The sequence below is a fragment of the Paroedura picta genome, chromosome 6 (assembly GCF_049243985.1).
Source record: "Paroedura picta isolate Pp20150507F chromosome 6, Ppicta_v3.0, whole genome shotgun sequence".
Classification (NCBI taxonomy): Eukaryota; Metazoa; Chordata; class Lepidosauria; order Squamata; family Gekkonidae; genus Paroedura; species Paroedura picta.
The window spans coordinates 105661169-105733257 of record NC_135374.1 but is presented as its reverse complement, the minus strand read 5'-3'; the positions used below and the strand labels follow the sequence as shown (position 1 = coordinate 105733257).

The following is a 72089-nucleotide window of genomic DNA, read 5'->3' as shown; positions in this document are numbered from 1 at the left end:
CGCCGCCGAAAATGGCCGCCGCAGCCTTTCGCAGCTCCAAGCCGAGAGCCAGCAGAAAAAAAACCCTGTAGGAGCCTTTCGCAGCTCCAAGCCGAGAGCCAGCAGAAAGAAAAACCCTGTAGGAGCCTTTCGCAGCTCCAAGCCGAGAGCCAGCAGAAAGAAAAACCCTGTAGGAGCCTTTCGCAGCTCCAAGCCGAGAGCCAGCAGAAAGAAAAACCCTGTAGGAGCCTTTCGCAGCTCCAAGCCGGCACGCCCACGAGAGCCATCAGAAAAACATTAACCCTGTAGGAGCCTTTCGCAGCTCCAAGCCGGCACGCCCACGAGAGCCAGCAGACAAACATTAACCCTGTAGGAGCCTTTCGCACCTCCAAGCCGAGAGCCAGCAGAAAGAAAAACCCTGTAGGAGCCTTTCGCAGCTCCAAGCCGAGAGCCAGCAGAAAAAAAAACCCTGTAGGAGTCTTTCGCACCTCCAAGCCGAGAGCCAGCAGAAAGAAAAACCCTGTAGGAGCCTTTCGCAGCTCCAAGCCGGCACGCCCACGAGAGCCATCAGAAAAACATTAACCCTGTAGGAGCCTTTCGCAGCTCCAAGCCGAGAGGCAGCAGAAAAAAAAAACCCCTGGAGGAGCCTTTCGCCGCTTCAAGCCGGCGCCCTGGGAGCCCCGGCAGCCGCCCACAGCGCAGCTGCTGGGTGCTCCCTGCCCTCATGGCCCCAGAACACAATGGAGCCGCCGGGAAAGCCGCAGAAGAACAAAAAAATGCAGAGGAGCCGCCACAGCCCAGCGCACCACACCTGGGACTCCCCGGCAAAAACTACGAGACGCCGAGGAGCTGCCGCCCGCCTCCTCTTTCAGGTAGCCTGTCCCTCGCTCTGTCCCTCGCCTGCCGCTCGCTCTGGTCCCCACCTGCTAGCGCCCATTGTCTTCTTCATACAATGGGCTTTTTTACTAGTAATGATATAAATAATGTTCTTTTTTAATGTGCTACTCTGGAGTGACGGACCAAGTACTTTTTGCTGGATTGTAGTGAAGGTTGCCTTCTACTGTATCCTCCATAATCTTGTACTCATCTCTGTTTCCATTCAAAGAAGCCAAACAGACCTTGCCTCTGCTTTATGGCCATCCTGTTAATGTAAAGTGACCAGGCAGAGCTGGCGCAGGTGGCGGCAGTGGCAGTGGTGCAAGTGGCAGTGGTGGCGGCCTCCTCCCTCCCTCCGAATGGGATCACCTCGCTTCCCACTGCCTCCACTGCAAGCCTCCCGTGTGCCTCCCGCACATCTCTCCCGTCTTGTGCTCCTGTGCAGTGTCAGCACAGGCCAGGTTGGGCTGAGGGCAGGCCTCTGCCTGGCTTGCCTGTGCAGGCCAGCCAGGTCAGAGCACCACTGCCGGCCATTCTAATGGCTTGGGGGCAGGGAGGGAGGCAGGGAGGCAGGGAGGGGGCTTCGGCTGGTGGGACTTTTGAGGACCCATACGGGACCTGGGACGAAGACTAGGAAAGCATTAGTGTCCCACGATTTTCAGGATGGATGGGCAGCTTATGTTAACGGCACCCAACTTCCTTGACCTAGTATGGCTTTGCCATGCATCAATTGCAAGGAAAGGATCAATACATGTCTATCATCCCTTGTAAGTTGTTACTGGATCCGATGTGCAGATATGCTTATGTGCCAATCTCTCGTGCTCACACTATGCTGCTACAGATGGACACTACAAGTAGGATCTGCTATGTAGGCCACAATTTGTGTTCATAATGCTGGGCATAACAAAAAAAGGGGCTCATAATCCTGAGGTCCCCACCTGCATCTTGCCACCTGCATGGATTACAGACCTGATCATGTAGGTGCAGGTCTCATAGCAGCAACTTAAATGGGTTGCTAGCCCAAGGCTGCATGCTGTCCGGGCATTTACTGTGCAGGGGGAGCCCTCACCAGTGATGTTTTGATGTCACTTCCAGCATGGCCAATATTCAACCAAAACAAGTATCATCCAAAAAGTTGTTTTTTTTTTCCTGCCAGCAAGCCCCACTGAATGGACTTGAGTGGTATTCTGAGCAGATCTTCCTGGGATTGCTCTCTAAATTTCTCAAGAGGCTCTGTTGCTTGCACCTGAAGCAAAAGGCCAACTTTCATTTTATAAAATGGGGACAGTACAAAATTATAAAATGGGGACAGGACACTTGCCAAGTACAAATTCAAAATTGCGTTCAGACTCAATTGTTCTGAAAGTGCAGAGTTTTAAAACTGCAAAGACATTCTTTATGTGAAAATGCGGGTGGGTGGGGAGGTTTGCATGAAAATTGGAAACGAATGGCCTAACTAAAGACATTGGTCTAATAAAAAGATATCACCTTTTGGAATCTCATTCTCTGGAACAAACACTGACAAGAATACTCTGTTATGCAAACAACTGCAGTGGAAGATAGAGCAGAGGTAGGACAGAGATAAATATGCACGTGGCTCACATTCAAAAGTAAGTATTTGTAGACGGAAATTAAGCCTGAGAGATGCTCTGCGTTTCAGCTGCAGTCATGATCCCAAAATGAATCAGCCCAGTGATTTATAATATCAGTTCCAGAAGCCTTTTGTGCTAATTCTTCCTGATGGGGTTCCAGTATTCAACTGAACTGTGCAGACAACCTCAGGGTTTGTCATCTAAACAATACATGGCAGTAGAGACTTCTTTTGTCCAACATTTTATATATGAGAGTTATCAACCAAATTTCATCCAAAGCAAAAGAGGATGCACAAGTATCCTTAGATGGAGCAACTCAAAGTTTTGGATAACTGCACATGAAGCTATCTTAGACTGATTTCCTTCATCCATTGAGTCAACACAATCTACTCAGACTGGCAATGGCCCTCTAGGGTCTCAGGTGAGGTCTTTCACATCACATACGGCCTTGTTCTTTCAACTGCAGAAGCCAGGGATTCAACCTGGGAGGTTCAGCATACAAAGCAGAGGCCCTTCCACTGAGTCACAGCCCTCCCCAAATACTTTGGAGTCTGACTGTGGGCTCAACCATAGAGGCATATCCCATCAAAGATTTGGGTAATACAGTTGTAAAAGCCCTCTTCTGCCCATTCATATTGGATAAGGCACTTTAGAAGTAGATTTTCCTGTTTTGCCTAGGAAAATCCAGCTGCAAAAGCACATTTATTTATTTTTAAATTTATACCCCACCTCTCATAACAATGTCGCCTCGAGGTGGCTTACAGAATGAAATCATAAAAAGAATACACCCCATAAAATCCCATTTAAAACAGCAACAGCATAAAACACCATATCCCACAGTCATAAGATGGCAGTAATAATAATCTCCCCAACCCAGCTCTGCTGATCCCAGCCAGCCCACTATTATTCATTCTTAATGAAAGATTCAGATAATTGAAAGTGCATTATTCAACGTGTGCCGAGGTTGAGACTTTAACCATTTCTATACTAGAACTAACTCCTGTGATTTTAAAGCCCCAAACTATGCTGTCAGTTCTGCACTAAAATGTGCCTATCCAGCTGCAGACCCACATTTCATGTTCTCGTGCTTTTGGTTTCCAACTCGGTTTCCATGATTTTATTTTTACATCTTGTTTTAAATGAAAGCTTTCAATTGTAGAATTCCTTGAATTCGATTTTTTACCACCGTGCCCCATTTTGGGTTATATAGCACACCTACATTCCCACCTCCCACCCTCTGCCCAGGAGGCATTTGCGATTTTTTGGTAAAAAATAAAGGTTATTGCATTGTTACGCTATCAACAGGAAGGCTTCTAGCAGGCACTGTCAGGAAAGGACAAAAGGATTCACTTTAATTTTACTTTGATTATCAAGCAAAGTTCCATGTGAGATCTGGAGCAAGAAAGAGAATTGGACATAAAGACTGTCACAGCGAGGTGTCTTGCTCCACAATTTTATGCACTGCCTAACACATGACCATTTTCGGTCTTTGTTACTTGCATTTCAAAGCACTCACCACTTACTTTATCCACACAACCCTACAAATTACCCACTATTAATTTTTTCTCTATTTGTCCCCCTTTACTGCATTACAACACACTATCATAATGACAAGCAGACTGCCCAGGCTTTCTACTAAGTATTGATCAAAAAGCACCCTCTTATCATCTTAAGACTGGGCCTTCTTGCATTCACTACCCTTGAATCAATCCTCCACCAATCACAGGCACTGGATTGTCGGTGGGTACATTTGAATAAAGAGTCCTCCATATTGCTGTTCAAGCCCCCCACACAGTTTAATAAAATGAAATGCTGAAATGTTGGGATAATTAAAACCTTCCACCCCTCTCTTTTTTTGAGCTCAGTCCAAAGGTCAAGGCAGAAACTTTGTTCTGGGTGGCAATTGGATGGAGGGGAGAAGCAGGAAGGACCGCAAAAGACAGCCAAGGGATCTTTATCCAGAGCACCCTCTCTCCAATGTCCTTGGAAGACACTGTGGCAGAGGGATCACTAGATAGGGTTATCACTCTCTGTTTTGTTTAAGGAAGGGGAGTGAGGAGGAGTTGGGCAGCCCAGTCTTTTGACATTTTAACAACACAATAATGCTTTTGGTGTAGTTTGGTGTAGTGGTTAGGAGTGCGGACTTCTAATCTGGCATGCCAGGTTTGATTCTGCGCTCCCCCACATGTAGCCAGCTGGGTGACCTTGGGCTTGCCACAGCACTGATAAAGCTGTTTTGACCGGGCAGTGATATCAGGGCTCTCTCAGCCTCACCCACCCCACAGGGTGTCTGTTGTGGGGAGAGGAATGGGAAGGCGACTGTAAGCCGCTTTGAGCCTCCTTCGGGTAGGGAAAAGCAGCATATAAGAACCAACTCTTCTTCTTCTTCTTAATGTTAATATGCATGCACAATAGGAAAAAAATTGTGGTGCGACACACAGAACAAGAAATCCAAGATTTCTTTGTGGAATTCTACAGAGACATAAATGTCCGACAACAAAAGAGCAAGTGATCAAAGAGTTTTTCACAAGAATCCCAATTTTAAAGTTTTCAGAGACTCGCCGAAGAATTTTAAATCAAAGTATTACTATTTAAGAGGTCAATTAGATAATTCTATCATTGATGAGCAATAAAGCTTTTGGGGCCAGGTGGTCTTTCATCAGAATATTATAAAAAAATGATTAATCTATTGACAACTTCATTACAGCAAATAATGAATGAGTTGGTGGAACAGACAGCGTTAAACTGCCCTAATTCTTGGTGCCAAGCATATATATATTAATACATTAGGAAGATACAGACCCGGCTGTTGCGCAGTCATATGGACCAATTTTTCTCTTGCATTTGGACTACAAGGTGTTTGCAAAAATATTGTCAGAAAAAATGAAGAAGTGATTCATGTGATTTATGAAGACTAGACCAGATTTATGCCAAAAACATATATGAAAGAAAATGTTAGATTGGATTTTGCTAAAAGCTCTAAAATAGCCACAGTTCTGCTTCTGGAAGCAGAGAAAGCTTTTGACAATGTTAATTAGGACTTTCTTGTGATGGTCCATCTGTTGGACTGCAGAAATCACTTTTTTACAATGGATACAAAAAAATCATTCAAGACAAGAGGCAAATGTTCTGGTAAATGGTATGGTCTCCCACGGAAAAATTGAAATAGCCAAGGGAACAAGGCAAGGATGTACACTATCACCATTTCTATTTAACTTGGTGTTAGAGAATTTAGCCAATAAAATAAGGATATATCCCAGCATTTATGGACTGCCATTTAAAGGAGAAGAATACAAAATCCAAAGTTATGCTGATGATGTAGTTCTCCTTTACTGACCTTTATGAACTGCCTGGGTGAATTGGGTGCAGTCTCCTTGTATAAAATAAACTCCCCAAACCCCAAAATCATATTATAAGGTCAAGATCAAAATATTAAAGAAACTGAGACGTACACAGGCTGTGAAGTGAATCCACATCAGGCCAAATATCTTGGAATATACCTGGATAAGGATTTAAGCATTCTGGTATCAAACAACATTTGGTAAAAGATAAATAAGGACTTGAGTCATTGGTTAAAATTGAATTTTTCATGATCAGCAAGGATGGTTGCAGTTAAGATTAATGTTCTTCCAGGACTGAATCTTTTGTTTCAAACAATTCCAATAGAGCTGAAAGACAAGACTCTAGAAAAATGGCAAAGCCACATTAATAAATGTATGTGGAACAACAAAAGACCACAAATTGCCTTTAAGATATGACAAGATGATTAGAAAAGAGGGGGGAATGGGTGTTCTTTTTATTAAATTATATTATCAGGCAGCAGTCCTGACCTGGGTCACAGACTGGATTAAAAATTCAGGAAAGATGACCATAAAATTTAAACATAAAGCTTCAGCACAACAGTTGCATAGCACAATGTGGCCACACCAAAAAATGAAAAAGAAAAGAAAAGAAAAAAGGAATATGATCTAAGACTAACAAAAAATATAGAGAAGTAGCTTCTTAAAGACTTGGGAAAGTATAAAGAAAGAATAAGCCCTAACACTTCGCCACTGAAAGTCATCACTGAAAGAAAGCTTAAAGATACAATGGTTAAATATATATGGGTGCAAGATTTGGTCAATGATGAAAGGAAAATGAGAAACTGGAAAAAACTCCAACAAGGAGGGAAAACGATGGACAGATTTACTTATATGCAATGGGCATCAAGGGTCAAAGGAGAACTGAAAGACTTCCAAGGTAAATTAAGAGAACAAACTCAATTTGAAAAACTGATTATGCAAGGTAAGCAACACTTGTTGGGCAGAATTTACAAGCTTTTTCTTGCATATGAAACTGAGACTGAACAGGTCAAAAAGTTTATGGTGAAATGGATGCAGAACGTTGGTGAACCAATCACAATGGAAGATTGGGAACACCTATAGTGTAAAACAATAAAGTTAACTAAATGCCAGGCTCTGCAAGAAAATTGGTACAAATGTTTTTTTAGATGGTGTATAACACCCAGTGCTATAAGTAAAATACCTAATCAAACCAATGGTAAATGTTAGAAATGTCATGAGTCTGTTGGGTCTTTTTTTCATATGTGGTGGAATTGTAAATGAATTAACTAATTCTGGATAAAAGTTCATGACAAATTACAAATTTTATTTAAATGTAAATTTCCACTCATGTCAAAGAATATGTTCTTGAGTGTTTTCCCAGCAAGGGTCCCTAGAGAAGGATCAGAATTCTTCTTCCATGCAACAACAGCAGCCAGACTCATCATAGCCTCCTGATGGAAACTACAGCAAGAGCCACAGATGGACTCATGGTGTGAGAAAATTAGAAAACATGCCATGATGACTAAGTTAACAAATATGGTAAATCAAAAACCGATCGAAGAATTCCAGAGACACTGGTACGAATTCGTAAAATGTTTGTAAAATAAGCAACTGTTTACTCTTTTCTGTAATTTCTATTCTTAATGAAATAAAAAAAAACTTAAAATGGCAAAAAGCATGATGGGAGGGTGCCCCCATTTTCAAAGCAGATGTGGAAATTGTGCTGTGGGTTGCAGCGTTAGAAAAAAAGCCCTCCTGTGGAATGACTTGCAGAGATGCAAAAAATTCCTTCAGAAATCAACACACAGTTAAAAAAAAACTAAGGCTGTATTGTGGAAATGGTCATTGAAGTGCTTTTGCCAGTCTGAGTATTTTTTAATTATTATTATTTGGAACTAAACTTTTTTGTCCTATTTTGACAGAAGCTCTAGCACAGTGGTTCTCAACCTGGGGGTCAGGACCCCTTTGGGGGTTGAATGACCCTTTCACAGGGGTTGTGGCAGGGCAAGCAGCTTGGCCGGGGGGGGCACCACCACTGTTGCCGTGCCAGACAATTTATATACAACCAGTTTGGGTTCAATTTCTGTGAAAGAACCCTTGCATGATTTTATGGTTGGGGGTCACCACAATATGAGGAACTGTACTAAAGGGTTGTGGCATTAGGAAGGTTGAGTACCACTGGCCTAGCAGTTAAAGCTAACAAACAAAAACAAACAAAAAAGATTATTGCCCCCAAAATGGCAACATTCCAGCTGCCCGTCCCACCCATCACTGTTCTGAGCCTGTTATTATTATTATTATTATTATTATTATTATTATTATTATTATTATTATTATTATTATTATTATTATTATATTTATATCCCGCCACTCTCTTGTGGCTCGTGGTGGGTAACAAAATCCCAAATCCCCATTAAAACCCCATAAAAACAATAATAACATTGCCAATATTACCGGCACGGCAAGAACGGCAGCTCAACTTCCCCTCCCTTCCTCCCACTACTAGCGGGTGGAGAGGAGGTCCTGATGATGTTTTGCTTCGGGTCCAGAACCCGAGTCCCTGGGGGGGCATAGATCTATTATCAGCCCCCGGCCTCAACCATAAACATAGGGCGATAGGCGGTCCCTCAGGTATGTCGGTCCCAACTCGCGTAAAGCCTTGAAGGTTAGAACCAGAACCTTGAACCGGATCCAGGCAGCAATTGGCAACCAGTGCAGCTGCCTCAGCTGCATGTGTTTACCTTGCAAATACAGATTTGGAATCAAAATGGAAGTAATAACAGCTGGGGGAGTGAGTTAGTAACTCGGGGGTCTAATGAGGGATAGGAGCTGAGTACTTTCTTCCATCAACTTCTCCATTTCAGTCCTGACTCAAAGGTACCTTGCAATGGATAAAAAATCATCAAATTAACGACACATTTAGGCCTGTACTGTATGAACCAAAATGTGCATAGAATTGCAATCTAGGATCCCAGGAATAATCCCAGTGATACCACATTGTTGGCTTGGAGCCTATGCTATTGTTCCCTTGTACTTCTGTCTGGCCACTGTGAAGACTTTTGTCTGTCACAGAACTCACTTGCTTTGCTGCTAATACTTCCACTTGGGCAAGTCCAATATTTTTCAAAGAGCCCTTGAGCGAGTGGGAGCACTAAGGGAAGAGAAAGTGAACTCCACAATGGAGGACAAACTCCTCAGCAGATTGAGAGAAGCATGACTGAAACACAGTCATAAGATCGAAGCCTGATCCTTGTCATTTTAACAACAGCTGGACTACTACAATGCACTGTACATGGGTCTGTCCTTCAGAACACCATACCTTGGCTATAAACAGATAATCAGCAAGCCATAATAATGTCCAAACTGATTCCTCCCCCACTACTTAATTGGTCCTCAGCCAGATATAGCCTGCCCTGGTAGCTTAGCCCCAATCAGGAGGAAGCTTTTGGCCAGGAAGGGCTTAATAAGGAATTAGCTCTCTGGCTCCAACTTCCTGCCAGTTTAAGAAATGTTCTGGGTGTAAGAGGAGCTGGCTACAGAGAACACCCCTCTGCCAGTAAGTTTCCATGGCCTCTTGGACTCTTCCAACTCAGAGGACATGGGGGGGACGGGGCTGGGGCAGGCTTCTGGAAACCCAGAAATTCCCACCTGCTGGCCCTCTGGGACCCAGGGTGGCCAGGAATAGCCTCTGCCCTGGGAAGGTTTACTCATGAGTAAATCATGTGAGGTTTGCAATTTGCAATCTGAAAAGAGAGGAATGATTTGGGGACTCAGCACTTCACCTCCAACTTTCAGTTTCAGGAGTCTCAAAGTAGCTTACAATAGCCTTCCCTTCTTCTCTGCACAACAGACACCCTATTAGGTAGGTGAGGCTGAGAGAGCTCTGAAATAAACATCTCTGTAACCTTTTTCAGAGGTTTCACAACCAGTTTGGGGTCATAACTCAGAGTTTGGGAAATGGCGGTATAAGGCTACAGCGAAGTTATTCTGCAACCACCTAGATTTCTTTCTTCTCTCCAAAAGGAAGACATTAAAGTAAGAATGTGTGTGTGTTTATGTTTTAACTTGGCTAACCCTCTGGCTCCAGTAGCCAGTTTTCTCCCTGTGCTATCGTTCAGCCAAAGCACAGATATTCCACCTCCTTAATCTTTCCTCTATAAATTTTAACTTTTAGACCCTAAATCATGCTGACTGCTCTCTGAGGGCCTTTCAGTGGAACACCATCTTTTGATTGCAATAAATTTTTATTTAATGATCTCTTTTCTGGAGCCTTTGACATTTTACAGGGATTGCAAACTAGGCATGTGCACAAGATCATTTCCCATTGCTGACCCTTGAAATATAAAGGCCTTTCAATCGGTAACAGTCAGTGGACTGAGCATTTAGTAAGAGGAGGAGGGAGAGAGGGCCAAGTTCCTGTTCATAACACTTTAGATATCACCCAAGTAGAGTTGCCAGCTCTGGGTTGGGAGATACCTGGAGATTTTGGTGGTAGAGCCAGAAGTGGGCAGCATTTGGGGCAAGGGAGGGACTTCAGAGAAGTACAGTGCTTTGGAGTCTACCATCCAAAACAGCCATTTTCTCCAGGGGAATTGATCATTGTCACCTGGAGATGAGCTGTAAAACTGGGTGATCCCCGGGTCCCACTTGGAGGCTCAAAATAAATGGGCCACGCAACATGGGTAGAAAGCTATTATAAACGTTGAGAGGCAAAAATAGCTGAATATATTATCTGCTTCACTATATTTGCAACAGGCTTGGCCCCTAGTTTCAAATATTTAATGATATTATTTCCAATTAAATGAACAGCAGAGTTTCAAACCATCAAAACTTAAGAGGTTTTCTTCCAAATGCATATGAAATTTGATAGTGAACAGAAATAATTATTCTCATAGGTATATCTTCCCTAGAGATACAAATTAGTTTGGCGAGTTGTGTTGTTAAATAGCGTCTGGTGTCAGCTGTTAGAAAATTCAATTCTTCAGGAGAACCTGATTACTTATCATCATCTCTGAGCTTGCTGAGAATGAAAATTCATCTATAGATGCTCAGAGAAGATATGCCTATGAGAATAATTATTTCTGTTTACTGCTCAATTTCACATATTTTTGAAAGATCAGTGACAGCTCTACAAATGAGACCTTTTACATTTTGTAAACTGAGTGTTTGAAACTCTGCTGTCCATTTCCTTGGAACTAAAACAATAAAATATTTGGAAAAAAAATGTGCTAAATCCAAGGGTTCGAAGGAAGCCGGGACCAGTGGGAATACAATCAGTGCTTTATTGTGGCCCCAGCACAGTGTTACAAGGGTCAAAACTGAACTCAAAACCTCGCAGAAACTTATATCCATGCGCAGACAAAAGGATTTTCTTGCCAGTGCATGTTATTGGTCTGTTTTACTTCAAACTGATTGGATCCTGCAATCGAGATCTAGCTGCGCTTTGGCTAATTACAACACAGCTTACAATCCTGCCTCGGACTTTAAGCTCAGCCCTCCACAGGTCTACAGATACTACACCCCCTTTAGGTAGTCACTAAATAAGTGATATACCAGGTCTTGGAGATACCAGGGTGTGCTATGAGTTTTTGATGACTTGCACAGCTCTGGAGCAGGAGCCGGTGTCAACAATGTATTCAGCTAATTTTTTTTTTGTTGCCTCTCACGATTTATAATAGTTTTCTGCCCACCTGGGGAGTGGCATCCCTATGTCCAAGTCAAACTCAACCCGTGTCTATGTTCAGGCCCACCCACCCATTTCCAATTAGATTTCAAAGGGATGTGACAGCTACAGTGCTAAGACACTACAAAGGGAAGATCCATCAAGGGGTGAAGCCGTGTATTGTAAAAGAAAAGAACAAGAACAGGAAAAGTAGCTTCACAGATAAGACCGGAATACAAAGGAATGTTTTATCCACTTAGGCCAAATTACCATTTTAAGGAGACTGAGCAATGCACAGAACTTCGATAGGCAGCATTTAATTTTGCAAAACAGGAAGCCTGTGCCAGGGAGCTTGAGCTTGCCTGGAAGGCAGACTCTTTTTCTGACTTGGAAATGTTGTCCTTCAGTTTAAAATGCGTAGGAGCTGCATGTGGATACTTCGTGTACCTTACCAAGGCTCAGAGCCACTCGCTCTTCTATTACAGACTTTGGTGCTTCCGTCTTCTTATTGCTTCACACACTACCACCCCCACCCCCCAAAAAAAGAGGTTCTGGAGCTGAATCCAGTTTACTTCTTGCAACAGGTTAAGATCAATGGGGGGGAAACAAATTACCAGATTCTGTAAAATAGCTAAGTCACAAATCTACAGCTCTGGAATCGGACAGCCCAAAGGCACAACTGGTCCCTGAACCAAGAACCCTTCTTGTAATCTCTCTCTCTCTCAATCAAGGAGACCTGGAAATAAAAGAGAAGGGGTAACCCCACACACACACCTTGACCTCATTAAGATTTAATTTCTTTAATTTGCCTCCTCTTGCAAGGAGATGGGTGGGTGGGTAAGACAGTGACAGAGAAACAGATTTAATAATCCTTGAGGAATAGAGCAGGCAAACCCTATTTATGAATTCAGATGCCCTCATTTTAACCCTTCACTCCACTGGGAAATGTAGTGTGCGCTCTGGTGCAGCATCACTGTGTATGATTTGAAGAAGAGCAAGAAATGAGAGATTGTGGATTCCTAGCAGTTGCACAATCTCCAAGATCTTCTCTGGCCAAATGAGCTGATTTCTCCCTTGTACTTCTGGGAGAACAACATGTTAATCTGGCTTGCCTGGGTTATTTAGCTACCAGGCTTAGGCACTAAGGTGCTGCTAGACAATATTCTTTAGTGATCTTGGTTGGAAAAGGCAGTTCCTGAACTTTCTCTAGTAAGCATGTCAGAAATGACTGCTTTCTCTGAAGCTATCATTGTCTTCAGGGGAACTGGTATTTCTAGCCTGGATATAACTTGTAATTCTGAAAAAAACTCTAGGCCCTACCTAGGCAATATGCAGGTGTGCAGACGAGTGTGACAATGACTTGCCTGAGCAAAACAAGGAAGCATTCATCTCAGCGGATATAAAGTAACCCTGGTTGAGAATGACTGCTCTAGAATATCACCCTTCCCAACCAGAATGACTTCCAACTTGTATAAGATTCAGTTTCAGTTCCTATTTTCATCAGAAGATTTGGTCTCAAAAAAAAACAAACGTGCATATAGAAGAGTCTTTAATGACAGGCAAGGTTGCAAAGAAGGCGGGATGAGGAGGACAACATTCTTAGGATTTATGGAGCTGGGGAAATCTTGGGATTTGCTTTCATATGATTATTAGGCCGGGCTTGGATGGGATGAGGGGGGCTTAGAAAAGATCTGTCTGAGACACCTGTTGGTTCTCAGAAGCCCGTGGGGAAATGTTTATCTGTGCTGAGAATGAAAGACCCCCCAAGGGAACTAGCCAGCTGTTGACCCTTCCATCTACCTACCTACTCCTCACGCACACATGGTAATGAAAGAAACGATGCCATTTAATTTAAAAAGAATTACTTTCTTTTAAATCGTAGGGATCTGTGAGACGAGTGAGAAGAGGAAAACATTAAGCCAAAGGAGAAAATCCAGCTTGTGTTAATTGTTTACGAGCTAGGTGCCATAAGAATCCCATCAGCAAATGAGAAAACATTACCTAATGATTAAGCCAGTGCTGCAGGCTTAATTGCAAAAGGAATATTTGAGCACCACGGCTATTTTCAGGAGACAAATTTGGACAGCGCATTCTTGCCAGTCGGCTTTGTTGACAAGGCGGAACATCAGCCCGCTTACAGCTATTCTTCTTCGTAGAGGATAGAAGACTGGGTGAGATTATTTTCTGTAAACCTTGCCCAGGAAAACATTTTACAAGCCCATACGATTGCCAGTGCTAATTGACACATGGGAATGGTTGCGCATCACGGTGCAGACTGTAATATGCAGAAATGCGTAGATAAGGGTACATTGCATTGGGAAGGGCGACCTGGCCTGTATTTTGGCTTCCCTCCCCGGCCTACATTTTTGTTTGCCAACAATGTCAACACTTAGACCCTGTGGACAAATTCTCCTTGTTAATCTCTGAAAAGGAACCGGGTTCCTTGAGCAGCCGTGGTCCAGCTGGAGAATGCTTGTTTTGAAACATCTCACTTAGCCACAATCAAATGATTAGCTGGTCCAATTTAATATTATCCGAGGCCCTGGGCAGTTCCTTTTCATTCAACCTTTGGGCTGTCAGGGTGACTCCCGTTAAAACTGAACAAACACTAGCCAAGATGAAGGGCAGGCTTGAGTCATGCATAAAGAGGAGAAAGTAGGTCACTGCAAGAAGTTTGGCGGACCGATGCCGCGGTGAAGACACAACACAAACATTCAAAGAAAGCAAACCATTATCTCTTTCAATCTAGCAATTAGAAAGCACTGTTATTTTTTTTTAAAAAAAAAAACAACAACAACTGGGTAGCCAGTTTAAAGACAGTTCCTCTTCAACTTGCTGTGTTGACATAATAAGCGACAGAAATGAATTATATGGACTTTGGGATTATATATATATATATATATATATATATATATATATATATATATATATATATATATATATATATATCTTTATATTGAAAACAAATCTGGATAGAAGAGAACATAAAAGAAAAGCTGGGTTTTTAATACCTCACATTTTACCACCCAAAGGAGTCTTGAAGCAGCTTATAATCACCTACACTTCCTCTCTCCCCTCACCCGGTGAGGTATTTGAAGCTGAGAGAGCTGAGAGAACTGTGACTGGCCCAAGGTCACCCAGCTGGCTGCACACAGAGAAGCTAAGGAGTCAAACCCAGTTCCCCAGATTAGAGGCCCTTGCTCTTAACCACTGCATGAAGCTGGCTCTCAAACAAGAAGAGCATTTTTATACCGTTTTTTTTACTACCCGAAGGTTTACTACCGGAAGGCTTACAAACACCTTTCCCTTCCTCTCCCCACAACAGATGCCCTGTGAGGTAGGTAGAGCTGAGAGAACTCTGAGAGAACTGTTATATGCAAATAGCTCTAAGAGAACTGTCTGTGACTAACCCAAGGACACCCAGCTGGCTGCATGTGGAGGACTGGGGAATCAAACCCAGTTCTCCAGATTAAAGTCTGCTGATTGTAACTACTTCACCGTGCTGCAAAGTAGGAAGGCTGGGAAGCCACCCTGGAATCCCCCTAAAGTTAGGATCCTAAGCCAGAATCTGTAGGATGCACTGCTCATTCAAGCAGGGAAAAGAAGAAGGCCTGGCTGTAAAGCCAGGGGATTTCCCAGGTCCCCCCTTGGGACTGGCATCCCTGACTCTTGGATGAGAAGAAGATGCCTATTCATCATGTGACTAAGGTCCATTCTACACACATTGGATAATGCACTTTCCATGTGCTTTTGCAGCTGGATTTTCCTGCACAGAATGGTCCCAAAACAATCCACTTATGAAGTGCATTGAATTATCCAACGTGTGTGGAGTGAGCCCCAGTGTGCAGGCTCCCAATCTTGAGTTACAGTTTGGCATGAAAATTAATTGAAAGACCAAATTTACAGGAATAAATACACAACCGTATTTGTATTGATTCGCAGGAGGGCATTTTGGGCTGGAATAAGACGTGGCACACCAATGTTGGGATAAACAAGGCCAAGACTTTTATTACCTCCGCATGGGAGGACTGGCACAGCATGGGAGAGGGAGCCTGACCCAGTCAGTGGGCTGCACCACAACCTGGGGAATCCAGAGGACCCGCACCATTCCCAGCCAGGAGAGCAGATCCCCTTGCCTCCCGAAGTCTGCCCTAAGGGAAGTGACTTTTGCAGAGTAGCCAATGGGTGCCCACCTCATTTGGCTGTCCCCGGGCCACCTGGCAAATGAGCCCCTGGCCTCCCAGCTGGGTAAGCCACACTTGTTTACATGCCACCTCCTATGGAGGTCCCGAACTCCGATCGCACACCCGACTCCTTGCCAACAGGCTCCATCCCATGCAAACCTGCAACTGAGAACATTCACCCCAAACATTAACATAGGGAAGCTGCCCCACATCAACCTGGAGAAGAGTCTGGGACCTGCTCATGTGGTGCCTCTATAGGAGCCATGGTCCCGCCTCTCCTTTTTACACTATGTGAACTGAGAGCACGCAGCGTACCAGGGCTGCTGGGGTGGTTGTGTCTGCCTCCATCCAGCCCTCCGCAGCATCAACCAGTGGCTGTGGGTGACACATTATAACATTACAGACTGTAAAATATTTACAGTCTGTAAAATGTAGCTCCCCATGATCAACCCTGCACACCACCACTACCTCCAGCAAGGCTGAAGCTACTAAAATGTGGGGCTCCCAAGCAGGGGAAACAAATGTTTAGGCTGAGTGGGGGAGAAAGCTTATGATCTGGGGGTGCTCTCATCATTCAGTTAACTCTCTGACAGGACACATTTTAATGGAAACATTAAAATGTGGCTGAACACCATCCTTTGCTAAGTAATGAAACAGTGGAAGATGCGCCGGGTGAATCTGTCCTTGATAAAATAGTTGTGCTGCACACACTGACAACAGGAGCATACTGATTGCCTCACCGAAGACATACAACTACCACATTGAAATGACATGTGCAGGATAGATGAGGCGGAATGAACTCTGGCTAGGTTAGCTGGATTATTATTCACTTCTTTAGGGAACAGGAGATGCATGAGTAAACCGTAACAGTTCGAAGCTGTGTTTATACAAGGAGGGAAAACCCTCCTAGAGATTTTTCTGTACAACTAGGATACATAAGTAATACAGACATAAGACTCGGTAGTTCTTAAATCACATTGTAATGTTTACCTCTAATCCAATTTTTAGTACTCTTTCTCTGTTTTGACGACCGTATTCTTCTGTTATGGAAACAGCATGGTTGGCCTATGAGACAGCGCCATCCAATACCACCTCAGTGGCATCAAGATGAAGAGGGAAATAAGCTGTTTTTTGGAAACCACTTTTTACCACCCAAAGGTGTCGTGAAGCAGCTTACAATCACCTACCTTTCCTTTCCCCACAGCAGACACTCTGTGAGGTAGGTGGGGTTGAGAGAGATTTGAGAGAACTGTGACTGGCCAAGGTCACCAAGAAAGCCATATGTGTCTCAAGGTGGCTTATATTTGCCTACCCTTCCTCTTCCCACAACAGATACCTTATGAGGTAAGTGGGGCTAAGAGAGCTCAAGGAGAAATTGTGACTGGCCAACGGCCATCCAGCAGGCTTAATGTGGAGGAGTGGGGAATCAAACCAGGCTTTCCAGATTAGAGGCCACTGCTCTTATCTATAACATCAAGCAGGATTGCCACTCTTAACCACTATGCCAACCTGGCTCCTATTTTAATTTTGGGAGGGATCACTCTAGCAACAGAAGAAAGATTGTAGTGTATATTTCCTCCAAATGAAACTGGTAATTCATGTGGTTTCTATACTTCATACATTACTAGGAAATGTAGGAATAAAATCTAGGAGAGCAGCAACAATGCAGATGCTGTTTTGTCAGAGCTGGACCTCGATTCCCGTGGGAGTTCTATTCATAGGCAAGAAGTAACAGGGAATACAAAGAGGAGACTCAGTAGTCCACATCGCAATTGGACTGTTGAACTATAAAGCTGAGCAGTACAGAGATGCCCAGTTTTATATTTTAAGTTACTTGCCCTGTTGTTTTGCCTGGCAAAATAAAGACTACAATACAATTTTTAAAGGATTTCCCCCCATTATATAGCAAAACTCAAAGCCTGCGCTTCAGAAGATCCAGGAGGCACGATCTTTGTGTCAAAACTGTATAGAAAGCGGCTTCAATTAGATGTGACGTCTTTCCATTTATGCACTGAGAAATACAAAACACATTCAAAAATTGCATGTCATGCCTTCACAGGGAAAAAAGAGAGGTTTATGACAAAACATACATTTAAATGGAGGGAGGAAGATTGGAATGGATGGACTTTTCTGAACAATCATGACAGGATGTTTTTTTCTGCCTGTCTCGGGACTCTGTGAACACATGAACACTTTAAGATAGGCATTTGCTTCTTATCAAGAATTTAGAGCATGACTTTTCATTGCATGTGGCAAATCAGTGGCATCAGATGTGCATCCATGTAAATGTATGTTTTGTTGTAAATCATTTCTCCTGTAAAGACATGATGTGCAATATTTGAATGTGTTTTGCATTTCTCGGCACCTACATGGAGCGTAGTCTCATCTAATTGAAGCCGCTTTCTATACAGTTTTGGAATCATCTTTGTGTCTGCAGGAAGTGCCTATTTAAAAAACAGTTGCCTGTATGGTAAGAAGGGTAGTTATGCATAGTGATTATAACAGTTAGACAAAGTGGAATCTCTACCCACCCCAAGATTGGCTTTTTTTCCTTTCAGATATAGCCATTGATTCCTCAATTCCAACCAGGGCCAGGGCCTTCTCGGTCCTGGCCCCCAACTGGTGGAATGAGCTCCCAGAAGAGCTGCGGGCCCTGAAGGACTTACCAGCTTTCCGCAGGGCCTGCACAATGGAGCTCTTCCGCCAAGCTTACGGTTGAGGCCAGCGCCTCAATGGTAGATCGGACCCCCTTCCAGGGTTATCGGGCAGTGATTTATTCCTCCTCAAGATATCTGTTGGGTTGTAGTGCTGCCGCCGCTTGGATTGGTTGGGGTTGTTTGGTTTTTAGACAGGTTTTATTGTATTAGGGGGTTTAAGGAGGCTTTTACTGTTTGTGACCTGCCACAAACCTTACAGGAGTGGCAGGATATAAATCTAATAAATAAATAAATATAAATTATTATCCTTCAAAACAAACATTTCTTTGTCATTTTCTGTTACTCCACATACCAGTGTTCTGTGTGCTTTTGTAACTGTGGTTCTTGCCATTCCTTTTTAACATGACAAACCTTGGGGAGGTGCAAAAGCAGGAGGATCAGAAGGTTTGGAAAGATGTCATTTCCCTCTGAGCCTCTACTGTGGAAATTTTTGCTAAACATTTACAATTAGAATTTTCTCTTGAGCAAACATGAATTGATTCAAGCCAGGTTCCTAATTACTATAAAGAGGAAGAAAAAGGGGATTGTTGGATTCCAAGGAGAAACTGGGGAAAGAGGAATTTAGAGAATTTCCACTTGATTTCCAGCTTTGGTATCTCCACTATTTTGTGTCTGGCCTCAGCTACAATGGTAGCCATTTTGTGGCAACACTCCATCTTAACATTCCAGAGCTGCTCATAAACTCAATGAAGCTGAAAACACCTGTTATTTGAGGGTTAATGGGTTTTGTTGTTGTTTTAAGCCTTTCAAATGGAACCAGTCTTGTTTCTATATGCAACTATATATGAGTAAACTCTTCCTGGCAGAGTTCAGGAGACATAATTGTCTATAATTCCCTGCTGCAGCCAAGATGCAAAGAACTAAGTAGATCTTGCTTTAAAGAAAGCAACAGGGGGAAAATCCTTGGAGTATTTTGTGAATGGAGGGCAAGAAAAATGACAGTGGGACTGACCCTCTGTCTTTTTCAGCTTTTACAGGTAACTTTGCCATTTCTGAAGCTATGGTTTGAAAATGAGATAGGAAATATCAGAATTTGAAGCACAAGGTTGCCTGGCAATTGACAGATGAAGCTTGACAAATTGTCATGCAGCCTCAAGCTTGCGCTGGCACCATAACGTCCTAGGCAATATGCAGGTGTGCAGACGAGTGTGACAAATTCTACCTTTCATTTTAGGTTATAACTGAAAGCAGATCAGGAGAAAAAATGGGAGATGTGGATTTCACTGCCCTAGGAACTAGGTTTTGGTGAAACCTTTGCTTCTCAGGCCTACTTGAAAGTGTGGAGCATCATGCTTGATGTGATACATTCATTAGAAATTTATCTATATATATTTACAGCTTTGATTTTGCCTCTTTGGCCGTGATCTCTAACCTTGGTCCTCTGGAAATCAGTAGGCTGGATCCATCCAACCTTTTCTCCCAGTCTAAAGCCACCATCCCACTCATCTTCTGTCTATGCAGGTCCCATTATCTCCAACAGACATTGTGTGATCAAAGAAGATCTTCCCTCCCTCCCTCCCTCCCTTCCTCAGCAGAGAAGTTGGATCCATCCATTGCTCCTGAGGTGATGTGAGATAGGGTCCATACTCCAGCCTCATGGGTTTGTCTGTGATAGCTCAGTGGCTTGAGCAAAACAGCCACCACCTGAGGTCCTGCTGACATTTGAGAACAAAGCAGGATTTGAGCATGGTTGAATTTTTGAGCTTGCACAAATCCTGCTGAAGAATTCCAGTGAATTCTGTTTGCTGATGCCCCCACATTCAGGTGTCACAACAAACTGGAGTGAGATTGAAGATGGAAGAGTGAGGCTTTGAGGGAAAGTAGGAAGTCAGAGATTGTGCAAACCTGAAAACCAATGATGTTGATGCCCATGACAAACAGAGCCAATTTATCATGTCTAAAAGACAACCTGAAGGTATAGCTATTGAATGATGAACATTGCTTCCCGGTAAATATTCATGTTATTATAGTGAGTATGTGTACTGTTTTGTTACTTAAAAACTAACAAAACAAGTCATATATTCCTGAAATATTCTGTGCATTTAAGTCAAAGTCAAGACCTACCATCTGGAGACACACCTGGCTTCATTTTCACTGTTCTATGGCTGGTTCACAGATTTTGGCATTGGGATGAGTGTTGAACAGGTCACATTTCTGAATCCCCTCAAACCCCTGATTTCAACTCAGCCAGCCCATACATTCAGCTGTCAGTTAACAAGCATTGATGTCCATGCACAATGCATGAATGAACTAACCCTCCATATTTAACAACTTTGTATTCCAAATCACAAATGCAAAACCCTTCAAACTACATAACATCTGTGCTAAGTGAAAAAAACCAATAAACAAACTCCAGACCTAAACAGTAAGGTATCCAATTTTGTCATTTCAACATTCACTTCTAGTTAAGCACAGGGTAGGGAAGGGTGGGGAATCAAGATGTACATTCAATCTGTTGATGTTTGTCATTATAGGAGAAACAAGTGACCCCTACCATTTTTAAGCACAATACAGTCAAAGGTGAAGCATGTCCTTGAGATGCAATGAATTAATGGCAACCCCACCTTATTTCCATCTCATGGAGTTTTCAAGGCAAGAGATACGCAGATATGGCCTTCCTCTGCATAGCAGCCCCAGTCTTCCTTGGTCCCATCCAAGCACTGACCCTGCTTAGAATCTAATGAGAGCAGACCTTTGTGGACCATTAGGATAGCTAACTATGCAACTCTAAAATGAAAGCCGCTGTCCTGAATGTGTGAGAATAAGCAAATATATAATTGAGAGCTGGCTCACACAATGCCTGTTCATCTTCTTTGTTTACTGGAGGATGGAGTGAGGATCTGAAGAAGTGTTTGTTTTTATACCCTGCTTGTTACTGGTCAAAGGAGCCTCAAAACAACTCACCAGATTAGAAGCCACCGCTCCCAACCATTACACCATGCTGCAAAACAACATCACCACAGAGAGATCATTCTTTTAATATCATAGTATCTCAGACTTAATGATTTGCAAAGGAGTTGGTTCACAGAGTCAACTGCCGATACTCAAGGAACAAGCGATGAACATGCATGTTTGAGTTAGCTCTGGTGGCATATAGTTCCATCCGGAAAACATTATTCCTTGGGCAAAATCAGACAGCCAGAAATAAATGTGTCCAGGTCATTACCATCACCTGAAGCACAACTGTTTGCCATAATGAGCTGGAAATGATGGTAAATCAAGGATAGACTAAACATTTCCTAAATGAAACCTGAGAGGTGTGAACATTTGCAGTGAACTAATTATTTATCTCTTTCTCTTCCAGTAAGGCATAGTCACCAGAGTGAAGGGAAACCTATTTTTCATCCTGCTGATTCTACTGAAGTGCAATGCAGGAATAGAAAGGGGTCCTGAATCACAACTCTCTACAATGAGAGATTAGAAAACATCTCTACTCTGAAGTTCCACTAAGTATTTTCAAGCAATTGTGCATAGGATATCTAAAGTGGGTAGCATTCTTTTTAGGTCTGTGCTAAGAAGTGCTGTTTTTGTACCCTGCTTTTGACTACATAGAGAAGTGGCAGACATGCAGTCTGAAGCTCTGTCCATCAGCCTGGGAGTTCAATCCCAGCAGCAAGCTCAAGGTTGACTCAGCCTTCCATCCTTCTGAGGTCGGCAAAATGAGTACCCAGCTTGCTGGGGGGTAAACGGTAATGACTGGGGAAGACACTGACAAATCACCCCATATTGAGTCTGCCATGAAAACACTAGATGGCATCACCCCAAGGGTCAGACATGACCCAGTGCTTGCACAGGGGATACCTTTTCCTTTACCTTTGACTACATGAAGGAGTCACAAAATGGTTTACAATCGCCTACCATTCCTCTTTTCACAACAGACACCCTGAAACCTAAACTCCGAGACTGTGAGAGCTCTGGGACTGGCCAGAGGTCACCCAGCTGGCTCCATGCAGAATGGTGGGGAATCAAACCTGGTGCTCCAGACTAGAGACCACTGCTCTTAACCACTACACAAAGCTGGCCCTCAAGCATTGTTTCCAATGGCTCACTTGCCTAAGTAAGAAACAGAACTAGACCTCTGAGAACTATTCCAAGATCAAAGAAAGGCAAGGTACAGGTACCTATGAGAGAAGTGCATAAAAATTGTCGAGTGGGTTGCCAGTGACAGATTGCAAAATTCCTACAGATATGGGGATTTCGTATTCTGAAACAACCACAGAACTTCCAATAATTCTCTTCATTTGGACAATCCATCCACCTCCTCACCCCCCATTGTATTTCTGTTCTAGATTTAATCAGGTCTTCTGCATGTATTAGCCCAATTTAAAAGTGCACAGTGATTGACCTTTCTACAGTTTAATTTCAACATTCATTACAGCCTGCTCTCTCACACTCCCAATTTTTTAACCAGCAGAGTGCTGAATCATATTGAAAACTGCTGACTTTTTTTTAGTGATGTATAAAGGACAGTAAGAGCCTCTTGTGGCGCAGAGTGGTAAGGCAGCCGTCTGAAAGCTTTGCCCATGAGGCTGGGAGTTCAATCCCAGCAGCCGGCTCAAGGTTGACTCAGCCTTCCATCCTTCCGAGGTCGGTAAAATGAGTACCCAGCTTGCTGGAGGGTAAACGGTCATGACTGGGGAAGGCACTGGCAAACCACCCTGTATTGAGTCTGCCATGAAAACGCTAGAGGGTGTCACCCCAAGGGTCAGACATGACTCGGTGCTTGCACAGGGGATACCTTTACCTTTACCTTTTAAAGGACAGTGATTTGCACTGTCAAGCTGAAGGATATATTTGTTTTCAGAAATATCATGTAAGAGACATCTTCCAGATAATCTGGTTCTACTTTGGGGTAGCTGTAAATGTCAGCTTCAAAGAATTCAATAATACAGATATTATATTGTGCCATCTCTGTGAATTTTCAGGAAATCTGATGTCTAAGTAACTGAAAAAAGCTACTTTCTGTTCTTTTAGGTTATCTGTCTATGGGAACCCACTCACATGTCTAAGTATTTATAGGCCTAAGGCTGGAATCTCTGTCTCCATTGTGATGAAAAATTCCCAGACTATTACAGCTCAGAACAAAATGAGCCATCATGATTAATTAAGAGGATTGCAGGAAGGGCTTTGCGCTGACACAAAGGCTGGGAAGAGCAGCTAAAAATGTAAAACAAAATGGAAGAAGATGAAGTACTTCATCAGGTAGCAGGCAAGCTAAAATTAGATCATGTCAGATCAAAGATAAATGGGAAACCCTGGCAATTTGCTAATGATGATTATCAGTGGAAGCTATTCATTCCCAAAGCTTCAAATAATAAATAAAATTATGTTTGTGTATACAGAGAGAGAGAGAGAGAGAGAGGAAGGGGAGGGAGAGATCCACACTGACACAGAAGAAATAGGGTATACTCATTCTTTCTCATCTAATTAACGATCAGATGCACATATACCCAGTTGCAAGCAGTTTAGTGAACCAACTACTGGGTCTACATATGCAGCCCGTGTTAGAAAGTAGGAGTACCAATATAACTCAAGGATGCCATGTCCCACCAGTAACCTGGCCCGAGTAGTGGTAGGAGAAAATAAATTAGTGACAATCTGAATCTCACAGGGTATGTGGAACACATCCCTGCTCCGGGGCTCCTTGGTCCGTCCCCTCCCTCTCTATATAACACAAAGACATTCTCATGTATGCACGTGCATGTGCACACACACAAACTCCTTCCTCCCCCACTTCCCCCACCCCTCTCTCTCATTTCCTCTTGCTTCCTCCACCTTCTTCATCCTTGCATCCACCCCCGCTCTTCTTCTTCGCAGGGTTTAGTCAAGGGAGCTGCTTTGTGTAATGTTCCAGTCTTTTTCCAGTAAACACCACCTGATATAACCTCCACCCGCCATCTCCAAGAGCTCTTTTCATGAGAGAGGGCCCTCTACCCCAGCAGAGCAGGAGGCCATGTCCCCCAATGGCAAAGAAGGTTGTCTGTCCCTCCCTGGGCCAGGACAATGGATGTCTCATCCGGACCCATTTCTATCCTGGGGGCATGCCAGAAGATGTGTTCCACATCTAAAAATGCCATTGGACCAATCGCATGGCATCACTTCCAGAGAAAATCCAGCAGGAATGTCTCATGTATATGGAAATCACCAGAAGCTTTTTTTTTTCCTGGGAGCAGCACCATGCCATTGTCAATGGCACCCCCTATGCTCCCCCCAACTCTTGCCAGCAGCCTGGCAACCCTAGCTATAGATGTGCAGGCAACCACATCATTATGACTGCTTCTGTTCCAACAGGGCTACCCCTGGCTTCTATGACTCTGCACACATGGTTCAGGTTCAATATAATCAGTGTGATACCTATTGAATGATCGAAGTCTTAACATTTTACAAAATCTGGAGGGACATATCAGGATTAGATTAGATTATTTATTTACGGTCACTGACCAGCATAAAAGTATGAATAAGACATATCAGGAAATGTACCCCTGAAATTTCAGATAACTTGAGTGCCTAAGTATCCAAATGCCTCTCTCATATCCATCATTGAACTTTAAAAAAAAAAAAAAACAAGCTTGTCTTCTTATGAGATCATGGACAAAAATCATAAGGGGGGGGGGTTACTGGATGCAATTGAGTAAAAATAGTTGGCTGGATCCACTTCAATCTTAGGAATAGTTGTCATGATTCAGCAATTTGTGATACTAACTAAAATGCAAAATCATACATACAACCCCAGATTTGCTGATAATCTCAGATAAATTCTTTGAATATCTAAAAAACAAATGTCACATTTTTGGATAAGCTCAAGCACCAGTACACAAGCACATTTAGGGGGCCGAACAAACACTAGAGTATCTATGAGTCTAGGAACGTTTGCAAAGCTTCTTTGAGACTGCGGCAGTCAAATACAAATGATGCCATTCACCAGATTTTGTACTTCCCCTGCCATACAACTAGTCTGTATGGAAAGGCTTTCGTTCCTCAACATTTCTCTCTGTGCATTCTCTCGTTACTGCTGCGCTGTGGATGAAGAGACAAAATGTTCTTTTCCAAAATAATATCTCTTGATCTTTAAAATAATAATAAAAAAACCAGAAGAAAACGATATGCCTTTGAAGAAATCCCGAAAGATATTCGTAACAATTACAATGGGAAGCATTCAGCATCAAGCATATTAGATAGCTGAGAAATGATTTGTCGTGGGAACTGAAGAACAATAAAGATGACTAATTTGGAAATATTGTGTTAGCTACTCTGCCATGTTTGAATTAAGCAGGAATTTCTCATACTTCTTTTCTCATTTTGCTGGAAATATACAGAGATATATTAGCATCGAATCTCACCACATAACATAGTCAAACACTGAACATTCTTCTTTCAGAAGCCACAATGTTGGGTCATAAATCCCAGAGGGACAGCTGTATTAATCTCTAGCAGCAAAACAAAATATATATCTAATTCCCAAGTGTGCCCCTCGCCCATTTGTGGATACATAAATCCGCAAATTGGGAGTGTGCCTGCTTTAAACTATCATTTCAACAAACTAGGAGGATCCACTAGGTTTGCAGGAAAATCTGACAATTAATTTCCACTTTTTATCAATTGATGGAGGGAAAGGAAGGTGGAATGGGATAACCTGCTCTCATCAGATCTCAGGAGCTAAGCAGGGTTAATTCCTGAAAGGGTACCCCCATAGAAGACTTTGCAGAAGCAGGGAATGGCAAACTGCCTCTGTTTCTCACTTGTCACGAAGATCCCAGACTGGAGTGGTCTAAGTTGACTGCAGTTTGATGGCAGTTTACACACAATTTGCAGAATTGACCACCTTAACTCATGAGCCTTTATGCAGCTTGAAAAATGTTGTAGCATATCTGAACAAATGTGTATGCACTTTGTGCTGTTGCTTCAGACCAATACAGCAACCTACCTGAATCTATCTGAACTCATTACACTTATGAAGTATACTGAAATTGTTCGACTATTATACTTCTACATACATTCTGTGTTCAAGTTAAAACAGCAGGTTTATTTGGAGAAAAGGATCCCCTTTTTCCTTATGTGTTTGTTGTTCTGTTCTTCTACCAAATGTTACTAAGCTTGGGTTCAACTAAGAAATCTAATCACAAAACTCCGGCTCACTTACTTTGGCCATACCACATGATTCAACCCAATGCAGAGAGCAATTATGCTAGGACTGGTCAGTGGTAAAAGGAAACCAGGCTGACATAGAACACAATGGTTAGATACAATCCAAACAGACACTGCCAGAGCATTATACAGCTAAAAGTAGTGGTGCAAGATTGAAAAACATGGCAACAGTTGACCCAAAAGATCACCAAGAATCAGACACAACTAAATGGCCAACATCATCATCAAGAAGCATAAAGTAAGAGTCTTTGGTGGCACTGAGAATAATTAGAAAATGCCAAGGAAGGGAGGATGGAGGCAGCATAACATTTGTCATCTCCAAATACAACAGACAAGCACTGTTATAGGTGTCACTTACAAGGGGTCTCAAAAAGAAGCACAATGTTATAATTAAAAACCCGGGTAGAGCAGAAATTCATAAAACACCAAGCAGCCTCAAAACAGTTCAGAATAGAAGAGGGGGGGGGGGGAAGGATGAGAAGGAGGAAGAGAAGTAGAAGCATTGTTTTTATACCCCACTTTTCACTGCCCAAAGAAGTCTCAAAGCGGCTTACTATCGTTTTCCCAGCTCTGAAAAAGACCAAGCTGTTAATGAATATCCTGGGTAAAAAGAAAATGTTGGCCTGCTGGTTTTGTCCAAAACAGTAAGGTATGTGCGAGGCAGGACTCAAGAGAGAGGTTATTCCACAGGCAAAGGCCCACTGAAAAAAATACCTGTCTATGGGTGCCACTAGGGTTGCGTGCTTCAGTGCGCTTCAGCAATCACTGAAACCCGGGCCAGCCAGCAATATGGCATGGAGGGGAGGCGCTGGCAGCAGCGCACCAGCAGGCATTTGCACGCAGGCACAAAGCTCTGCACCCACATGCAGGCGCCGGCTGGTGCACCGCTGCCACCCCTTCCTTCCGTACTGCTGGCTGCCTCAGGCTTCGGTGATCGCCGAACCAGCCGAACCGCGTCAAAGCACGTAACCCTACTTGCCACCCTCCTCTCCATGGAAGATGGGGGAGGGCCCATAAAGCAGGCTAATAAAGAAACTCCTAGCCTGATGGTTTGATATAGTTATTTAGGTCAACAGTCATAACAGGCTGCCGTGAAACTGCAACTTAAATATGGACTCCAATAGGAAAAAAAAATGTTTAGGAAGAAAGTAGCAATCAGCACATCTTAGGTGCCTGATCATACTTTTGTTACATTGATGACACAAAGATGATTGCAATTCCAGGAAAGGAAGTGATTCATTCGGCTATTTGTAAATGTGGAGTATACTCTATCATCAGGTAATCATTAGTTGTCGATTCCAGATAGGCATGTTCAGATCATTTCAGATAGTCTGAAAAAGACCCAGTTCAATGTTGATTCAGATAGGTTTTGGACAGATCCTGTCTGAATTGCACTTCTCCTTAAGTTCAACTGCCTGAGTCAGCCTTAGCCGAATTGCCAAAACTAGATTCAAGTGCAATTTGGCCATGCAATTTGGCCATGCAGCTTAAAGGGACCAAAATTTTATTTTCCTGTTTATTCTGATGTGTGTGGTTGTGTGCGGTGGGGGGGGAGGATGAGGTAGAGGCAAACAAGGCTAAACAAAAATGCAGGAGCCTCTCCTCAAAAGAACTCCCAAGTTTCGAAAGGACCAGACCAAGGGATCCAGTTCTGCAGGTACCCAAAGTGGGTGTCCTGTCCAACCTCCATTGTTCCCAATGGTGAGAGGAGGGGAGGGAGACAAACACAGAGAATCTTCTTTCTTTCACCACTGGAAGCAATGGAGGTTAGATAGAGACACCCAGTTTGGATGCCTGTAGAATAGTACCCCATGGTACAATCTTTTTGAAACTTACAGGTTCTTTCGTAGAGACATTTCTGCAGCTAAACTGTAAATTTGGTGCCTCTACCTCAAGTCCCTGCCCTCCCAGGCCTTGGAATAGACAGAAAAGGAAAAATTTCCTATTGACTTTAATGGTGCCATTAAGTTTAATGGCTCCAAATAGATTTTAATTCCGCCAAATTGATTCAGCTGAATTTGAGCCAGGGAAAGATGTTTTGGGCGCTCTCAATTCAGGCTGAATTTATTTATCCCCAAACGGAAACTGTCCGATTTGGGGTTTTTTTGGGTCCATTTCTATTTTCAGGCCTTGCTACGTCACTGTTTCCTCTTGAATTTCACACAACTTACATTTTGGATTTGCTATCCTTACAGAATTCTTCAAACAAGAAAGCAAGCATATTGATTCAAAGGGGATCTTTCCGGACTGTGCTGGATGCTTCTTTAGCCATACTGATGACTCAAAATGACTGGGCATTTAACTCAACGGTTGTAAATTAGGAGACATGAGCTATAGAAAGGGAAGAGATACACATTTCAAAATTTGAATTGGTTAAAGCAAGAGGGAAACACATTGCAGTCATTTAGGATTTTCACTTGCATTTTTCCCCAAGAGTTCATCATCAAACATTTAACAACTGATGTCATTTACACATCTGGAAACATTCAAATCAGCTGGGAAAGTGCTAAGTGCTTAAAATGGCAAGCATAAAAGAAGGCCACAATAACTAAAGTTCAGTGGGATAGCTGTACCTAGATTTTTGGGACAATGCCTCGAGGATTCAGGTTCCTCACACATTAACAAATACACCACACACACAAACTGAAGAAGAAGAGCTAGGGTTTCCATACCCCACTTTTACTATCTGAAGGTGTCTCAAAGTGGCCAACAATCACCTACCCTTCTTCTCCCAAGAACAGACACCCTGTGAGGTAGGTAAAGCTGAGAGAGTTCTGAGAGAGCTATGACTAACTCAAAGTCACCAAATGGCAGTATGTGAAGGAGTCAGGAATTCCCGGTTCTCCAGATTAGAGGCTGCCACTCTTAACCACCACACAACTCTGGCAGGTTTGTGCACCCCTAGGCACCACCTTAAACCTGAAAAACTGAAATTCACTCTTATGGAACTGCATTTGGAGTCACTTCTCTGCTCAGAACAAAATCTGTCCCTTCCTCTGACTGGGGTATTGACAGAATTTCTGTGAGGAAATAATGACCAGAGCATACTAAGATCCACTGAGTCCCCAGGGATCCAGAGAAACACAGGCCCTGTTCTAATCCATAATAACAGAATTAGAAGTCTGTCCAGCAAGACCAAATGGGAGGATCCATTTTTCCATGATGTAGGAGCAATTGTGTAACATATGAAATCAAGAGAAGTTAAGCCACTTGGTAGCACATCTTTTTGGTCACCTGGATTTCACTTCAACAGCTGCAAAACAGAATCAGAATGACATGGTGCTGGAAGAGACCAGAAAGGGCCATCCAGTCCAGTCCCCAACCTTCTCATGAATTAAAAAAACACACATTCCCAACAAGTGCTCATCTAACCTCAGCCTAAAACCTTCCGACAAAAAAGACTCCATCACTTTCCAAGGCAGCACATTTCATCTACAAACAGAAGATGCTTCCTAATATTTAAGTGGGACCTCCTTTCCCATAAATTGAACCCATGGCTCCTATTCCTTGTCTCTAAAGCTGCAGTGAACAAGTTGGGCCCCTCTTCAACATGTCTACGTAGTTCTCCACAGCTATCCTATCACTCCTTGCCTTCCTCATCTCCAAGCTACATATATTCAACTCTCTCAACCTCTCCTCATAAGGCCTGGATTCCAACCCCTCAACCATCCCAGTTGCCCTTCTCTGAACATTGTCCAACTTGTCAATATCCCTCTTGAACTGTGGCATCCAGAACTGGACACAATATTGCAAATGAGGGCTAACCAACGTGGAATGGAATGGCCTCAGTCTCGATTCTATGCTCCTAGCAATGCAGCCTAATACCGCATTGGCCTCCTTAGCTGCCATGTCACACTGTGGGTTCATATTCAATGTGTTGCCCACCAGAACTCCTAAGGCCCTTTCACATGTACTACTGTCAAGCAGTAAAATGAGCTGCAGCAGAAAATCAGCAATTGGGAGAGGGATGTTTGATACTTCATCCCCCCCACGCCCCTTTTTCAGCAGCCTCCTTTATCCAGTGACTTTGCCTCGGTACAGCAAACTGGAACCCTGGCTGGAAGGAGGAGGGGGTTGAGGGGAGGAAGCCCCAAATGCTTTAGGATGCTTAGGGCTAATCCTGCGTTGAGCAGGGGGTTGGACTAGATGGCCTGTATGGCCCCTTCCAACTCTATGATTCTATGATTCTAAATGTTTCCTGTTCTTCACCTTCTCCTCCCACCATCTTATATCCATTCAGCAGAGACTTCATGACTGGCGTCTGCCGCCGAATGTGATTGCAGTGTAACTCCGAGCATGCATCCAAATTGAGTTATTAGTCACTCAAAGAGAGTCCACACACACAAACTCACAAGTGCACGTGATGCAGGCAAATACAGTCATATGTTTTGCCGGGGGCTTTCTCTCCCGTCATGGATCTCCACTTTGCACATTCCAAATGGAGTCCTGATGACAGCAATACAAACAAAATGCAGACAGATCCACTTCAAAGTGCCTCATGCGATCTAAGAACAGTTTAGTCTCAAGCACATCGGGTACGTTTTTCTCTTTGATACACCTGCATATATCCTATTAATATTAGATACACCTGCCAAAGGGACAGTACGCTCTGTTTTTGTTGTTAATGTGCACGTCTACAAGTTATGCAACAAGGCATCGTGCTACATTGCTCTATGTTTATTAATCTCACAATTCAACAACACAGTTTGGTATGTTTAAAGTCTGAGAGCCCAGAGTTAGGAATAGGGAGATCTGGGTCCTAGTCCTCTGGCTTTGGATTCTAATCTCTCTGTCAATAAAGTCAATGGGTGACTCTAATGTGCTCATTGGATAATGAGGTTTTCTGAGACTTCAGTGGTTCATTCATTGCAGGAGCAAATGGTTAAGATGGAGGGAGGCATCAAATTAGTGCAGGGGCAGGATACAGGTCATACTGTCTTACCTTGACTGCTTGTGAGGATAAATCCCAGGGAGAAGGATGGATAAAACTAGCACACTCTGACATCACTCCCTGGGTGACATTCTAGCACACATCCCAAAACTCTATGGTTTCCATTGAGTTTGTGGGCAAGTGCTAAAGTGTCCCTCTGGTATTGTTAAATATTCTGTATGTGGTTTTATAGTTGGATATATTGTTTTATGTTATTATTTTTTCTGTGAACTGCTGTGAGCCAGCTTGCTGGGACCGGCAGTATACAAGTGCAATGAATGAATGAATGAATGAATGAATGAATGAATGAATGAATGAATGAATGAATGAATGAATGAATGAATGAATGAATGTTGGGACTTCTGGATTGTGTTGGAAATGACATCATTGGAACACAGAGAAGATTGCTGCCCTGCCCCACAATAAGTATATACCTCCCATCATCTCCCACCAGTTTCCAGACCATGCCTCACAAGCATGGCCATTAGGAACACTGCTAAGGTGTGGCCATCTTTTTTTCAAACAAGCACGTATGATCTCAAGTCCTTCCAACTTTGATGTAAAAGACACAGATTCCTCTTGCCTGATTCTTCCAGGAGTGCATTTGCTCAATTTCCTCCACCACTTGCTGTCAGATATGGGTGAAACTACTCAGCTCTGCTCAACATGGTTTTAGCAAAGAGTGGAATTCATGTTTGACAGTATATCACATGAAGGAGTCATTGTATAACAAGATTTAACAATTGGGATGAAGCAGTAGACAACATCTCACAGAAGCAGATGAGCTGCAAAAGTACTCCATTTTAGCTTATCTCCATTCATTTAACCAATCAAAGCAGGTGAATTTGGAAGAATCGGTTTATATACCCTGCTTTTTACTACCTGAAGGAGTCTCAAAGTGCCTTAGAATTGCCTTCCCTTCCTCTCTTCACAACAGGCACCTTATGAGGCAGGTGGGGCTGAGAGATCTGTGAAGTGTTCAGTGATAACAGCTCTAATATGACTGTGACTGGCCCAAGGTCTTCCAGCTGATTGCAGCTAGAGGAGTGGAGAATCCATCCCACTCCCCAGATTAGAGGCTTCCACATTTAACCACTACACGAAGAAGAAGAAGAAGAAGAAGAAGAAGAAGAAGAAGAAGAAGAAGAAGAAGAAGAAGAAGAAGAAGAAGAAGAAGAAGAAGAAGAAGAAGAAGAAGAAGAAGAAGAAGAAGAAGAAGAAGAAGAAGAAGAAGAAGAAGAAGAAGAAGAAGAAGAAGAAGAAGAAGAAGAAGAAGAAGAAGAAGAAGAAGAAGAAGAAGAAGAGCTGGTTGTTATATGCTGCTTTTCTCTGCCAGAAGCAGCTTACATTCCCCTTCCCCTTCCTCTCCCCACAACAGACACCCTGTGAGGTGGGTGAGGCTGAGAGAGCCTTGATATCACTGCTTGGTCAGAACAGTTTCATCAGTGCCGTGGCGAGCCCAAGGCCATCCAGCTGGCTGCATGTGGGGGAGTGCAGAATCGAACCCAGCATGCCAGATTAGAAATCTGCACTCCTAACCACTACACCAAGCTGGCGTCACAATTTAACTCTGAAATGCAAGTACTGAATTCAGAAGCTACGATTTTGAGTATTTAAATTCTCCGATTATGGGGAAGAAATCATGCCAACTCCACTTCTGATTAAAGTATCTTAACAAAACCAAAGAAAGTTACACACACACATCCCTACACAAAGGGAGAGAGATTGTATCAAATATTCAGAATGACAAAAAAGATCGAATGCTAATAACTTTTTAAAAATCCCTGGAAGCTATTCATGTATTCCTTCTTGTCCTCCTATGTTCTGGTTACCTTTCCACATGCCATACAAATCCTACATAGACTTAGAATGATCTCTTGATCATGCCGTTGGGTCATTTATGCCTCCAAGCTCTCCCTGATCATTTTCAGCAGAACTCAAAGGTCAAAGAATCACTGGGTAATATTCCATTTATTTCCTGGAAAAGAAAAAAACATTATGAGCACGAGATTTCACATAGTGCCTTTGGGGGAAACAAAGGCATATTAATCTTGAAAGTTGGATGGATTTCTTCCAAGCCAATGCATTGCTGAACTTGAGGTTTTCAAATGATAAATGATACACTTTGGGTAATAATTAAAATAGTACAAAAAAAAGTGCATAAGATAAGACTATGATAATTTGCTCCAAAGACGCGGTTTAACAAAAAATCTGGACATCTGTACAGCTGTGACATGACCCAAAGTAAATATCTTCCCTTAGGATGGTAAAGTTATAAATCAGTTTGGGATACTGCTACTACCTGACTGTTTCTGTCTTTCTCCAGTTGTACTGGAATCTAATTCACCACTTGTGGATGTGATATGGCTTTAGAATGGTGCATGCAGATTCAGGGAGAATAGGTCTACCAGTGGCTACTAGCCACAGAGAATAACGCGACCTTCTGCATGTGGAAGAAGAGGAGTAGGTTTTACACCTTACATTTCACTGCCTGAAGGAATCTCAAAACAGCTTACACTCACCTTCACTTCCTCTCCCCACAACAGACACCCTGTGAGGAAGGTGAGGCTGAGAGCTCTGACAGTCAGATCAGCACTATCAGGGCTGTGATGAGCCCAAGGTCATCCAGCTGGCTGCATGTGGAGGAGCCAGGAATCAAACCCGGCTCTCCATATTAGAAGCTGCTGCTCCTAACCACTATGCCACCCTGGCTGGAGGCAGGAAATATTTGAATACAAGCACCAGAAGGCAAAATGAGGGCAGAAGCTATGGCCTCCATGCCCGATTCACAGGTCCTCATGAGAAATAATATGCTGGATTAGATGAACCACATGTCTGATCTAGCAGGGCTCTTCTTATATAACTCACAGGGGTGTGAAGATCAAATGAGGAAACGAGAACCATTAATATTCCTCTGAGCTCCCAACAGGAAGGACAGGATAAAAAAAAGCACCAGACAGAAAGAAACGTAAAGCTGTTGCTTTTGGCTGCAGGCACACAGCTCCTATAATATCTTGTTCTGACCTCAGTTATGCATTAGTGTGCTACAGTCAGAGTTATTGATGGAACCATATTTTAATCCATGTCCAATAATTCAGAACTCTACTGGGCTCACATCATTTAAAAACAGCAAGGAAGTCAAAATAAAGAGGTTGGGAGTTGGCCTTTAGTTCCCAACAAACATTAAAACATTTAACATACTCTTCATTCACAGCTCTACTTCATTGCGGGTAGGAGGTCCCATCAAGCCCCAACTGAATTATGGAGACCCTATGGGCAGCCTTTTTCAACCTTTTGGAGGAACCCTGGCAGTAGTGACATACCCCTTCAGAGAAGTGAGCATGGGAGTTAGATGCAAGAGCCAGAATCAATTGATCCATTGTGGAGAAAGAGACTAGCCCGGGCCACGGCTCCCTCTCCCTGCCCCCCCCAGTAAGAAACTTCCCAGGCCGCAAGCAAAGCGGCCGATTAGCTTGCAGCCCGGCAAGCTTCTTTTTGTGGGAGGGGGGAGAGGGAAGCAGGGCCACGTATGCACGTTTGCGCTATGCACAGCCACAAACGCGCATGTGCGGCACTCCCGTATATGCATGCATGTGCGGGAGTGCCGCGCATGCGTGTTTGCGGCCGTGCATGGCACAAACATGCATGCGCTACCCGGCTGCGCATGCACGGCATACGCAGCCGGGCGATCGCCCCCCCCCTGCCGCCGCCGGTTCGCAGCCTCAAGAAGATTGCGGACCACTGCTCTAAAGCAAGGTTCGAAGATTCCCTTCTTCTCAAATGACAAGACAGTATTTGATCTTGGGAGATGGTGGGTTCTCCGATGTTGGGAATTTTAAAGCAAAGGCTAGCTAGCCATCTGAAAGAAATGCTAACTCTGTGAAATTAGGCAGACTGTGAGTGGGTGGGCAGGAGGGGTTGTGTCATTGTTTGGCTCATGTGGCCCTTTCTTGCATACCCAGGGAATTGCTGATCGCCACTTCGGGGTCAGGAGGCGAATTTCCTTCAGGTCAGATAGGCCAGGGATTCTGGTTTTCTTGGGCGGGTGTCATCTGGGCATGAAACTGGTGTCACTGTGGGTGGGCAGGTAGTTGTAAGGTTCCTGTGTTGTAGAAAGGGCTGAACTAGATGACCCCAGGACCCCTTCCAGCTCCATGATTCTATGCTCGAATTAGCTGGGAATTGTAGTCCATGGGCATCTGGAGGACCACAGGTTGACTACCCCTGACCTAGATGACCTTGGAGCTCCCTTCCAACTGTAATCACCATACGCCAGCTATGACCTGACAGCAGTCTCCACACACACTGTAGATCGATGTGACTGCTTTAGAGTCTTCTACTGAAAGAATTTGCACCTCAGAAACAGCATCATTGCTGGCTAGTTCTCCATCATCCTGTCCCATAATCTTGTAACCAGATATTCCATTTTCTGCCGGGCTACAACAGCAAGGCATGAAGATAGAGCATTAAATTGCTACTGTCTCATCACATGTTATATAATCAATGGCTGCAGATCCACATCTGCTTCTCTATTTTGAAGCAAGATTCCCTGAATAAAAGTCTATTAAAAATAAGGATGGGACTCCGGATATTACACATCAAACTGTCTTATCTTGTCAGCTACTTAATCCAGGATTGCCAACTCATTTTGGCAGGGCTCTCTTTCCGAAAATGCCAGGGATTGAACCTGGGACCTGGGACATGCTAAGCATCTGCTCTACCGCTGAACTATCAAAATTAAAAACGGCATCTTCAAACACTTTCAATTAATGCTCAGACAACTGACCTATGCGGCAACATGCTTTGCATATGTGCAGACAGCGTCTACGTCAACTTACCGAGATGCATTTTGGACATCGTCCCTGGAAAGCCTGAAGCACAGGGATATATTTCCCTTCACACAACAACGCGCTCAAAATGACTTCTCTAAGAAATCTGTGTTCAATTATACCGGCATAACTGTAGCATCTTCTAAAACTAGTCTCGATTTACTCCTCTGTAAGTATCTGGCCCATTAATTGTAAAGCAATTTGTTAATTTGATAACAATTTAACTACTACCTTCACTTTCCCCCTAAAATCTAATTAAATAAATGAGCCTGGCTTCTAGGATTCGAATGCACCTCCTTTTCTGTGCATGGGTTTCCTTACTATTTCCAATCAGGAATTTGGGGCCGGGGGGGGGAGGAGATACGGGCTGTCTCTTTTTCTACTCAACGCCCTCTCCATTTCTTTAGGAGCTCAAGGAGACCTTCAGGTGTTGTAAATGTAATTTACCTTTTCCACTGCCTGCAGGGCTGGAAAGAGACCTTACTATAAATAGAATCCGGGCCAGCTCTTTTCAATACCTCTGCAGTATTATTGCTTAAATAGTTATTCTTATGAGAGTCATATGAATCATGAAAAAAATGACTATATTATAACAAAAAAAAAACCCTGCCAGGCATATGAGATGCGTACTTGATTTCTCACACTCTCGTGCATTAAGCACACAGGCGTACGCTCAAATATACAACAATTCTGAGTTTTGGAAGGAAGCTTCAAAGACACTAATATCAATATTGTATGATCTGAATACAGAATTACTTAGGAGGACAAAAAAACACCAGTCATAATTCTAAACCTATCCCTCCCCAGATTCTATTAGACGTGGTGCCTCCATGCACACTCATCCTGTGCTTTATAACAGGGGTAGTCAACTTGTATGAGCCTCTTGTGGCTCAGAGTGGTAAGGCAGCGACATGCTGTCTGAAGCTGTCTGGCCATGAGGTTGGGTGTTCGATCCCAGCAGCCGGCTCAAGGTTGACTCAGCCTTCCATCCTTCCGAGGTCGGTAAAATGAGGACCCAGCTTGCTGGGGGGTAAACGGTAATGACTGGGGAAGGCACTGGCAAACCGCCCCATATTGCGTCTGCCATGAAAACACTAGAGGGCGTCACCCCAAGGGTCAGACATGACCCAGTGCTTGCACAGGGTCAACCTGTGGTCGTCCGGATGTCCATGGACTACAATTCCCATGAGCCCCTGCCAGCGTTTGCTGGCAGGGGCTCATCGGAATTGTAGTCCATGGACATCTGGAGGACCACAGGTTGACTACCCCTGCTTTATAATACTCACATCTACCGGGTCTGTCACCTTATATTCACCAGCCCAGTGCTATTAACAATAACCTGACACACAGAAATTTAGCTAAGATAACTTCTAATACACAGAGAACACTGGGAGAAAACATTTCCCTAATTTCTATATTAGAAGAAGAGTTGGTTCTTATATGCTGTTTTTCTCTACCTGAAGGAGTCTCAAAGCAGCTTACAGTCGCCTTCCCTTTCCTCTCCCCACAACAGACACCCTGTGAGGTGGGTGAGGCTGAGAGAGCCCTGATATTACAGCTCCATCAGAGCAGCTTTATCAGTGCTGTGGTGAGCCCAAGGTCACCTAGCTGGCTGGATGTAGGGGAGCGCAGTTTCAAACCCGGCTCACCAGATTAGAAGTCCGCATTCCTAACCACTATACCAAAATGGCTCCCCGTTTGACTCTCAATAATAAAAGACTATTTGATCTTTTGCTTTTAAAAAGCAAAGGAGCATGCCATAGGCTTGCCAACTCCAGGTTAGGAAATACTTGGATATTGGTGTGGGATGGAGCCTAGTGGGGCAGTGTCTGGGGTATGAGGACTCTCAGAGGGGCATAATGCCATAGAGTGCATTCTCCAAAGCAGCCGTTTTCTCATCTGGAGATCAGTGGTAATTCCAGGTGATCCCAAAGCCTCATCTGGAAACTGGAAACTATACAACACTACCAATATATGTATGTGCATGCGCACACCCACAAACACACTCACATTTTCTTTTAAGGTGTATATTAACTCTTGTCCAATGGTGTCTGTCAGTAGATAACCAATAATACAGCTGCACATAACAGAAATAATTAGATAGAAGGACTAATGCTATTCTTTCTTTTTAAATTAATTCCATCCTGGTTCTCTCTTGAGCAGCAGGTAGGGTTGACAGGTCCTCCCTGGCCATTGGTGGAAAATTACAGGTTAAGGTTGCCAGATGCAGATTAGGAATCATAGAATCATAGAGTTGGATGGGGCCATACAGGCCATCTAGTCCAACCCCCTGCTCAACGCAGGATCAGCCCTAAGCATTCTAAAGCATCCAAGAAAAGTGTGTATCCAACCTTTGTTTGAAGACTTCCAGTGAGGGGGAGCTCACCACCTCCTTAGGCAGCCTATTCCACTGCTGAACTACTCTGACTGTGAAAAACTTTTTCCTGATATCTAGCCTATATCGTTGTACTTGTAGTTTAAACCCATTACTGTGTGTCCTCCCCTCTGCAGCCAATGGGAACAGCATCCTGCCCTCCTCCAAATGACAACCTTTCAAATACCTAATCTGCAGGAAGCTCCTGGAGCTTATGAGATGGTGCCTGAGGAGGACAGGAGGCTTAGTGGGATGCAAAGCCATAGAATCCACCTTCTAAATCATCCATTTTCTCCAGAGGAACTGATCTGTCTCCTTGAGATGAGCTGTAATGTCTGGGGATTCCAAGATCCCTCCCGGATGCTGGCACCCTACCAGTAGGGCTCCTAACACCTTTTGTCATTAAAGCTAGCTAAAATTCTAATTTCACCTACAATGCAAATAACAAGAGATATCTTTACTCCATCACAGTAACTGACCTTCCAATCACAAGGTACCAAAACTAAAGTGGAAAGCTCTGCATACTGAGCCTCCAGACTCTGCAAGGCTATACCTTCATCAGACCTTCAGGAAGCCCATACCATAAACAAGAGTAGCACCTGAGAAAGCCGGTGAAGAAACCATTCTCACCAATCTGAGTAGAGGAATGGTTAATAATACCCAATTTGAAGATCAGAGCTACTGTATCAGTTCATATGGGCAGAGGTGGTCCTTCTATTCTATCAAAATCATTTTTATATCTGAAACATTCAAAAAATGGATCAAGTGCAGAGGTCACGTCATAAACTCACACTTCTTCATAGAAAGTGATCCTTTAGCAGTAGCTCAATGAATGTGATCTTGATCTCAGCTAGTATCTGAATGGTTCACTACTGATCCAGAACATAAGCTCGTATCAGTTTAATCAGTGTTGTTGGAATGACACAGGAACGTATGGAACTGCTCACACCACAATAAGAGGACTAACAAAAATGGAGACGTGAGTCTGCCCAACATCCTTGATTCAGACCGCTTGTACCAACAACTCAAATAGAATTCCCCCCTACCTCTTCCTAGCAAAAACTACTCGAGTTTTTTTTTCTTCAAAAGGCAACCTCCCCTCTCAGTCCACTTAAGAATCCATCCATCTTCTTCTCCTCAAAAGTCTCTCTCCCTCCCATATTATTCACACACCTCCAAGACACCTAAAAAAAAAAGGCTTCCTGTATGCAGTTCTAAGTACTTCACATGGAGAAACTGATGTGCAAGAACAGAAAGGGATTTCTAACCAAGGGCTTTCGCTTGATTACAAGGAATTGTTTCCCAGGATATTCCAATAACACTTTTGGCTATTGCAAAGATGGCATTTAGAGCATGACTAGGAGAAGAGCCTGTTGCACCCAGGAATACAAGAGGTGCTAGGACAACTATCCTGTGTGCTGGCCTTCCTCCCCCTGCTCCCTGCTCAAACTTGAGATCCAGAATGGTGAAGTGGCTAAAGAGTCACAGACTCTAATCTCAAGGTCTGTTCCCCCACTCCTCCTCCATGTGCAGGAAGATGGGTTACCAACATCCAGCTGGGGCCTGGAGATCTTTAGGTATAACAACTGACTTTCAGGCACCAGTTCCTCTGGAGAAAACAGCTGGAAGGGGGAAGGGGGGAGGGAGGGAGGGAGGGAGGGAGGGAGGGAAGGAAGGAAGGAAGGAAGGAAGGAAGGAAGGAAGGAAGGAAGGAAGGAAGGAAGGAAGGAAGGAAGGAAGGAAGGAAGGAAGGAAGGAAGGAAGGAAGGAAGGAAGGAAGGAAGGAAGGAAGGAAGGAAGGAAGGAAGGGATTTCTGGGAATAGACCTAAGAAGGATTCTAAGTAGGATGGATAAAAAGGATTCTAAGTAGCTTTAGGATGCTTTGGGCTGATCCTGCATTGAGCAGGGGGTTGGGCTAGATGGCCTGTATGGCCCCTCCCAACTCTATGATTCTATTCTATGATTCTAGATTTGCTTATGACTACTCTCTTTGTTACAACCCTCTGCCTACCTGCTTCCTTATTTAGCAAAAGGCTCAGACAAATGGTTGTGTGATTGGTCAAAATAAACACATATCACAACTGTGCATTGTATGGTACTTGGTAATCACCCTGCTTTCATATCCCTATACAAGCAGCAAGAAACACAAGTATGAGTTTGTTATAGAAACACTATGCATGGCTAGTGGGATGAATCTGGGAGGGGAGACGTTTTGCAGGCTTGAAATGAAATCATGCCTGCATGTGGCACGTTTCTACGGCCTTGCTCCACAACACAGGCAGGGAAACATATGACACCATGTCTTTAGCAACAGAGTGGGAAGTGAAAACCCATTGCAGAAATGCTGGACACTAAGAAAACACCTTAAATGCAAGAAATATCAGAATCTCGTTTCATATTTGCATCCATTTAAATATTTGCATCCATTTAAAAGAATAGCTTGGCTTGGAAAGACAGGGAAGTGCATTGGTCACCCTGGTCAGAGTAGAACCTTGGAGCTGGGGGTTCAGATGTTAATGTTGCCATGAAAATCAATGGTTGCCTTTGGCCTGGTGATATGTAATCTTTCTTCACAAGGTTTTTGTGAGAGTGCCACAGGGAAGGGAGAACCATACACAACTGGCCTGAACTCCTTGGAGTGGGATAAAAATTGTTCCTGGCACATAGTTAACTCCAAATGGGGTTTCTTATATATATATTTGCCCCCCCCCCATGGCCAATTATGAGCCTGGAGGGGTGGGAAAGGACCCGGCTATGCTTCCCAACCATATTCTACAGGATCGCACAACTTTTGGGGGTTCTCGAGACCTGAAGAATGTAAAAAAAAAAAAAAATTGAGAAAGGCTGGGATAAGGGAAGATGGCATATGGCCATTTGACTCTTCTTTTCTTTTTGCAACTAGCTCCAACTAAGTGACAAATCGTTAAAAATATTAGAACTTTCTCATGGAGAGGGTTTTATTCTTCCCTTTGTTTGTTATAAAGGACACTTGCATAGAAGCCCCAGTGATTGACTTTTGCAGCACAGGCATACCATCCCATATTTCAGACAAGACCTGGTAATTTAATTGTCCTGTAGTTGTTTAAGCATCGCCCACGCGATTCAGAAATCCATTATGAACTGCCCAGAGATCACTTCCATGTTTAAAATCGGAACAAAGGAAAACAAATGACAGCAATTACTAGAAAGGTCTTCTGAATCTGAATCTATTAGAAGGATCCCCCCCCCCATGAGTGTCGTCAAAAAACGGGAGAAGATTGTCTAAAATTGCACGCAAGTTACAGGTATGCATGCTTTTTTTTTTGTTTCTGAATGTTTAGAACTTTCTATAAAGAGGCTGCCTTACATTCAGGATATGTACACTCTATCTCCAGACTCAACAGTAAGCTGAGAATCCAAGAGTATTTCAAGGATAAGCACTTGTCATGAATTCATCCCTTCCCACATGTCAATTTCAGAACTAGAAGCAATTCTCTTTTCTTTTTTAGAAGCAGGAAGCACACAATGAGAACAGGAAGGAGACTTTCTCCGATCAATGGCTCGATTTCCACATTCATGTGATGCACCAAAGTGGGGCCGAGGCTGTTTTTACCTTGTCAGCTCCACACGGAAAATATTTCCTATGAATGCACCCCCACGTGGTGACAGCTGGTATTTACCACGTCAGCTCTCAAGCTTTCCCCCTGATTTTGTAAATACCAGCTGTCACCTCACTGGAGCACATTCCTGTGGATTATTTCCCCGTGTGAACCTGACAAGGTAAAATTATCTGGCGATTACCACCTCAAAAGTGAACACGGCAATCAAGCCGATGTGTTCCAACAATCAACCAACCTTGTTCCGTCTGTCTTCACGCCTCTTATAGGGTTTTTTTTTTGGGGGGGGGGCAGATTCTTCTCAGAAAATACATTGGTAGAGGCAGTACTTGTTTTTTGTTTTCAAACTCAAGGCCCTCTGTCAAAAAACGAAGGCTTGAAAGGCGATGGGGGAAGAAAAGAACCCCTAAAGGTCAAAGAAAATAAAACCCAACCCAAAGACATTCAAAACTGGTTTAGGCAAACAACTGAAAAGTGTTCAGTTTTACTTTGATTAACTCAACAATAAGTCTCGCAAAAACCGTTTATGCACTGGAGGTTTCATGCCAGGCTGCAGGCTGGAGTTTTAGTTGTGGCAGGTTGCCCCACCTCTTCCTTCACCCACATGAGGGCGCATTTGGCCTGGTGCATCTCATCCGCCCCCGATCTGTGCTCCTGCACAGGAGATGGGGCAGTGAAGTTCTCAGTGCATAAACGGTCACAGGCAAGCCAGTGCTGCCCATCAGTTAGAGAAGTTAATTTAATTGCTCATCTCTCTTTTAAAATGGGTTGCCAATGGCATTTAAAGACTTTCAAGAATATATCCTACTACAGCTTTTGCTTTACCGGGGGGGGGGGAACAGGCAGGGGGCCCCTTTTGACTACCCCAAAAGGCTACATGCTGAGGATTGTAAGAACCTTGTGGACAAGGTAACATGGGACAGGGGCTACAGTGAAAAGGGAAATCGGAAGACATCAAACAAGTGAACGAGCTAGCAGGATTCAATCTTTATTATGCCAACATGTTAATATAGGAACCTTCTCCAAAACACTGAAGGTATGACAGAAGTGACACGTTCAGGAACAAACCTACACAGTATTGTCTCTGTTTCCTCTTTTTCTTTCATTTTTTGTTCCCTATCACATTGGTAACACTGAGCCAAAATAACCTCCAAAACATCTCTGGCTCTTGGCCTCTTCTGCTGACACACAGTCATTGACTAAAAGGAGATGCCAGTACTGTCCATTAAATCTTTACATGTTTTGTCAAAAGATCAGACAAACTGCCCTAAAAATGTTAACAGTAAATACGAATCAAAGGATTTCTCCTTTTTCACCCACAGAAACAGCTTTCCAATTTCTACCATATTTATTTATGTCTCTTTACTAGCTCCTGAGGCCAGAAAAGTGACAAAGGACCTGGTTTATACTACACTGTATCCTAAAACCTGAAACATTTGATAGACAGACCAGGATGAATAGATGAGAACCTGGGTTTCAGTTGCCCTTTATCCACTTGGTGGCCTTTAAGTCACCCTCAACTTTGTCTCTTTAGACTCTTGATATTTCTCTGGCAGGAAATCTGATAGTGAAACCATGTTGTATGATTGGAACCTTTGGTCATTAGTGGTGGTAGGAGCCTGGAATACAGGACACTACCCATTTTATTTTCATACGAATGCCTTCCCTATTAATCTGTGACCTGTTCAGACCAAAAACAGTTCTTTCAACATTCTCATTCACTCCAATGGGAATTTTTGCAAGAGTCAGTCCAAATGTTTAGTAAATTTCTTCTCCTCCCCCGTATTGATTAGCCCCAAACTCTCAAACTACATAGTGGTTCTAAATAAATCCATTTCTTATATAGGCTTATGGCTTATTTGGGGTCCACTACAAACGTGGAAGAAACTCCTTGCCGCAGAATACCACATTAAAAAACCCACTTAGCATTTTCAACTGAAGGAATGAAAATAGAGTTTCTCGACAACACCCATGACATGGTTCGCCTCACACAAACAGATGGCAAATGGACAATCGCACGATAAGTCCTCATCAATGGCACAAGTAGGAAATATTATCATCACTTGGTGAGTGTTCATACACACTGGGGTATGTGTGTTCATGTGTGCAGAGTAATCACAACTGGGATTCCTGTCCGCACACAGCTAATATAACACGCAATATAGCCATTATTCAAGTTGGCCCCATCTGGAGGAGATAAAAGTATTTCATTAGAAGCTGTCCACCCCAAAACATTGGAAAGGGGTACCTCCACCATTCATACCTGATGATGGCAAATGACCTGAATCAATTCACATTCCAATGGAATTTACCACATGACTTCTAACCTTTCTTCCCATCGCTCTTAGAAGAAGAACGTCTGGGGGATTTGTATCCCGCTTTTGACTATCCGGAGACTCAAAACAGCTTTCAATTGCCTACCCTTCCTTTCCTCAAAACAGGCACCCTGTGAGGTAGGTGTGGCTGAGAGTTCTGAGACTGGCCCAGGGTTGACCAGCTGGCTGCATGTGGAGGAGGAGCAGGGAATCAAACCAGGTTCTCCAGATTAGAGGCTATCCCTCTTAACCATGACACCAAATTGGAAGTGAAAACACCAACAACAATGATGTGACAGGGGCCAATGATGGTCCTGGTTGTACTTAGAATAATTACAACTGCTATTTTTTTTCCCTTTAATGGCTGGTCCACTAACTATTGCATGATGGGAAGTGGGGTAGCTGCAGTTGTTATTTAAAGTCTTATCGGGAAAAGACAGTGGTCCCAGCAATGGTTGCAGTCATCACATGAGCAACTTGGTTATCACAAATCCACTCATACATTTCCCTTGACTGGGATCTGAGCGCATACCATGCACTGTCTATTTTACAAAGGGTAGCCAAAACAATTCAAAAATAGCTTGCCTAAGACACAGTCCATTCAACTCTGAGGATAAATTTCCAATGATGAATGAGAATAACTCATCAACATTCAAATAAATGCCCTGCAGTCATCATCCGGCCTCCTCAAAATGAACACCTGACCCATGAAATTATATATATACTTTACTGAAAATTCTTCCTTCAGCCATAAAACAGAGAAATGCTATGTAGGAGTTTTTGTTTTTGTAAGTTTGATCTGATAACAACGCATGACAAACATAGCATCAAAATCTAAAACATTTGTTAGTTTTGTTCAATGCCAAGGAAACAGAAACATCGTCCCTCTGCTAGTACCTTTAAGATCAAATAGGAACTATTTTCTTAAGCATTTTGTAAGTTCATGTTCAAATGTACACTTAGAAAAGTATCTCATACTACTTCCTCGTTTGTATGAAAAGGTGGCAGGGCATGGGAAATGGCCAAAATGCTTAATGGGAGGAGCATAGCATGTGATCGTGTGTGATTTTTTTAAAAATCACATTCTCATGTTAAAAAGGTATGATTACTATTCAACAAAAGCATTAAGTCAAATTTCCCCCCAGAAACAAAAGCCTGTAGCATAATCCACATGAAATATCACTTACCCAATTTCAAATATAAAATGAAAACAAGAAACAAAATTTAAAGGAAACTGCAGTTGAACATCATTCTGAACCATAACCACTTGGTAATGTATTTTGGGAATGATTAAAGAAGGTAACTTTAGAGCCATCCTGAAGCCTGTGTTGATAATGTACTGGCTCCTATTAAATCCAGTGTGATTTCAGCAAATACAACGCACGGCCCTGGAAATAAACCACTGAACTTCACGGAAAGACTATTTCGTTTTCTTCCATTTGAAATTGTTATCAAGTGTTTATTCATAAACTATTTAAAAAATTACATGTGCTGGGATACATATGAGACCACAACCTGTCCCATCGTACAGTGATGCCGCGTTTACTGGGTATCGTTGCCACAGCCTGCTGCCCCAAGGGATAAGAATCAATACTTGATAAATAGATTTGTACAGTCCCTCCTTTGGCCTTTCCAGGTGCCACTTCACATCTGGAGCTGTACAAGGGCAATTACATTTGACTGGAACCACCCCCAAAATTGGCTACAGCAGTAGTCAAATGAAGAGATTTCTGGATGAGTTATGAAAAGAAACCGTCACCACCACCCCTGCTAAAATGAACAATTTCTATCTGTTCCTCACTAATTAGCCCAATTAGTCATCTTAGCAGGGAGGTTCCGAAGAGTAATAATTCATGAACAACAGCAACAACAAAATATATCATACATATATTTCCTTTTTTTCTTTTCATTGTTTTTCCCTGACCCGATTGTTTACCTTGGATTGTCTGTTATGTTTTGGTCATGATTACTGATATTAATTTCCTAGTGATTTCCAACAATCCCCAGAGATCACTGCAGCTTTGGAGATCACTCAGAAGACAGGGCAACCCCTCTGAGAAGACCACAGACTCTGAGCCTCATCCTGAAACCTCCTCTAAACTCTGGGATTGTTTGCAATATTCTCCTCCATCTGCTTCCTGAAAATATAGAGGCATAGGTGGGCTGGTAGAATTTGACACTGGTATTTAACGTCCACCTTAAAGGCTACAGTCCTTCACTCCGGTAGAAACCTCACTTATGCATAGGACCTCAAGGACTGCAGCATTGCTCTCCTCCACCGTCAACACTCGAGGAAAATTTCATACTTGCACAGCGACAAATTTTGTTCGGCTACCAAAACGTGCATTCGAGAGGGACCCGCAGCTAATCTCAACTCCCTGCCAAGAATACCCTTCTAACATACATATGTCCAACATCCATTTCTCACCATCACACTTCACATTTTGATCTTACCTACAAAAATGTAATGTGCGAAGAGACCCTATCATACGTTTCAAAGGGAAGTTAAACCATGTGCAAACAGTAAGCATTCAGGACGACTGGACCCTCAAATAATGAAGGAAATGCTACCGCGTATATAAAAATAGGTGCTACAATAAAATATTTTTTGTATATATTTCATCAATAAGTTATTTTTACTAACCACTTATGGATCATATATCTCTGAACTCTTTTATTGATTCGACCACCTCTATGTGATCTTGTTTTCAAATATCATAATAGTTTTCTTTTTAATTCAAAAGTCCAGAAACATACAAATACATCCTTTTTTTTTCCTCTTAAAAAAGGGAAGGGGTGGGGGTGGGAGAGAAGACAACAACCTTGTATTAAAGTCAGGGTGTGCTAACCTTATCCAAAGAAATAATAAAATAAAATAAAAGCCAATCAGACACATCCATGGCTATAAGAGGGAATCTGGTGCTCTGTACTTCTTAATTAAAGAAAAATCAAAAACCGTCACCAGTGTGTATCCGACAGAAAAGGCAAACGTGATTGCTCTGACCTCTTTGACATCCAGCCACACAAGACCCACTTCGTTAACATACCCCATGCCTCTCTTAACACAACATTTGCCACAGAAAGGAGCGAAAGAACAAACTCTGCACCCAGTTCACCCAGCAAATTGGTTCTTAGCAGCTGTGGAAAAAAAGAGAGAGAAAGAGAACTAGAACTATGAAATCAGCACACCCTTTTGATAGCTTTTCCCCAAAGCTGGAAATCCCTGTGCCAAGGCACTTCACCTTCCAACAAACCGAAGCGAGGAGGTGGAGGAACAGGAGTGGGGGTGTGAAGGGGAGAAGATAAACGTTGTGTTTCCTTGTGTGTTGTTAAATACAACTGCTCTAAAGGAGAGGTCTCAGAACTGACTGAATGTGGTCTGTTTTTCCAACACTTCGAGGTAGTCCGGCTCTGCGTTTAGTTTTGCTTTTAGCTCCAGGTATTCGTTCCTGTTTGGCTCTACGTAAACAGTACTTGGGGGGGTATAGAGCACGGTCTCCCGGATCCTGCTGTCCCCCGGGCCGGGATGCAAATAGGGATGTGGGGGGCGCCTAAGGTCATAATTAGGGGAATAAGTGTAGGCGGTTGGGGGGAACTTGGGGTACTCGGGAAGGTTACTGCCCCCCAAGGTGGAAGAAGGACGTTTATCGGGCTCCAAAATGCCCCTGTAAAAACGGTCGGCATCCTGCACAGGGGATAGCAATTCTTCCCGAGGCTCAATAGTGCTCACACTGTATGTGGGGCTCCGAAGGGGCTCCTCGTGGCCCCCTGGAGCTGCTGGGGGCTGCCCCAAGGCCTGCGGGGGTGGCGGGGGTTGGGGTTGGAGGTGATGGTTGCTGTAGGTCACCTTGAGCTCATGGAGGTCTTTGTAATCCTCACCCGCGTTGCCCTCCCTGGAGCGATAGATTGGGTTCTTGCACATGTGGCCTAAGGGGTGAGGAATGTACTCATAGACGTGTCCTGCAGGGGTTTTCACCTTGGGCAAAGCCGGACCTCCTCCTCCTCCACCGCCACGGTGAAGATGCTGTGGATGTTGCTGGTGATGGGAATGGGCATGAGAATGGGGGGCTCCCCCTCCTGTGTACACGCTGTACTGCATGTTGAAGGAGCTCACATCCGAGTTGTTAGCGCTGGCATGGTCACCGCCCTGAACCTTCTTCCGCCGCTTCATGACCAACACAAAGAGACCTGCGGCCACAAACACAGACATAATGAAGACCAGCAGCAGGCTGAGGATCAGCACCGACAAAGGCACCGTGGAAGAAGAGGAGGAGGAGGAAGAACCACCAGAAGGTAATGCTGCATCGTCCTCCTCCAAGGTGCTATTGGATTGCCCAGAATTGGAGAAGGGGGTGGTCCTAGCTGGTCCCTGCATGGATGATGGAGTGGGTGTGGAAACAATGATATCAGAGTAGTCCGGGCACAGCAGTTCTGCTTTGATGCTCCTCATGTCATGCTGGGCAAATTTCTTAGGGGACTCACAGATTACCTGGTCCACAAGGACGCCCGTGTTGAGTTGCTCGAGCCAGAGCTTCATGCCCACCACATCGCATGTACAATCCCATGGGTTCTCATGGAGGTCAATTTGCAGTAAAGACTTCAGCTGGTCAAGCACCCCACTCACAGGCAGGTAGGAGAAATGGTTGCTTCTCAGGCTCAACCTGTAGAGAGTCAAGCCAGAAAAAATGCCCCCAGGTAAGGACCTCAGCAGGTTGTTGTTGAGAAACAGGAGCTGCAAATTGGGCACGGGATCAAAAGTACCTGACTCAATTTCCCTGATCACGTTATACTGCAGGAAGAGGTACTGCAGACTTTGAAGCCCATAGAAAAGCTCCGAGGTCAGTCTCTCAATCCGATTCCCATTCAGGTATAGCCTCCGCAAGTTAGTTAGATCCGCAAAGGCCCGGTCCTGAATGGATGAAATGCGGTTGTTGCCCAGGTGGAGCAAATCCAATCCAGTAGCATCCAGGAAATCTGACCGGTGCACCTGCATGATGTAGTTCTCGGTCAAATACATCTTCTTGGGGTTGTAGGGTTTGGGCTGAAGCTCCGAGATGTTCTCTATCTTCCTCTCCTGGCAGTTGACGTTGAGGCCCAAATCAGAGATCTGCAGGTTGCAAGTGCAAGCCGTGGGACACTCCAAAGGCACTGGAGATTTGGTCTGGTAGGCGATGCTGGGCCCATAGTTACTGTATCCCAGGTCCTTGGAGGGCAGACGAGAGGTGGGGCGCACCCTGGACTTGTTGGGCTGGCGGGTCCCCTTGGGGGGCTTCAAGTGTGATTTGTAAACAGCCGAGGAGGACGTCGCCACAGAGTTCACGGAGGCCGGGGTGGTGTGGAAATACCCCGTGGTGCTCAGAGGGGTCTGTGGAGGCATCTCATAGTCAGAGATGAGCCTCCTCGGGCAAAGCTCCTGCTTGGAGACCTCGTCCAGATCTCTCCCGTGCAAACGAAAAGGCGTTTCGCAGACCACGTCCCCCACCAGGGCCGAGTAGGAGATGCTGTCCAGCCAATCCTTCAGGGCAATCAGCTCGCAGGAGCAATTCCAGGGGTTCTCCTCCAGCTGCAGCTCCACCACCTTATCCATGTGCTGCAGGAGGCCCAAGTAGGGCAGCAACTTCAGCCGGTTGCCCCTTAAATCAAGGTGAGTCAAGGGCACAAAGCGGAAGAGGTTGTTGGGCAGCGAGGAGAGGAGATTGTCATTGAGGATCAACACCTGCAGCAGGTGCAGCTTGCTGAACACACTGGGCTCGATGGCACTGATGTAGTTGTAGTCCACCTGGAGATACTCCAAGCTCTCCAGCCCGGCAAAAGTATCATCCCGCAAGATCTCCAGCTTGTTGTTGTTCAGGTGGAGCCTCCTCAAGCCCCTCAGCCCGTGGAAAGCCCCCGTCTCGATGTCTTGGATGTCGTTGCTGCCCAGATGCAAGATCGAAGCCCCACTGTAGTTGACAAACTGGTTGGGGTAGAGCCTGTTGAGCAAATTTCCGGACAGGAGGAGGTGGTAGACGGGGAATCGGGGAGGGCTGATCTCAAAGAGGCTGATGATCCCGCGGTTCTCGCAGCTGACTGTCAAGACGCCGTCCTTCTCCTCGCAAGGACACCCGTTGTCACAGATCTCCCCATAATACTCGACGCTCTCTGCCCACGCCAGGACCAGAGACGTTAAAGCAAAAGCGATGGTCTGCACCATCCAGATATGCATTTTCCTGTTGAGGTCCTGCTCCAAAGTCACTGTAGAGCAGCAAGCATACATGTTATCTCCTGCGGAGGAAGAAGAAGAGAAAACAAAACGCCAGTGTGACACAAGGACCCGGGACCCGTGCGTGACAAAGTTGGAGAGGCTTAAAAAAAGGAAAAAAAACACCAGCAAAGGGGCACATTGGAAAAGGTTCCTTCTAACTGGCAAGTTTCGATGCTTTCAAAAAATAACGTGGAAGGGGAGGTTGACATTAAATGTGTTTAAAATAGTAACTGCCTTGCTAAATTTCCTAAAGGGAAGGTGGTTACAGTGGTGGACACGGGTTCTGTTCCTAATCCGAGCAAGCATTACGATCACCTGCTTTTATTTTTACAGCCTGCTTCTCCCCATCCGCCCACCCCTCCGTAGACGCTGAGAACCGGTCCCTCCATAATCCTCCATAAATATACATAAAATGGCTGTCAGTTTAGTTACTCAGTTCTAATTTCAGAGAAGAGGAGCACCCTTTGAGGAGCCTTTCGACCTCACCTATCACTCATTCAACCCAACCTTCCCCCACCTCTTCTGTTTCAGAACCTTCTGAATGAACAGCGACCGGCAAGGAGGTCTTCCCCCATTTTTCTTTTTTTTTGCCCAAGCATGCAGCTTTCTTGAGGGTTCTTCCCATCACCGCGCACACAAACACACACACACACAAATGCACAACCACAGACTCCCCCCCCCATTGTTGTCCAACCGCTGCATGTTTTAATACATGGGGGGGGGGTTGGTTACAGGAGGGATTGCACGACAGCAATGTTGTGAATTTGTAAAAAAGAGAACGTTAATCCTGAAAGGATCTTTCCAAATTGCCCAGTTCTCTAAAAAAACAAGCCCTATAAAGCCTGTGCAAGGAGGGGGGGAGAGAAGCAACACACAAAAAACCCCAGACAATTTCTTAATCAAAGAGATTGGGGGGGGGGGGATTCTAGCAGAAGTGATGGAATTTCTCCAGCAGGGTAATTTAATATACGCCCCCTCGTCATCTTGCGCGCTTCCAAAATAAATAAATAAATAAACAAAGGAAGGCAGACAGGCGCTAACCACGGCTGGAATATATTTATGCATTCCTATTACAGCAAGATATTTTATTTTTCCTCCCCCTTAAAGAAGTCATCATGGCTCGCTTTGATTGATCCGCCGGCAAAGGAGGGGTTTCCATCAAAACCACTGGCCGGAAAGCGGAGAGGGAACAGGGGCATGCACAGAAGGGGGTGGGGGAGAAAATGCACACCCCCCCCCTTGGCCGCTCACCCCGGAAATCTGGCAACTGTTCCAGACCTGCAGGTTGTCCCCAAGCCTCAGCCACCTCCGGCAAACCGATTCTTCCCCACACTCGAAAAATATAATAATAATAATAATAAACGAGTGGGAGCAAAACTCGCCTAATTGCATGGAGAGGGGGAGCTAAGTGGGTCTCATAGAAGGGGCTCATACCCAAGTCTGGGAGCAGGGGAGAGGTTGTTTCTCAGCTGCCATGGTGGCTCACAGCATCCTCCGAGCCTTCCGAAGAGGAGGCATCAAGACAGGTGAACTGGGAAATACCCCCCTGGCATGCTCTATCTCTCTCTCTCTCTCTCTCTCTCTCTCTCTCTCTCTCTCTCTCTCTCTCTCTCTCTCTCTCTCACCCACACATGCCTCTGCTCCTTCTGACCTACCACTGGGATTGAGTCTCTGGAACTGCATCTAGCTAGAAAACACAATCGCAGTTCCCTACCGCCACGCACACTCGCACACACACCCGATCTCCCCCTTTACGGCTTCCCCACAAAGATTCCCCTCGACTTGTGTGAATGCGGTCTTGAACATGGAAGGCGTTAGGGAGAGGGCAAGAGAAATCTCCCAGCCTTCAGTCAATTTGGGGGGGGGGGGAGTTGTCTTTTGTGCCTGTGTGTATGTGTGTGGCTTAAACCAAAAAGGGAGGTTTGCAAAGCTGGTCCAGGAGATTTGGAGGGGGTCCTACGCTCCTTCACCCCCCCACCACCAAACCACCGCAGCTGTCCTACACGGTGGCACCGATCGGCCAAGTGCCTTGTCCGGGGTTTGCAGCAGTAGCCAAGCAGGGGAGGGTGGAAGTCCTTGGCGCTCCAGCCCAAGAGTCCAGGGAAAGCCAGAAAGGCATCTCTCTCTCTGGCGCTCTCTCTCTCTCTCTCTTTCACTGCATCAAGCAATGAATGGGGGGGGGGGAGAGGGAGAGAGAGAGAGAGAGAGAGACTGCTTCTATCAACTCCCAGATCGCCAGAGCTATTCGGAGCACAAGCTGGCAAGCATGATGCATTCCTGATTTAAAATCCTTTCTCCCCCAACCCTTGACTTCTTTATTATTTCTTCTATTTAATTTCTCACTGTGCCCCCAGCTTTATTGCAAGGATAAGTAGCCTCAGCCCCCCCCCCAGTTCTGGTGTGCTTCTCTGCCCCCCTCCCTCTAAGGGAAGGGCAGGATCTGGTGGTGGCAATGGAAGAAGGGGGGGGGGATAAAAGTTGAATGTGGCAAAAAGGAGCTGACCGGGTAAGGAGGCGAGGGAAAGCTCTTCGGAGGGGTGATTGGGTTTGGGGGCTTGGGGGGGGGAGGGAGAGGGGATGTCGCTCTTTATTCGATGCCCATCTTCCTCTGTGTGTGTGTGTGTGTGTGTGTCCCGAAAATGAGTTCCACCCCTAAGATTACCGCACTGAAGCAACCGCCTCTGATGCCAGCACAAAAAAACTGCTCTCTCTCTCTCTCTCTCTCTGAACTGCTCCAATAGTGGGAACTGGAAACGTCGGTGGTGTTTGGATGGTGGGGGGTGGGAGCCAAGAGCAACAAGGAGACACGGATCTGCCCCCCTCCATCCCCGGCCCGTCGCCCCCGGGCTACTTACTGAGGCCGAAATCTCCCGGGCCCGAGCCTCGTCGGAAGCCATGGAGCTCGCCCGGCGTGCGGTGTTGCAAGCCGCCCAGGCGGAGGGCGAGGAGGGAAGGCGGCGGCGGCGGCGGCGGCGGGGAATGCAGCTGGGGGAAGGCTCGCTCGCTCGCTCGGCCGGCCGAGCCAGGCACACGCGCGCACACGCGCGCAAGCACACGCATGCACACGCACACACACACGCGTTCATGCACCCGCACCCGCCGAGCGCGGCGGTGCCAGGGGCTCCCTCCTCCGGCTTGGCTCCCCAGCAGCGGAAACTGAAGCGGGGAAGGCGGCGCGGGGAGGGGGGGGGGAGAGAGAGACAGGGAGGGGCGCGCTGGAGACTAGGGAGGGAGTGGGGAGGAGAGGGAGATGCGGGGAGGGGGGAGGGGGAGGGAGCGGGGGCTCCGGAGGGAGACGAGAGGGGGCCGGGGATGGAGCGCACCGGGGGGGGGGGGAGAGGGAGAGATGGTAAGGAGCGAGGAAGCGAGGGGAGGGCACTCCAGGAGGGGATGTCAATCCGGAGCGGGAGAGGGAGAGGGAGGGAGAGATGTGGGGCACGACTGAGTGGTAGGAAGATGGTGGAGAGGGGAGGGAGGGAATAAATGTGGGGAGGGGGGTGCGGGAGGAGGCTTGGGAAGATCTGGGTCAGGAGGAGGCCAAAGGACCGGGGGGAGGGGAGCCAAATAGCAGGCGGGGATTTTGGATCCGGAAAGACGACGGGGGTGGGTAGGTGGGGGGGGGGTGAGGAGGGGCAAGCGCACGGGAGGGGGAGAGAAGATGCTCTAGGGGCAAATGGGGCGGGGGCGCCGCGAAGCCCCCGCAGTCCCCCCGGACGGTCGGCCGCCCCAGTCCCCGGCCGCCGGTCCCCCCTCCCGGCCGCTACTCACACTTTCCATCGGCGGGGTCAACTTTCTCCCCGCTCCGCGGCAGCCGGGCCGAGCGGGGCGTCCTGCTGGTGCCGCCGTGGCCGGCGCTCGCCTCCTGGCCTCCCGCCGCGGTGCCCCGAAGCCTGGGCTGGAAGGCTGGAGCCGGCCGGCCGCCGTCCCTGCCTTTAAGCCGCCTCTTCTTCTTCTTGCAACGCGCTCCGGACATGGTAGGGCTGGCGAGCCGGGCGCGGGGGAGCCGGCTCGCTTCGCCCAGCCCTCCCCCGCCGTCGAGCCCCCTGCGGCGGCGGCTGCTGCTGCTGCTGCTGGTTCTCCGGGCGGCGAGACTGGGGCGACCTCCGACGCATACCTTCCACCACCTCCCAACCCGCTCCGCCGTCGCTTGGCTCGGAGGGCAGCTGCGTCTTAGCCCCGCATCCTCCCCATCGCATCGGAGTTTGGAGGGCAAGCCCCGCCGGGAAGCGACGGCCGGCGACTTGGCCTCGGACGAGGAGGGAGAAGAGAAGCCCCGTCGACGCGTCTCCCTCGGCCGCCGCGGCGAGGCTTTCCAAGCCGACCGAGCCCTCGCGAACTCCGGACGGAGCTGCTGCTGCTCGGGCGAAGCTGCTACAAACACAGCCGGGCTGCGGGGGTGGCGGCAAAGGGAGAGGAGGCGAGAGGCGCGCGGGGAGGCTTCGCGGCCAATAGATGGCAGTGCGGGGCATCGAATGGGATGCTTTCGGAAAGGCTTCGGGAAGACCGCGGAGAGGTGCGGACTGGGGTGGGGTGAGGTGCAAATCACAACCCAAAGGGGCCTTTTTTTGTTGCGGTGTTTTCTTTTGTTGTTGTTAGGACGATTTCCAAGCTAGGGCATCGGTCTCCTTGTGATGCTTCCCCGTCCATGGGCGTCCTTCGCGTGGGGGACTGCGCTCGGCTGGCAGGGAAGGGGGGGTGGACAGGGAAAAGCTAGCCGCTGGAGGTGCGAATCAGGCCGCCGGGTGTCCTTTTTTTTTGTGGGTCTCCTCTTGTTTCTATGCATGCCAGCTGGCGCAGCGAGAAGGACGCGAACTCTGGGATGTGGCATTGGAAACTATCGGGAAGACGAGTGTGTATGTTGAGGAGGGGGGTGCGTTTCGATACCCAAAGGATCCCTGGAAATTGGAACGTTGCCCCTGGCATTTGAACGTTCCCAAGAGGAGTTGTTTTAATTTTTAAGCCCACGTTTGGAACATGCACGATATGTACCTGCACTGAAAAGGTCCTCCAGATCAGTTTGCATATTTCAAGTGCACAGATCCATTAAGCTGGCCGATTGAAGAGTGCATGCTTCGTGCAGCATGGCCTGTGGTATTGACAGAAGAAGAGTTGGTTTTTATATGCCGCTTTTTTCCACCCAAAGGAGTCTCAACGCGGCTGACAATCCGCTTCCCTTTCCTCTCCCCACATAAGACACCCTGTGAGGTGGGTGAGGCTGAGAGAGCCCTGATATTACTGGTGGGTCTGAACAGCTTTATCAGTGCTGTGGCGAGCCCAAGGTCACCAAACTGGGTGCATGTGGGGGAGCACAGAATCAAACCTGGCTCGCCAGATTAGAAGAAGAAGAAGAAGAGTTGGTTCTTATATGCCATTTTTCTCTACTTGAAGGAGTCTCAAAGTGGCTTACAATCATCTTTCCTCTCCCCACAACAGACACCCTGTGAGGGGGGTGAGGCTGAGAAAGACGTGATATTACTGCTTGGTCAGATCAGATTTATGAATGCTGTGGCGAGCCCAAGGTCACCCAGCTGGCTGCATGTGGAGAAGTGTGGAATCAAACCTGGCTCGCCAGATTAGAAGCCACCGCTCTTATCCACTATGCCAAGATGGCTCTCCTAAGCATAGCTCCTGGATTTCAATAAAAGGTGTAACTGTACAGAATGAAAATACATCAGCCTTGGGAATGCATCTGAAGAAGTGAACAGTGACTCAATAAAACTCAGTCCCGCTCCAAATTTTGTTAGTCTTTAAGGTGCTACTGGACTCTTCTATAGTGTAGTAGTTAGAAAGGGGCAACCTCTAATCTGGAGAACCAGGTTTGATTCCCCGCTCCCCCATCTGCAGCCAGCTGCATGACTTTGGACTTTGGACCAGTCATGGGATTTCCGCAAGCTATAAATGTAACGTAATGTTTGGAAAAGAAGTTGCTATATTGTGTCCCCTCCACACAACGTTGTCAACATCCAACGTCTGGGCAGCAACCAGCTCACTACGTCCTCCATTTTAAAGTGTGACTTCAGGAATCACAAAAAGTGGATTCAGCAACCTAAAAAGCATCCATCAGCTAGCAAACCACAGAAGGAAGTTATGGAGGATCAAATATGCTATAGTCAGCTCTGCAATGTCCCGCCCTCACACCCACCTCCTTCTCCCTTCTACCTGTGAACGGGAATTTCTTTTTTTTAAAAAATGGCAACATGCCTAGAGCAAAGAATACGTATATACGCATGTGGGAGAGGCTTGTGACACACGGAAGTAAATTTTATTCAGTTATGTGTCACAATGCTTGCTTCTAAACTTTCTCAAAGTATTTGAGTTTCATCTTCAGTATCTGGCCTTCTAAGGAGCAGTCCGAGCTGATCTCCTCTAGGACTGACCGGTTTGTTCGCAAGAGACTTCTCCATCACCAGAGTTCAAAAGCCTCAATTCTTTGATGCTCGGCCTTCCTTATGGTCCCACTTTCACAGCCATACATTGCAACTGGAAAGACCATAGCCTTGACAAGATGCACTTTTGTTGGCAGGGCCACCCAAGACGGACAAGTCATAGCAAAAAGCTCTGACAAAAGATGATCCACTGGAGAAGGAAATGGCAAACCATTCCAGTATCTTTGCCATGAAAACTCTATAGACAGTTCCAAAAGGCAAAACTCCACAGACTACATCCCACCAACTCCCTCCATGTGGGTTGCAGCTGTGCCTCACCAGATTCTCACCCCAGGATCACGAGGTGCACCTGGAGGTAAGCTTTGGCAGTCAACTGTAGTGATTGCAAGTGTGTTGACTTCCACAGAAATGTGCAACTGATAAACCAGAGGCTGAGCATTGCACATGTCTCCTTCCCTCCCATTGAGAGTCCAGTCTCTCCTCAGGGAAGAGAGCAAGAAACATGCAGTGAGTGTTGCCAAGCTTTTTCAGTGAGAAGGCTGTATAGTTCTTCTGTATAATTTTGCCACCTTTTTAAAATCTCTTCTGCTTCTGTGAGGTCCCTACCATTTTTGGTCCTTTATCATACCCATCTTTGCATGAAATGTTCTCTCCAATATCTCCAATTTTTTGAACAGATCTCTGGTCCTCCCTATTCTATTGTTTTCTTCTATTTGTTTGCACTATTCATTTAAGAAGGCATTCTTATCTTTTCTAACTATTCTCTGGAATTCAGCATTCAGTTGGGTGTATCTTTCTCTTTCTCCCTTGCCTTTCACTTCCCTTCTCTCCTCAGCTATTTGTAAAGCTTCCTCAGACAGCCATTTTGCTTTCTTGCATTTCTTTTTCTTTGGGATGGTTTTAGTTGCTACCTCTTGTACAATGTCGCGAACCTCCATCCATAGTTCTTCAGGCACTCTGTCTATCAGATCTAATTCCTTAAATCTATTTGTCACCTCTACTGTATATTCGTCAGGGATATGTTTTAGTTCATACCTGAGTGGCCTAGTGCTTTTTCCTACTGTCTTCAATGTGAGCCTAAATTTTGCAACAAGAAGCTGATGATCTGAACCACAATCGACTCCTGGGGGCTTTCCGCACCGGGATCTTTGTAGCAAATTGGTTGCTGAATGAAAAATCGCCATTTAAAATAGTGGAATTCGTCGTTATGCATACCTGCCTTTGTAGTGGAATCCAGTTGCGTTTTGTAGCGTTTCCCACAGGCTTCCGGTCTCGGCAAAAATCACTAGAAAGGAAGCGCTATTGCCAAGCTCGTCCCGCCCCTGGCCATCAAGCAGCCAATGGGCAGCTGTTAGCATGCTCCCAAACAGCCCCTTTCCCTTTAAGAAAGTTTTTTTAAAAAAACAGACCCATTGCAACGAATCTGTGTTGATTCCTTGCAACGGAGAGACCCATCCAGCTGCCTGGTGTGTTTGAGCTGTCATTTGATCGTTGCCACGCTCCCTCCGAGTGAAAAAAAAAATCCCCCCCCCCTCTCACGGGCCCGATTTTCGGCTGAATGAATGTGTAAAAAATAAAGGGAAAATACATCAGCAAACGGGCTTTTCTGTTCTTTGTGCTTAGTGACTCTGGAGAGGGACTGAAGCCGGGGAAGCCTCTAAACAGAAAGAGGCTCGCTGGTGCGTTTATCCCCGCTCGCTCAGAGAGAAAAAAATGGCGATCGCTTCGCCGGAAGATCAGAGGAGAGAGCCAGGGGGAGGGACTTTGTAGAAACCGCAACAATGTTAACGCACAGGTCTTTTTCGCTAGTGTTGCAGATTGGTTGCAGGAGTGTATCGCTTTCCAGAGGGTGAATCCACTTTTGGGGATTTCCCTGAAAGCGCTACAAGGAAGCGCTTTTTGCAGATCGGTTTCAGGTGTGTGGCAGATTGTCAACGACGTTGTGCATAACGGCAAATCAGTAGCGTTTTCAATTGGCAACCATTGTGCGATTTTGAAGGCGTGCGAAAAGCCCCCTAGTCTTGTTTTTACTGACTGTATAGAACTTTTCCATCTTTGGCTGCAGAGGTCAAAATCAATCTGATTTCTGTGTTGACCGTCTGGTATTGTCCATGTGTAGATTTGTCTCTTGGGTTGTTGGGAAAGAGTGTTTGCTGACCATTGTATTATCTTGACAAAATTCTACCAGCCTTTGCCTTGCTTCATTTTGTACTCCAAGGCCAAACTTGCCTGTTATCCCAGTTATCCTTTGGCTTACTACTAAAATGTCGATATTCAGTCTTGTTTTCTTTTGTTTGACCATGTCCAGCTTGCCTTGATTCATGGATCTGACGTTCCATGTTCCTATGGAAGAAAAGTCTTCACAGCATTGGTCTGTCTTTTCGCCACCAGTTCCCTCCACAACTGAGCATCCTTTCACCTTTGGCCCAGTCGCTTCATTCATTCTGGTGCTACTTGTACTAGCCGTCTGCTCATCCCCAGTAGCATATTGGACACCTTCCGACCTGAGGGGCTCATCTTCCGGCGTCATATTGTTTTGCCTTTTGGTACTGTCCATTGGGTTTTCATTGCAAAGATATTGGAGTGGTTTGCCATTTCTCCAGTGGATCGCCTTTTGTCAAAGCTCTCTGCTATGATCTGTCCATCTTGGGTGGCCCTGCATGGCATAGCTCATAGCTTCACTGAGCTACGCAAGCCCCTTTGCCATGACAAGGCAGCAATCCTTGAAGAGGAACTGTAGTATAGGCTGTGGCAAAGATCTCCCATCCCAAGCCTGAGGAATACCCTCCCACATGATGTAGGGAAATAATGCAAGAACAGAGAATCTGGGCCTTTAAATGAACAGTGAAAACTTTATTGTAACTTTTAAACATTCAAAAAGGAATCACTGTTGTCTACCCGCCCAATGAACACACGGGGTCATGACACAGAGGCAGACAAGATGTTTGTGCATTCTCAGCATTTTTTCTTGGTTGCTGATTTCCAATTGTGCATAATAAAGTTGGCAAATGTGTTCATTGCCCTAATGCATTGTGCAATCTCTCCCAGTATGCAGCTAGATCTCATGAAGAAGGATGAAGGAACTCACCGGAATGTATGTTTAGAGTCTCAAGCTATCTCTCTGCACCTCTAATCCACAGCAGTGCTGATAGGAAGGAAGGAATTTAACGCTTTCTTCAAAAACACTTTCTTCGTGAAAATCCCTCATCCTGAAGGTCCCCGCTGGATAAATAGTGAAAGAATAACTTCAAGGAGAGGGGTAAGAGGTGTCAAAAATGGTGAAGGATTAACCCACTTTTACAGTGCTGTGATCTTGATCCACACCTCCACCCAACATGGATGCTGTTTAGATTCAAGAGATCCAGTCATGGATTTCCAACATCACATACAGTTTGTCCCCCGAGCTTTCAGCACAGCTATTCAAGATTTATTTATTTATTTATTTAGTTAGTTAGTTAGTTAGTTAGTTATGTTTATATACCACCCTCCCCTGGGGCTCAGAGCAGTTTAAATGGAACATAAAGAATTATACATTGAACTCAGTTTTGCAAATAAACTAGAATATAACAATGGTGACAATAGTAATAGTAACAGAAGATAACAATTAACAGAATAGTAATCAAACAGGTCCATGGTATAATTTCAGGTACATGGATTCCAGGGAGGGAGATTCAGGGGCCCAATAGGTGTAGATTCCAGTCAAGCTCAACCAAATGCCTGGTGGAAGAGCTCCCTTTTGCAGGCCCTGCAGAACTGCTTTAGGTCTGCCAGGGCCCTGATCCGCTCTGGGAGCTCATTCCACCAGGTGGGAGCCAGGACAGAGAAGGCTCTGGCCCTGGTCAAGGTCAAGTGGGCTTCTTTTGTGCCAGGGATCATTAGCTGGTTGGTGGTGGCAGAGTGCAAGGCTGCTTGAGGGGCATAAGCAGAAAGGCAGTCCAGAAAGATAACAGGTACAGCTGAAATTACATCCATAGTTGCAAAATTTGTGGTGGACATTCCAAAAGTTAGAACGAAGCTCTTTTAGTGTGTCTTAGTGCAGTTGTTCTATTGTTTATATATATATATATATATATATATATATATCAAGTTGTTTGACTTTTTTCACTTATACATTGTAATATGCTACGGAATGCCAATAAAGGTAATGAATGAACAAACGGATAATAGGAACAGACACTTGGAGCACATGCTTGGAATGCAGAAGATCACAGGTTCAATTCCCAGTGTCTGTGAAGGTTTTAGGTAGCAGCTATAGTGGAACAGGCCTGCTCTGGCCTGCAGGCCCCGTTCCACCCTGCCTTTCAAAGTTTTATCAACATTTGGAGAAGCTAGGTCAGAAAATCTTTCCTGGAGTTCCATCCTGAAATCTCTCTAGTATTATATTCCTTCAAATCTCTGATCCGTGCTTGGAGGGGGAAAACTTAACCATCCCATGGTCTAGACCAGGAGTGGCCAAACGGTGGCTCCCCAGATGTAGCAGGGGCACATGGGAATTGTAGTATGCCACAGTCTGGCCACTCCTGGTCTAAACCATTTAGCATTTATATGGAGGTAGTGCCTGAGGTAAGTCTGGAAAGCAATTGAACCAATTCCGTCACCCCCACCCCTTCCTGCCTGTTCCCTGCCCAGAGAGGAAAACTTTTAAAACTCAGAGTGAAGGTTTTGCTCATTTCAAAGCTCCAAAGGAAAAAAAAATGCATTTCTTCACAGCAGGTATTGGGAACACCTTGCTGTGCCTGGCTGAAACCCTGGAGAGTTCCTGCCAGTCGGGGCAGACCATCCTGAGTTGGATAGGCCAATGGTCTGACAGCACGAGAGAGCTTCACATGTTCAAAGCTACATCTAAAACAACAGAGCAATGTAATAGCTGGCTGCTTTGTCGCATTCCATATGGAGCATCTTGTCAGGCACGGTTTGCGAAAATCATTCACTGCCATCTGGAGAAGCAGAACTAAACAGGAACGCATTGGGATTCCTCATTCATCAAGAGTCACTGCTGGACACCTCTTTCCTTTCCTGGATTGTGCCAAAGAGGATGAACACAGGTGTTCCCTCCCCCTCCCCTGCTCACACACACACCTCCTATTCATTTGTTCCAAATATATTCAGTCAGGAAACACACACACACACACACACACACAGTGTCCGGTATAGTGGTCAGAGTGTATCCAGGAGACCCAGGTTCAGATCACACTCTGCTATCAAAGCTTACTGAGTGAGCTAGTCATACTCTCAGCCTAGCCTACCTCACAGAGTTGTTATGAAGATTGTTAAGTATGGCTGGACCCCACTCATTAGACTGGCATACTATCCCCAACAACCAGTGGCACCCTTCAACCGTCTAGGCTTATGCAAAGCCAGACACTGTGTTTATAGTTTGCCAAGACCCAGTTGGGCCTGCCTCTCACCTAGGTTGTTCGAAGCCACATATTTGACAAGACAGCTGCAGCCTGAGACATGTCCTGCCTTCCCCCACCCCACCACATTGTATTGCCTGTCAAGTGGCTGGTAGAGTCAAGTTTGCCTAGAGGCTTCCAGGTAATCTCTCACCTCTGACTCAACCTAAGCCAATCTCCAAGGGGAAATCGCTCCCCCACCCCAACAGCTAGGCCTATTGAGACATGATGGTTCCCTTTCTTTGAGCTCATCAGCATCCATCTCCGGAGCCAGCCAGGACAGTTCCTAACTTCTCACCCATGGAAAGTTCCATCATGCCTCTACCATGCCCCAATCACACCCCCATCATGAGCCGAGCATGATCCCCTCCTCTCACAAAGATATAAAAACTCTGGCTTTGCTAAGCCAAAACATGCATCTGATCAGGATCCATTCAGATCACCCTTCACGCTGCTGCCTGGTTGTGTTGCCACTCTGCCTCCCCGCTCTTCAGGACTGGTAAATATACTTACTATAAACCTTTTCCCTCTTTGATTTCCTATCCAATAGACAGTGTGCCTAATATATATCTGCTTATTTATTTTCATTATTTTCTTACAAATAAAGTTTGCTTGTTATTTTACTATAGCTATCTGTTGTCTACCTTGAGTTCTAAAGGGTTCAATTCCCTTACAAACACTGGCAAACAATCCATTTTCTATGTTACCAATCACTTGCATGCCATTCCCCACTCTATAAATCTACACATGTCTTGGATACATGTGCATTTTTGGTAACAAAATAACATGAAGGTGAAAATGATGTTTGGTGCTTTGAGACCCCAGTGAGGACAGAGGCTTCACTCTTTCACTCTTAGTTACTATGTACTGTCAGTGTGGTGTGGCAATTAAAGAGCAGTGAACTCTAATCTGGAGAACTGGGTTTCATTCTCCACTCCACCATGTGCAGCCAGCTGGGTGAACTTGGGCTAGTCACGGTTCCTTCAGACCTGTCCTCTTAAAGCTTTCGCAGCCCTTCACAGGGTGTCTGTTGTGGGGAGATGAATGGAAAGGTGTTAGTAAGTCTCTTTGGAGTTTCTTTGGGGAGTGAAAAATGGGATAGAAACAACTAGCTCTTCTTCTTCCTATTAGCTATACACCTTTCCTCCAGATATGTATAGCTGATATGATAATGTCCCCAGAATTCCAACCGCCCACTCAAGCATGGGAACACTGGAAGCATGGTGAATGAAGCACCATATTGTAACTGAACACAGAAACACATGAAGACATTGATAAAATAGTGAACCAATAAAGAAACTACACTTGACTCCTTTATAGATATCTCAGCTGAAGAAACCAGAAAGATCTCCCACCGTGTACTGGAAAAACTGATGTGAAATGCCAGGCGAGTTAAGGGAAGGGAGCAGCAACTGGTAATTTAAAACTGTAATGTTTTAATGGTTTTTACTTCTGCTATATTAAATTGCACCATAGCCTGCATACAGGGATGGGAGTAACAATAACAATAGCAATAACAATAACAATAACAACAACAACAATAATAAAATTTCAGAAATTCTTCTGTTCTTACAGGATCTTGAGAATAATTATTATATCTCATTTGAGGATAAATCTATTATCTCATAAATACTGTAATTTACAAAGTATCATAAATCATTTTTGAAAATACCAGCCAAACCAAACTAACCAAAACTGCTAAGGAGGGCGTTTTCATAAAGAGTATAGAATTCTGGTTTATTGCACAGGTATCATCTTTGTTGCTTTGCATGGTTTTCAAATTTTGGTGATGAAGTTCTTGCAATGTTTATGGTGCTGGTGTACTCAGATGCATTGCTTTTCTGATTCTCTGATCTCCTTTAAGTTGCACAGAGAAAGGCACACAGTATTATAAGGGAAATAAATCAGTGCCTGTGACCAAGATGACACTTGCGTGGATGACTGAGAATCCAAAATAGATAAGCACATGAATACCAAACCTAGCTTTGGAAATAAGTCATGTGTAGCACTTAGTGTGCACTGTTCTGGGTGGCTCAGGATGTCCTGATCTTATCAGCTCTGGTTAATGTTTGGATGGGAGACCATCAAGCAAGTCCAGGGTTGCTATACAGAGACAGGAAATGGCAAACCACCTTGAACACCCCTTGCCTTGATATCTCCAGCAATGACTTGATAGCGCTTTCCACCACTGCAGTATGCTGTTTGAGAAAGCTTATCTAGGAAAGGCTTTCTCAAACAGGGGGTTGTGAAACCCCGGGGTTTCTTGATGGTCCTGAAAGGGTTTCCCAAATGAATTGGAGTTAATTTTTTACATATTTTTAAAATTGGTTAAACATTTATTGGGTGATATGACCATACATGGTCATGTTAACCTGCCCACCCCCTCTCCCAAAATGGCCAGTGATGGGTTTGGAGGGGGTTGGAAGGGGAGAGGCCCCAGGTGGGCATGTACACAGCTATGCTTCCCAACCATATTCTGCATGATCGCGCTACTTATGGGGTTTCTCAAAGCCTGAGGAATGTTTCAGGGGGTTCTGAACGGTAAAAAAATAAGTTGAGAAAGGTTGATGTAGAAGCTTTCTGATTAGATCACTTTTATTACTCCCTTATTGTGCGTAGAGCCTCTTGTGGTGCAGAATGGTAAGGCAGCAGACATGCAGTGTGAAAGCAATGCCCATGAGGCTGGGAGTTCAATCCCAGCAGCCGGCTCAAAGTTGACTCAGCCTTCCATCCTTCCGAGGTCGGTAAAATGAGTACCCAGCTTGCTGCTTTGGGGTAAATAGTACTGACTGGGGAAGCCACTGGCAAACCACCCCGTATTGAGTTTGCCATGAAAACGCTAGAGGGCGTCACCCCAAGGGTCAGACATGACCCGGTGCTTGCAGAGGGGATACCGTTACCATTACCGTTAAACCCACTGTAGTCAATAGATATTTAATAGTGTAACTCTGTTTAGGTTATCACAAGTAGTCACTATACTTTGCTGGTTTTCATAAGGCTGAAGTATTCAACTTCTAAACCTAGTCTTTAAATTAGTTATTTCATTTAGGATATCATACATTAAATACTGTTAGGACCTCTCAGGGTTTCTTGGGACACAATGTAAGACAGTGACCAAAATATGCAATATATGTAGTATGATCAATGTTTCAAGCGAAAAACAGAATCAGGAAGCTCACAAGATGGAGACTGTCATTTTGTTCTTAATTCTACAGCATACCTAGGGACACCCATAAGGAGTCAACGTGCACTATTAGTCAATTTTGATACTTCTAGACTGTTTATGCACTGGGAACTTCACTGCCCCAGTTTCCATGCAGGAACACAAATCGGGGGCGGATGAGATGCACCGGGCCAAATGCTCCCCCATGTGAGTGCAGGAAGAGGTGGGGCAACCTGCCACGACTAAAAATCCAGCCTGCAGCCCGGCATGAAACCTGCAGTGCATAAACGGTCCTATGGAGATTCCTGACCCCCCCCCCACACACACACACACACTTTGTCAGCTTAGAAGAAATCTGTCACATAGATAAACAGGCAAAATTTGTTACTACTCTTTCAGAAGCTGAGGGGGAAAGTCTCTGTTGCATGCTGGGGAGTGTAAAAAACTAACCCTTCTCTGTTGTTTATGGGTCTGGTTTGACATTTTATGTTGTTGTGACCTTTTGGTTAAACAATAAACTGGCTGGACCTGACTTGACAGGTATGGGTAATAGCAAATCTGGGACACAGAACATGGTCTGAGGGTATATGTTGCTGTTGGATTGTTAAAACTAAGGGGGGGGGGGTCGTCTTACTCTGGTCAGTGCCCCGAGGTGAACTTCTGTGGTAAGAAACTCTGAGCTTTTTGAAAGAAGGAAGAACAGTGGATATATATTGTGTGCGTGTGAAATAAAATTCTGTAGATTGTGCTGTGTTAAAGGTAATCAGAAGATGTAATTTTTTCTCCTATTTTTGTTGAAGAGAAATTATCCTGAACTGCCACCACTAGGTGTCCTCCTATTCACCTGCGCAGCCAAAGGCTTCAAAGGTCTCTGAGCGTGTGCCTGTGTGTACAAGGGGGAAATTAATTCATTTGACAATTAAATAAAAAGATAATGAAGATAGGCTGAAATCTTATTTAAAAAAAAAGAAACCGCCCTTGCTTATACATCTGATAAGCTGTTAGTCAAGTTTCTCATACGTTGGATGAAGAACGAGGTCCTATCAGGCAGTCCCTCAGAATGACGTAAAAGACACCCTGCCCTTTCGCTGATGTAATCATTAAAAGGGCTGGCTTTCTGGGTCAGACTTTGCTTTTGTCGAGCAAAAATAAACAATAAAAAGCAAATATTTCACGCTCAGACAGTTTGCATCTGTGTACTGTTCTGCTTGCATTTCCCCTATCTCCAACAGACATCGGAAAGATATGGAAAGGGGGTCACAGATTACGAAGGGCTTGGGAGCTGGGACATCATTCTTATGAGTTAAGGATGAAGTGTTTAGGGATTGTTTGATCCATCTTAAAATAGGGCAGGAACATAAGAATGCTTCCTAGAAGTGTGGACAGTATGGAGACTGTAAATTACATGGAGATGATTTTGCTTCTTCTCTCAGAATGTTGGTTCATTTGGTTAATTTAATGAAGACAATTTGGGAGAGACAAAAATAGTGAAACATTTTGTTGCATAACTAACATTTCTAGTCTTTCAAAAATACAACAGAAATCTGGCACAACTCCTGTGTCATTAAAAGCTGTTTGAAATACATGAATGAAACAGATGTCATTTGGGGCCTCCTTGCATGTATATACAGGGTAAAGCTATAGCTGTAAACTCCTTGCTATGGCCTCCATCTTCCAAGTGGGGGCTGGAGGTGTCCTGGAATTACCACTGATCTCCACATTAAAAAAGCAATTCTCCTGGAGAAAATGGCTGCCTTGGTGGGTGGGCTCTATGTCATTTTGCCCCACTGAGACCCCTCCCCTCAACCAAGCGCCCTCAGGCTCCACTCAAATATCTAAGAAAACTCCTGAAACATCCTTCATGTTTTGGGAAACCTCAAAAGATCATGCAGAATATGGTTGGGAAGCATAGCTGTGTACATGACCACATGGGGCCCCTCCCCCTCCCACCCCCTCCAGGCCCATCATGGGCCATTTGGGGAGGGGACAGCATGTCGACATGGCCATCTATGGTCATATCACTTGATAAATGTTTAACAATATATATATAATATATATAATTATCATTTTATTTATATCCTGCCTCCCCCTGGAGGCTCGAGGCGGGTTACATAAAACAATCTCATTAAAATAATATCATAAAAGCATGAACCCACAACTAATCCTTAACAACAGTTATAGCGGCCAAGAGTGGCAGCAAAGTTCGATAACTAACCCAATCTCTACCCCCACTAAAAGGGAAGAGGAGGGGAACTGCTGACATACGCAACCGTCGCTTCATGAGGACAAAGGGAATATAACAATAAATCAATTCCCACTCATTTGGGAAACCCTTCCAGGGCCATCAGGAATCCCTGGTTGAGAATGCCTGGCTGAATGGAACCTACATGTTTTTTTCTCTTTAAATCAGAGAGGCTTCAGAGTTGGGACCATATCTGTATAGGGAGCCAGAATGCATAGGGCTATCATGGAGCTCAGAGATCTTGGCAAGCCACGTTTGCACTTAGTTTGCATATAACGTTTGAGTTGCACCTGGCTGGTGTAAGCTGAGGAACTAGAAGGAATAGTGGGCAGGGGGGCATGGAAGCCATTGGCAACTCCACTAAGGACAGAAAACTGAGAGCAGCCATCAACAGTGCGACTTGCTCGTCAAATAGTTTCCTCAAAACCTCTGGTTGGCTGTTTCAGGGGAACGAGTTTGGCACCAGTGACAGGCTTCATCCCGATGCAGCAAGATGATTCTTACATTGCCTAGGCTTGCTTCAGTCCTGTGATAGAAATACATCGGGTGTCTTTCATCGGTTCTAAGAGACCAGAAATGCGTGTAAGAAACGGGGGTAGATGGGATGAGAATATGAAAGCTGCTAGGGAGAATGAGCGTCAACATTCAGAACGGTTCGCCGATTAAACAAACTACAGGCATGATTCATAGTAAATTATGCTGTGAGTGTCTTTGTGTGTGTGTGTGTGTGTGTGTGGGGAGGGGGGGCTCTTGATTTCTTGAAGAACCATGCTGTCAACTACACATTCACATAAACCCAGAATTGTAAAATAAAGCCATCAGGTATTTTTCAACTGTAGTACTGAGGAAAAGGGTAAACAGCTGTCCCCTATTTATCCACATTCGTGGTTCTATATAAAGATGTCATTCCCCTCCCTTAGCCATCTGTTTTCTAATGTGCGCACTCCAGATATTTTGTAGCCTTCCTTTGTTTGCTAAGGGGTCTACTGAAAAAGAATACGTTGAGCCAAATTGTCCACTCAGAATGGGGATGAGCTGTGCATTTATGGGTATGACATTACTCCCTGCCTAAAAAAATAATAATTTCCCAGTGACTTGGTTAATAGTGTATTTCTGTAATATTTTTAACTGGGTATTTTGGTTTGCAGTAACCTGCTTTGAGCCTTCAGGAAGGGCAGGATAGAAATGTAAAAATAATTTTAAAAAATTCATTGTTTAAGTACAAGGAAAAGCGATTATCAGAGGACAAGCCACTATGATTCCTGCATCTAGACTCTACCTGTGGGTAAATACAACTTTAGAAGCATTGTTCTCTCTTGCCCCAGAGGGACAGACCAGAACGAATGGGATGAAATTATTTCAAAAGAAGTTCCATCTAAACATCCGGAAGAAGTTCCTGACAGTTAGAGCAGTTTCCCAGTGGAACAGGCTTCCTTGGGAGGTAGTGGGTTCTCCATCTTTGGAAATTTTTAAACAGAGGATAGATAGCCATCTGATGGAGAGGCTGATTCTGTGAAGGCAAAGGGGTGGCAGGTTACAGTAGATGAGCGATTGGGATGTGAGTGTCCGTCATAGTGCAGGGGGTTGGACTGGATGACCCAGGAGGTCCCTTCCAACTCTATTATTCTATGATCTTTGATTCTATTATTCTATTACCAACCCAAGTCACCCCTGTATTCTGACGGAATCCTGACTATCTGGGTGAACACAAGTGTTGCTTAAAACCCCTCCTTGTAAATGTTTATTTGATTATTTTTAAAATGGCATATGGGCCCATTAGAACGTTTTCATATCAACCAGCCATGCTGACCGATCAATCTGAACTGAAATTCTCAAAGACCGAGAAGGCACCCATGAAATCTGGACCAGACTGTTTTATTCCACAAGAAATACTTGATTTTGAAGTTCTGGTCAAGATAGCAAATGAAGCCATGGTGCATAGATTATTAATGGAGGCTCTTGCCACAGCCTGGTTCTTGCATCCCATCCTTCTGATTTCTAATAAATTGCAGTCAGCAGTGTCCAATTATTTCTGTGTATGTAATCAAAATAATTGCAGGCTTTAATAATTCACTGAATTAATTTGATTGGAATAGGATTGCGTGAGTTTTCTTCTAAAGCTCCAGTAGGCCGTATGTCCTTTGCTCTCACATCAGAGCAGCATGATGTCGTGGTTGGAGTGGCAGACAAGGAACAGAGATGAGAAGGTTTTTAACATCCTACTTTTCGCTACCCAAAGGAGTCTCAAAGCAGCTTGCAACCGCCTACCCTTTCTTCCCCCACAATAGACACCCTGTGAGGTGAGTGAGCTCTGAGAAAACTGAGACTGGTCCAAGGTCACCCAGCTGGCTGCATGTGGAGGAGTGTGGAATCAACCCCAGTTCTTCGGATTAGAGGCCACTGCTCTTAACCGCTACACCAAGATGGATTCATACAGAGGTCTGAATCTCTACTCTAGCCTTTTTCAGTTTTTTTTTACCATTGAGAAACTCCTGAAACATACTTCAGGCTTCGAGAAACCTCAGAGGTGGTACAATCATGCAGAATATGGTTGGGAAGCATAGCTGTGTACACACCCATCCAGACCCCCTCCACACCCCTCCAGGCCTATCATTGGCCATTGGGAGGGGGTTGACATGTCCATATATGGTCATATCACTTGATAAATGTTTAACCATTTTTTAAACAAATATGAACAAACTCCCACTCATTCAAGAAACCCCTCCACAAAACCCTGGTTGAGAAAGCCTAGTCTACTCTATCAGGCAGCTTGTTGGGCCAGTAACACACTGTCAACTTGGCCTATATCAAAGGACAGTTGTTTTGAGGACAAAACAATTGGTTGTGCTTTCTCCTCTTAGCGAGTAAAGTGGTGTGTACCAATATAAATAAATAAATGAAGACAAATCAGGATGAGCAGAATGTATGTGGAGATTAGAGGTTGGTTTTTGTTGTTCTTGTTTTGTAGCATGAAAAATCCATGAACATGAGGAGAAAGGATGATCAACTGAACCATGTTGCCATCAAAAAAGAACAACAACCAGCTCAGGACAAAACTTCTTTACATTTTCCTCTCGTTTCCTCTTGTTAGTATTGTCACAAAGAAGCTTGTTGGTGCCGTCACAAAGAAACTTCATTGCCAAGTGCAAAGTCCACTCACTCCCCTTGTGCTGTGGTATCATTTCTTTGAAAAGAGTTTTAGAGTGTCATCAGACAACTCTGGCTGAACTCAGACGGCTGACCTTAGCTCTGCTGAAGGTTATTCTTAGCTTTAGTAGACCACAGGATGTTTAGTTATTTTCAAGGCCTCCAAAAAGTCTGTATGTGCCGAGGAAGTAATCCATTGAAAACCAAAGCCTCCTGCTGCTGCTTAGAACAGGAGTGAAAAACCCAATAATAATTGGAGGGGCGGATCCCTTAAGGGTTCAGGACCTTTCAGAGCCAAACCTGTTGTTTTCCTTGTAAGGCATTGCCATGCCTGCCCCATTGGTTCTATTTAAGGAATCCTTCAAGGTCAGCATCAAAAAGGACAATGGTCCATTTCATACTCATCTACTTATACTATTTGTGAGCTTTGGAGGGGGAATTAACAGCTAATGAGTAAAAATATGTTTTATGTTTTAAGAACATAAGAAGAGTCCTGCTGGATCAGACCAGTGGTTCATCTAGTCTAGTCCTGTCTCATACGGTGGTCAACCAGTTCCTCTGGTGGCTCAACAACTGGACATAAAGGCTGTGACCTTCCCTTCATGCTGCTGATTAGCACTGGGATATAGACGTTTCCTAACCCCTATCACCCACAAATCTGTCTAGTCTCCTATTTCAGTGGTCATCATTGCATCCTCTGGCAGTGAATTCCACATTTCGATCACTTGTTGAGTAAAGAAATATTTCCTTTGGTCTCTATTGCACATTAACTTCACTAGAAGCCCCCAGGTGTTAAGTGTTTTGGGAAAGGGAGAAAAAAAATACACTCTGTGCACTCCCTCTACCCTGTGCATTAATGGTTAAAACTCTATCATGTTCCTTTGAGCTTGTTCTTTTCTAAACTGAAAAGGCCCAGACTCTTCAGCCTTTCCTCAAAGAAAAGATGTTCCACTTGAAGCCATTAATCATCTTGGTCCTGTCCCAGCTC

General features: G+C 44.8%; 1 protein-coding gene across 2 annotated transcripts; it reads right to left on the bottom strand.

The window, feature by feature from the left end:
- Nucleotides 1-43139: 43139 nt before the first annotated feature.
- SLITRK5 (SLIT and NTRK like family member 5) lies at nt 43140-55164 on the bottom strand. Of its 2 annotated transcripts, none has more exons than XM_077343881.1 (2): nt 54536-55164; nt 43140-50787 (listed from the first exon to the last, which is right to left on the bottom strand). In XM_077343881.1, the coding sequence occupies exon 2, from the start codon at nt 50777-50779 to the stop codon at nt 47882-47884; it is 2898 nt and encodes a 965-aa protein (XP_077199996.1). In that variant the 5' UTR covers nt 50780-50787; nt 54536-55164; the 3' UTR covers nt 43140-47881. The 2 variants fall into 2 exon arrangements, with proteins under 2 accessions (XP_077199996.1, XP_077199995.1); XM_077343880.1 differs by lacking the exon at nt 54536-55164 and adding an exon at nt 53623-53883.
- Nucleotides 55165-72089: the final 16925 nt, after the last annotated feature.

Excerpts from the sequence above, each read along its gene's own strand:
- SLITRK5 (XM_077343880.1), bottom strand. The coding sequence starts at position 53,827 with ATGCGTGTGCTTGCGCGCGTGTGCGCGCGTGTGCCTGGCTCGGCCGGC. Across the intron at positions 50,788-53,622 it reads CCCGGGAGATTTCGGCCTCA|GAGATAACATGTATGCTTGC; the intron begins GTAAGTAGCCCG and ends CTTCCTCCGCAG.